This window comes from Bicyclus anynana, chromosome 25 (assembly GCF_947172395.1).
Source record: "Bicyclus anynana chromosome 25, ilBicAnyn1.1, whole genome shotgun sequence".
NCBI lineage: Eukaryota > Metazoa > Arthropoda > Insecta > Lepidoptera > Nymphalidae > Bicyclus > Bicyclus anynana.
In genome coordinates, this window is record NC_069107.1 from 9,777,187 (window position 1) to 9,849,275 (window position 72,089).

The following is a 72,089-nucleotide window of genomic DNA, read 5'->3' on the forward strand; positions in this document are numbered from 1 at the left end:
AGATGAAAAATCATACAGTTTTAGATTCCTTACATTAAATGTGACATTTCTCAATATTTGAACTTTTTAGTTCAAATATTGAGAAATATATTATTGAGAAATATATTCTCAAACCCACACACACGTCCATTCTCTTTCTCATGCTCTTAGACACATGCACACACACGAGCACACGCACTCACACACACACACTCACGCTTATTCACTTTAATTCAACTTGCGAATTTTTAAATAAATTTTGTACTATTTTTCTTATATGTAATTAACTTAATAATATTATTTTATTCACTATCATTTCTTTTAAAAAATTATTTTTCATTTTCACCTACCTACCTACCTTATATTGTGATATAATATGTTATACCTACTTTATATTGTAACTTTCTTTGTAACTATATGTGGCCTTATTGTTGTTTATTTTACATTATTTATACATATTTTGTTAAACGCTGTTCGTTACAAATAAATAAATAAATAAATAAATAAATATTGTTATTTGTACGTTAAAAACATAAACGCACAAATAACAGTAGTATTAGTAATTTTGATTGACCGCATACAAATCTAACGATCATTATGACCTACGACGTCATTAAATCGTACCATTTTGTATGGGTAGTCTTACAGGGATCCGCGGCAGTGTCGCAAATCTGATAAATCCCTAGCTCCGAAAGTAATGATCGCAGATACCCTGTTACTTTTACAAAATAGCTTTACTATAGGCATACTTTTAATTTATACACAATTTAAAAAACTGTCATCATCCCTATTGCTAAAATGAAAAAAAATGTTATTATACTTGTAATAAATAATGTCGCCTCCATGCCGTCCATGTCCCAAACACATACACACATACGTACACCGAGGCGCTCCGTCTTAAGGACGACATATGAAGTAATTTTTTTTCGAACAACCCTACACTAGAAATCCGACTTTATATCTATCAACATAGAGTACAAAATCAATGGAACCGCGAAATATTTTTTCCATTTCATATTTACGAATATGCCCCAAATTCCCCAAAAATTAGAACCGTGAAAGCGTGGGGGGGGTGTAGAGGGAGGTGGGGTAGAATTTTTCTACGCACGAGGGGTGGGGTGCATAGTAGATAGTTTTAGAGATGTATTTGAACACGTCAGCGCTTTCATTTGATTTGTTTTAATTCGCAACATTAATTGATCATAATTTGGGAAAAAGAAACATTAAATAACGTGAAAATTACTATAAAACCATTCTATTTGGAATCATCATCATTAGCAACCAATTTTCGGCTCATTGTTGAGCCTGAGTCTCCTCACAGAATGAGAGTGATCACGCTGGCCCATTGCAGATTGGCAGACTTTACACACGCAGAGAATTAAGAAAATTCTCTGGTATGCAGGTTTCCTCACGATGTTTTTCGTTCACCGTTTGAGACACGTGATATTTATTTTCTTAAAATGCATACAACTGTGCAAAACACATACAAGTTAGAGGTGCATTTTGCCCCTGACCAGATTCGAACCTACGCCCTCAAAGCAGCTTAAAGCTCTAAAGCAGCTTAAAGTTTAAAGAGGTCCGAAGGTGCTGGAATGGTAACAAGAAATATCTGTCTAAAGTTCTACTGTTTATGTATCCAAGTATTAGAAATGAAAGGTCAGTGTACTCGTTGGTAGTAAAATAGTTCGGTGAAGTGGCTAAGCGCATTAGTTTTTCAAAACAGATCAGTTTTAACCCGTAAAAGAAGTATCCGAAGTATGTGTAACCGTAATTCGTAGAAATCAAAGTTCGAGTTATGTACTTTTATATTTATTGGAATGATTAATCATTGAAAAAATAATATTATTCATGAATAGAAGTAACGAAACAACTGAAACGTTTTTTCAGACTGAATAATTGAAAGTATTATAGTGTTAGTAATACCGGTAGCGACATCTTGTGACATTTCTCGCCATTTTTAACCGACTTCCAAAAAGGAGGAGGTTCTACGTTCGGCTGTATGTATGTTTTTTTTTTTTTTTTTTTTTTTTTTTTTTTTTTTTTTTATGTATGTCCAGCGATAATTCCGTCAATTATGGACCGATTTTGAAAATTCTTTTTTTGTTTTGAAGGGTTTACTTCCAGGGTGGTCCCATTTTTTTCATGTCAGGATCTGATGATGGCATCCTGGAGAAATTGAAGGGAACTTTCGAAAGTTGTAGAGACGGCTAGTGCGTTTGTTAGTGTTTCCATAAGGTATTTTAAACCACTACAACTTTATGAAGGTTTGGAGTTGGTCTGATGATGGAGCCGAAACACAGACGATGGAACTCGTCAACGATTTACAGCAGTCACCTTTTGTTTGGACTTGATAAATTTGTATTGATGAGTACTTTCCACCTGTATGGGTTGTGACTGTATTAAGGGTCCGGTGATGAAGACGAGGGACAGTGAAGAGAACTCCTCGACGGTTCACAGTAGCTACCTCGTGTTTGGACTTGATAAATTTGTATTGATGAGCACTTTCCACCTAGATGGATTGTGACTGTATTAAGGGTCTGGTGATGAAGACGAGGGACAGTGAACAGAACTCCTCGACGGTTCACAGTAGCTACCTTGTGTTTGGACTTGTAAATTTGTGTTGATGAGAACTTTCCACCTAGATGGATTGTGACTGTATTAAGGGTCTGATGATGAAGACAAGGGACAGTGAAGAGAACTCCTCGACGGTTCACAGTAGCTACCTTGTGTTTGGACTTGATAAATTTGTATTGATGAGAACTTTCCACCTAGATGGATTGTGACTGTATTAAGGGTCTGGTGATGAAAACGAAGCACAGTGAAGAGAACTCCTCGACGGCTCACAGTAGCTACCTTGTGTTTGGACTTGATAATTTTGTCTTGATAAGAACTTTCCACTTAGATAGGTTGTGACTGTACACACGCAGTAGGTATGCTAACACTAAAAATAAAAAAATAAAAATTTTAATAAAAAAAATTCAACCGACTTCCAAGTCAAAAAATAACTTTAACTAAAAAGCAAAAAATAACATCCTACCTATGTGCTACCTTCTGATCAGTTTGAAGGCGGTGCCAAGCCAGTGTCGTGTTTTAATTAAAGCTGTTTCTAAAAGAACCACAGAATTTTTGTACTTAAAACGTGTTTAATTAAAACATCACTGGCTTGGCACCGCCTTCAAACTGATCAGAAGGTAGCACATAGGTAGGATGTTATTTTTTGCTTTTTAGTTAAAGTTATTTTTTGACTTGGAAGTCGGTTGAATTTTTTTTATTAAAATTTTTATCATATTAACTTTCATGCCATCTATGACTTTATTTTGACAACTTTACGTTAGAGAATGCTTATCAAGTTTTCACACCGTTCCGTTCTTAAACTGAAAGTTCGTAGTAGTATGGGCAAATGCCAACAGATGGCACTTTAGACATTCTTTGAAAAAAAATAATCGATTTTCTAAAAGGAGGAAGTTTTATGAGCTGTATGTATTTATTATTCTGCGTAATTCTTTGTTTTAAAATATCTACAAAACCTACATGTATGAGTACTTTTTATGCTTTCGGCCATCTATTTGTATTTTGCATCTCATGACCTCAATCAGATGACGCCAGGGTGCTGGTACAGCTTTATAGAAAAAGTATTAAGGAAATTAATTAAATTATACGATTAGTATAAATACAAAGGCGGCCTTACGATGCGGCATAATCCATAATTGATCAATTTTCAGTATACGTTCTCACAGTTATCCGGCAAAAATCTGTTAATACCGGGGCGTTTAAGGTAAAATTGACATTATTATGTACACTAATGTTACCCTGATCATATTATCACCCATGATACGAATCGATTGACACCTATTCACCAAAATTGGACGTATAAGGTGTCAATCTAGCATAGCTGCTGCGGAGAATCATACTTAAATACAAACACATAAATACATACATAGACATTAAATATAAACATAGACATTCAAAGTCACAAAATCATCACCCTGCTTTTAACTTCGCCATCTAAAAACAAAACAATTAAGTAATATAGGTTCCTATTTTTAACAGACGAAAAACAGAGAGGTTTACTATTCGACGTATTGTATTTTTTATGTAATAACACGCGAAACTTTTTACTGAGTAAATGCTTCGAATTAGGTCTTTAAAAAGTTGAAGAAAAATTCCTATTCTCGGGCAGGCAAACAGGGGATAATTATTGTAAAGTAAAACAACGCATGACTTTTTATAGATTAGTCCGATTTTGATAATTCTTTTTTTTATTATTTAACTCAAAGTAAGATAATTAAAAAAAATTCTGCCATAAGGGTGGGAAATTAGGGGTGATATATTTATTACTAGCAGACGCCCGCGACTTCGTTCGCGTGGAATTCAGTTTTTCACAAATCCCGCGGGAACCATGGATTTTACCGAGATGAAAAAAAAAGCCTGTGTTAATCCAGAGTAAAATCTATTTCCATTCCAAATTTCAGCCAAATCGCTTCAGTAGCTGCAGCGTAATAGAGAAACAAACACACTTACACACTTTCACACTTACACACAAACTTTCGCCTTTTAGTGTGATGTGTGATGTGATATTAGAGTGACTAACCGACGCCTCCCAATTTCATCCGCGTAGTTCCCGTTCCCGTGAAAGTACGGGGATTAAAAATTTTCGATTAAGTTAAGAAAGTAAATTGAGAATTTTCAAAAACAGTTTAATAAAGATCCAGAGATTACCCCTACAATGCTACAAACTTTACCTCTATATTACTATGTAGGTACAGAAGTATGGATTCGATTTAGAGGGTATAAATTATAATATTAGTGTAAAAAATAAATATTACTTTTATTTTCAACTTATTTATTGTTTACACCACAAAAATACTGAAATAAATACAAAGGTACATAATTAAAAAAAAATGTTATTAATATTTTTTCTAAAAACATTAATTCCTCTGATTAAAAAACACGAAAATGACAAATTATTTGACATGACAGTTGGTTAGGTACCTAACACAAACAACAATAGTGTGAATAATTAGAACATGATTTAACTTAATAAATAAAATGGAAAATTTAAAAATAAGTGGAAAATAAAAGAAAGCTTTCCAATGCACTGTAAAATACCTACTGGTCCATGAAAAATATTATAAGCAATGGTGTAAAAAAAGAAGACTGGATGCCCTGTCCTAAAGATGAAGTAAACTACCCAGGTCTGGCTTACTTATGCCCTTTAGGGGAGCTGATAGTAGCGGAAGAACCGGATACCTTGCACAGTTTGATAGGGCTCAAAGATATTAGCTACACCATATACAACAATGAAGGCCAAAAGGTATTTTTAGCTGTCAAGAAAGGTCAATATAAATTCGTAATCAAAATTTACAACTATTATGGAAATGAAATAATAGAAGTCCAAAAACCTTCTGAGTGCGTAAACAAAGCTTTAATTTGGGCTCCACCTGGGAATTTCGTGGGATCCGTTGAAAAAACGAAATCTTGCCCCAAAACTTACCTTGTAAAGAACCATTTAGGTGAAAAGGTTCTAAAAATAAAAGCAAGACAGTACTTGAACAATAGTGGATTCAACATCTTTTCAAACGGCGACCTAATTGGGCTAATCAGCGCTAGATGGCGTTACGCAGTTTCTTTTCCTATAGAAATGGATTTCGCTATTAAAAGCATTTTACTTGGAGCCTGTTTTCTAATAAGTTGGAAAAAGCCCCTGTTAGGCTCATGATTTTTTAAAACAAATGAAAGTATTTTTGCATTTGAATTATGAATCTACTAAAGCATATACAAAAATAAAACGAAAATTACTTAAAAAGAATCACTTTATTGCTTATTTATTATAACTAAACACACTTTTCACTCATTCACTCAAATTCAAATCAATACAAAATTCGAAAATTAAATTCAGTCTTTACTTTACTTGTTCTCAGACCCGTAGGTACCAGTTTTAATAACAATAGAACTTATCGTTGACTAAGAAAGCATTTTCTAGCACTTTCTCACTAGCTAATATAGTCCTTAAATCGATGGAATAAAGTTAATATTCATTAAACTATCGTTTCCTCTTTTTCTGTGGCGACTTGGTTTCCTGTTCCGGTTCGCCGTTCTGCTCTTCTTGCTCAACTGTGTCTCTATCCTGCAGCTTCCTGCGAACTGGACCAGTTTGAGCTATAGGCACCACGCGTTCACCTTTCTCCAAAGCCAACTTGGGAGCCGTTATGGTCAAAACACCATCGGAAGACAGTTTGGACTCGACTGCCTCGGCGTTACATTCTTCTGGCAAAGCGTACCGGCGTTTGAATTGCCTGGTGACATATCCATGCTCATCTTGCTTTTCTTCATGTTTCCCTTCAATCACAACGTAGTTATCGCTCACTTTCACTGACACCTCTTCGGGAGCAAAGTGTTGGACATCCAAATTGATCTGGAACTTGTCTTTATCTGCTTTGATGGTGGAACCGACATCCCTAGCCAAAGATGACAGGTTTCTCCACTGGCGTACATACTTCCGAGGGCGATCGAATATGTCGGTCAACAAAAAATCTTCCGGCGCCAAATCGAGAACTAAAAGTTGATCTCTGATGCCCCTGGATCGCGGAGCAAGTTCATAATCCAATAAATACGGTAGCAGAGACATTTTCTTTTCTTTCTTTCACTAAACAATTGAATTTCAAACACCAATCTTTGAGAAAACTTTGAAAGCTTCGCTCACTTCACTTGAGTTGTGCGTTTTGTTGCAAATAACTGACGCCGGCAACGCCGCGCGTTTTGTTTATATACGCTAAAAGCTTGTTCAGCGGTCGTTTCTACAAAAATCTGGAAAAGTATAGAATGATCGTGTGAAAACGCCATCTATGAGCCACTAGCTGCACTTCAGAGCCGCTATTGTTTACTTGCGCCATCTATTGGAATGAATTGCTACTTTCAATTGTGTGAACTTTCACAAAATTTAATATTATATGAAAAAAAATGATTCACCCCTATACGATCATTAGTCATTACCATGATTCATAAAACATGAACATTCATAAAAAATAAAAAGTTACAAGTAATTTTTTCTAACGGCTAAAAACCTGTACCTATCTTTAATGACTCAACGGTATGGAAGTCGAAATAACCGCCGTAGATTCAATTCAACAGTACGAATACGAATCTAGAACTTTCTAGGTTCTAGTAAAGCCATAACTTAGGCCAATCGAACTAGGCCGTAGAACCGTCTAACATATCTATACCACAGAAAACATAACATGTACAATCTATACTTATCTATTTTAGGTATGGAGTTAGCAAATAGGTACTAGCGACATAATACAATATTGTACCTACCTACGTAGGTACCTACCGACAATTACACGTGACAATTAATAAAGGCAAATAACCTCTAAGTAGGTATAGGTACCTACCTAATTACATACATACTTATAAGTACTATAGTTTCAAATGATTTTTATAGACCAAAGATTTTTTTTATTTTTTTATTCTTTACAAGTCAGCCCTTGACTGCATTCTCACCTGAAGTTATGATGCAATCTAAGATGGAAGTGAGTTAATTTGTTAGGCGAAGGATGAAAATCCACACCCATTTCGGTTTCTACACGACGTCGTACCGGAATCGCTTGGCGGCACGTGTTTGCCGGTTGGGCGGTAACTAGCCATGCCCGAAGCCTCCCGCCAGCCAGACCTGGACCAACCTCCCTGCAACCCGCTTGATGTCCTCAGTCCTCCTAGTGGGGGGTCGACCAACACTGCGCTTTCCGGTGCGGGGTCGACATTCACTCACACACACATCAATAGAAAATATTCTGTGTTAAAAACTAGGTAGGTAGTAGGTACCTACTTAGGTATAGTCTAGCAAGTTCTTTGATAATACTCCCATGATATGCGGGCGACAGGGGGAAAGACTGCGCGGGTGTGAAATCGTGCGTGCGGGAAAGTGACGTTCATCAGTCGTGTGTTTTTCATTCATCGCTACACGCCCCCGACCCGCGCGGAACATCGGGAGTGTTAGCCAATTCTGAGATAGTCGTACCTATAGCAAGGTACAAGGTACATGATGCAACAATACACTTTGTGATTTACAGTTCGTGCGCTGTGTAGCATGGTGCGGGTGACAGTTCGTTTCACTCTTGAAAATTTGCCGCGATTCACGATAATAGTATGTGTTATGAACGTCATACAGGCAACTGTCACCCGCACCATGCTACAGCGCACGAACTGTAGCTAAGTAGGGCCCTACCTAGTTCTTATCTACTTATCTATAAAAAAACTTAATCCAAAGCTATGGAGACTGTCTACCCACTTATAGAACAAAAGAAACAAAAGAAAATTGGACTTTCATCTTTTTCTTTGTTCGCATCTAGACATAGTGAATGCACGAATTAAAGTAGATTTAGGTAGGTAGGTACTTTTCGAATTAATTTTCATTTTGAGAGCCGTGATAGCCTAGTGGATATGATCTCTGTCTCCAATTCCAGAGGGTGTAGGTTCGAATCCGGTCAGGGGCATGCATCTCTAACTCAAACTAAGTATGTGCATTTTAAGAAATTAAATAGGTATCACGTGTCTCAAACGGTAGGAAAAACATCGTGAGGAAACCTGCGTAGGTACCTGACAATTTACTTAATTCTCTGCGTGTGTGAAGTCTTTCAATCCGCATTGAGCCAGCGTGGTGGACTATTGACCTAAGCCCTCTCATTCTAAGAGAGGAGACTTGTGGCAGTGAGCCGAATATGGGTTGATAGGTAGTGATGATGATGATGATGATGATGATGATTTACCTATCTTTAGTGTTTTGCGGAGGTAGGTACCTAGGTAGATGGGTATAACACAACTACGTCGGATCGGAAATTAAATTGGATACGTATCTCATACTTAGGTACATAGGTACCTATATCATAGGTATCTGACACAGGACTTGAACCCAAGACCTTAGTACGAAAGACCGACTATAAGAAAGCCGTACTACTCTACATATGAAACTCTTTTAGATAGGTACCTATTTACTTAGGTAGGTAGGTACCTTCTTCTAGTAAGGAACCTTTACCAGGGTTCATCTACCATATACCTACTTAGCTAAATCTAGAATGTACTTAGATCCTTCAAATTATTAATTTACAAAAAAAATAATGCCAGTCAGCAATATACCTACCTACCCCTACCTATAGGTACCAGCTAAAGTAAGTACCTACCTACCAATTTCTATAGAATTAGGCCATTATTATTATTAAATTACGCATCATCATGTTGACTATAATAGGTAGGCACCTACTTAGGTATTTCGTAACTTTACTTATTTTTTACACGTTTTTAAATAACGAATAGCCATGCCGGTAAACCTAACCTAGGTTTGTTAGACTTTGGCCATTATTAAGTACAATGGAAAAAGTTCTGGTCCATGGAAATATTACGGTCACGTAATATTGCATTTGAGATAATATAAGTGCATCTTCTACCTAAAGTTCATTCATAAACGAAAAATCAATAAGGAACAAACTAGAAATATAAAATAGCAGGAAATGTATAGAACAGGATACGCCTAGCGCTGCTTGTGGCGAGTAGCGTCAATAAACACCGGATATGCATCGAACATTCTGGACTAAACAAGAAATTTATAAATTTAGTTAATATTATGAATGAAATCAAACAAAATTATAGCTTTTTAAGTCATTGTATATTCTAACAAACCTATTAGATTGTTTGTTTTATGTAATTCAGTTCTGTTTTACTGTTACTCAATTATTATTGTAGAAAGTTCTCGAACATTCTAGATTGTTCCATAGGATTACAGGAATCAATAGCGCTGCCATCTATTAGGGAGTAGTAAAACTGATGAAATTTCCAGAGGTGTCGCCAACATTTCATGATGTAATAATTTTTAACCGGCTTAAAGAGTGGCTCTGTGTTCGACCCGTATGTTTGTAAGTGCATGTATTTCTTGAAAACTACAGATCTGTTATGAATTTGTTTTTTGTTATTCAAATGATAAAGGATTGAAAAATACTTAATAAATGACGTTGTTTCTTAAAAAATATAAGCTATTGTTTAAAGATTTTTGTGTATGTAATCTAAGTATTAAACTAAGTTCAAAATCAAATTTAATTTAGTTGCTTCAAACATTTTTTTTTATATTACCGTCAATGCAAAAATGAGATTGATAATTGTTACATATTCACGCTTTCACTACCTTAACTGATAGTTCAATCCAAAATGTTGCAGGTTTCTATTTCTAAATGCGATTGAAGCTGTAACAGCCAGTGCTATAGTAATTCGACAGTAATAATTGTCAGACTAAAGGGTTTTTGAAAAGTAAGTGTCAGGATTATAAAATAACGTTAGTTAAAGTTATTAAGATAGTTCGGTATTTTTTTATTCTGCTTACTACTTAACTGTGTTTTGTTTGCTTTTTAAATTTTCAATATTTCTTAAATTAATGTAAACTTTAATGTGAATAAAATATAAATATATCTGTCCAACGATGATTAAATACTCTCATTTATTTATTTCATAGTTAAGTAAGGTTATTTATATTATTTTTATTTCTATATTTGACCAACATAAGAACTTAACATATCAGAAATTCTTACGTTCACATAATAATAACGAATATATAAATCAATATTAAAAATTTACATTATATTTTAGTATTTAAAAATACGTGACAAAAAGGAATATGTATTACAATAAATAATGTAAGTCAAACTTGAATTTTTTAAGATTCCCGATGAAGCACGCGAAACTAAGTAAAAGGTTGCTAGCATCTGATAAAGTGGGCGGCAAATCTAGAAACTTCTACCCGTTCACAGATGTCGCCAGCGACTGAAAGCTATATAAACGAAATGTCATTGCGCGCCGGCGTTATTTGAGAAAAATCGAGCTGCAACACAAGACATTACACAGTGCTTTTTCGGTGTGAATTTTAAACACGTGCTGAATAAAAACCGCGTTGCCAATAGACAAACCAAGCTTTGAAAGTTCTTTGTTTTAACTAATCGCATTCTCTACAAGTTTTGAAATCGAAGAAAGAAAATGCCGGAAGAAATGGAGACCCAGCCCGCCGAGGTGGAGACCTTCGCCTTCCAGGCGGAGATCGCCCAGCTCATGTCCCTGATCATCAACACCTTCTACTCTAACAAGGAAATCTTCCTCCGTGAGTTAATCTCCAACTCTTCAGACGCTCTGGACAAGATCCGATATGAATCTCTCACGGACCCGTCGAAGCTGGACAGCGGTAAGGAATTGTATATTAAAATCATCCCCAACAAGAGCGAGGGAACTCTCACCATCATTGATACTGGTATTGGTATGACAAAGGCGGATTTAGTCAACAACTTGGGTACGATCGCTAAATCTGGAACAAAGGCTTTCATGGAGGCTCTCCAAGCTGGCGCTGACATCAGTATGATCGGTCAGTTCGGTGTGGGCTTCTACTCCTGCTACTTGGTCGCCGATAGAGTTACAGTACATTCCAAACACAATGATGACGACCAGTACATGTGGGAGTCCGCGGCCGGCGGTTCCTTCACCGTCCGCCCCGACCCCGGCGAGCCTCTCGGCCGCGGCACGAAAATCGTCCTCCACGTCAAGGAAGACTTGGCCGAATTCATGGAAGAGCAGAAGATCAAGGAAATCGTCAAGAAACACTCGCAGTTCATCGGCTATCCCATCAAACTGGTAGTAGAAAAGGAACGTGAAAAGGAATTGTCTGACGACGAGGCTGAGGAGGAAAAGAAAGAGGATGAGAACGAAGACGACAAGCCAAAGATCGAGGACGTCGGAGAAGACGACGAGGAAGACAACAAAGATAAGAAAAAGAAGAAGAAGACTATCAAAGAGAAGTACTCTGAAGATGAGGAATTGAACAAGACCAAGCCCATCTGGACTCGCAACGCTGATGACATCACCCAGGAGGAGTATGGTGACTTCTACAAGTCACTCACCAACGACTGGGAAGACCACCTCGCAGTCAAACACTTCAGTGTTGAAGGTCAGCTGGAGTTCCGTGCCCTGCTCTTTGTCCCCAGACGCGCACCCTTTGACCTCTTTGAGAACAAGAAACGCAAGAACAACATTAAGTTGTATGTCCGCAGAGTATTCATCATGGACAACTGCGAGGACCTCATCCCTGAGTACCTGAACTTCATCAAAGGAGTCGTAGACAGCGAGGACTTGCCTCTCAACATCTCTCGTGAGATGCTCCAACAGAACAAGATCTTGAAAGTCATTAGGAAGAATCTGGTAAAGAAATGCATGGAGCTCTTCGAGGAACTTGCAGAGGACAAAGAAAACTACAAGAAATACTATGAACAGTTCAGCAAAAATCTGAAGCTTGGCATTCACGAGGACTCTGCAAACAGATCTAAATTGGCCGATTTACTCCGATACCACACATCTGCCTCTGGCGATGAAGTGTGCTCCCTCAAGGACTATGTTTCCCGAATGAAGGAGAACCAGAAACACATCTACTACATCACTGGTGAGAACAGAGACCAAGTTGCCAACTCATCCTTCGTCGAGAGGGTCAAGAAACGTGGCTATGAGGTAGTCTACATGACTGAGCCAATTGATGAGTATGTAGTCCAACAAATGAGGGAGTATGATGGAAAGACCCTCGTCTCAGTCACCAAGGAAGGCCTGGAACTCCCTGAGGATGAGGAAGAGAAGAAGAAGCGCGAGGAAGACAAAGTCAAGTTCGAAGGCCTCTGCAAAGTCATGAAGAATATTCTGGACAGCAAAGTAGAGAAAGTTGTTGTCTCCAACAGGCTTGTTGAGTCTCCGTGCTGCATTGTCACCGCTCAGTACGGCTGGTCTGCTAACATGGAGCGCATCATGAAGGCCCAGGCCTTGAGAGACACATCAACCATGGGTTACATGGCCGCCAAGAAACACCTTGAGATCAACCCTGATCATTCCATTGTGGAGACACTCCGTCAGAAGGCTGAGGCTGACAAGAACGACAAAGCTGTCAAAGATCTAGTCATTTTACTGTACGAGACTGCTTTACTGTCATCTGGCTTCACTCTTGATGAGCCTCAAGTACACGCTTCCAGAATCTACCGCATGATCAAGCTCGGTCTTGGCATTGATGAGGATGAACCAGTTCCTGTAGAAGTCGAAACTAGCGCTGGTGACGTCCCACCTCTAGAGGGTGATGCTGATGATGCGTCTCGCATGGAAGAAGTAGATTAAGTTGTCCGTCTATCCTGTAGCCATGTTGTAATGGTTTTCTGTGATGTCTCCTTGTATTTTTTTTGTGCACTGGTGTACAGCCAAAGACTGATTTAGTTCAAATTCCATTTCAATTTAAAATTAACAATAAATAATTACATGTAATGTAATAATTTAATACTGTTGTTTTCTTTATCTTCCTTTTAGGTACTCATAAGTTAAAACTATTATTTTGGAGAATAACTTCATAACTTAAAAATAGGTGGTTAAAAAAAAATTTTGAAACTGACTTCTATCTTACAAATTTAATTAATTTTAAATTTAATAATAACTCATAAATTTAACTTTCATTATATTGGAGAATAACTTAAAACTAGGTAAAAATCTAGTTACAAAAAAAAATTGTAACTAACTTCCATTCTACATATTCAATTAATTTTGAAGTTATACATCAAGATTCAAGAGGAAATAATTGTAGTAAACTAAGCTTGTCTTACTCCTTAGGGCATCTGTACACACCACGATTTTTAAACGCACGCACGCAGGGCACTTATAAGTAAGTGCTACCTTCTCATCAGTTTGAAGGCGGTGCTAAGCCAGTGATGTTTTAATTAATAAACCCGTTTAAACTACAAAGATTCTCTGGTTCTGGCACCGTTTTCAAATTGATCAGAAGTTGGCACATATACAAGATGTTATTTTTTGCTTTTTAGTTTAGGTTAATTTTTGAGTTGGAAGTCTGTTGAATTTTTTTTATTAAATTTTTTATTCATTTTAAGTAGGTACCTACCTATCAAAAATTTTTACAGAATTAATTCGTAGGTAGGTGGAATTAATAAAAATTTTCTTTTTCTCTAAATGTGATTAAGTAGTACAACTAGTGCGAATTAACTTGACACCTGCCTCGAACCGAATGACGTTTGTTCATGGTAAGTACCTACTGAGTGTAAAAAATTTTGTATTTATTTCAGGGTTCCCAACTTAGGGGTTTTCCCCCCAGATTTAGGGGGCAAATAAGTGAAATGGGATTTTTTTAGGGGTCTGAAATTTTTAGGGGTATTTTCAGGGATTTTTTGACTCTTTAATATTTTTAAATTGATGATAATTTTAATATTTCTTTCTTGGCCTAGCGACTTATAACGACATATAATACGTTATTCTACAACCACTCTGAGGCAATTGGAGGCAATTTTCATCGAATAAAAGAAATTGGTAAATTTGTTCATGGTCAACGTGTATGATTTCAAAAAATCCGAATCTTCAAATAAAGATGTAGTATTTTGTCTGTATTAAATATAGACTTTTGAAACATATGACAGCATATTATTTCTAAATTATTATGAATTTATATTTTTTAGGGGGACAACTCAATAATTAAAGCGATTTTAGGGGTTTTTGACACCAACTTTAGGGATAAATATTTTGGAGAGTTGGTAACACTGATTTATTTGCACCACTTTGTGTGCGGAATACGCACAAGAAGTGTTGCGCAATTACCCAAATCCTAATAGACTACAAGCTCTTGAAAAAAATTTAGCTGTGAAATGAACCAACGTAAATAACGCTTAGAAGGCTGTTACTATAACAGAAAATAACTCTGAGCACTATGCCGTCACTTCTGAGCAGGGGCCTAATTGTCTAACGCAAACGATTGAATTTGACAGTTGAAATCGTACGTTTTTACTTGTCAAACGGCTATTTCGGATTGTGTAAGCCAATGGAAAGCCATCGGTTGGGCATAGTTAGTTCATTACGATTAGATCGTTATTTTTATACGAAGAGTGAATGATTTGTTAAGATTTGACAGTTATTTGCGATTGTCTTCGAATTGTGTAAAGTTTTATGTTCATGGCTTATGTCAAAATCTTACGATGGGTCTTGAGTCACCTTTGATCGTAAAACGGACAAATTGTGGATGTCCAAAATTCTAAAATAGTAATTTATATTTTATTAAATATCTAAAATTAATATTTTTTTCCATTCTAAATCTCTCAATTCTCTCCGTCCACAGTTAGCATTTTTAGGACGAAACTTTGCGAAGTGTTTTGTTTGTAAACAATGAACTCTGTTAAAAAGAGTAATAAATAATATATTCTTTGCAATGAACCTATAAAGTCAAAACAATGAAGTTAATTGAGTGCTATTAATCGATTTATATAGGATGCTGAGACTTGGACTCTGAGAGAAAGTGAGAAAAAGAATGTACACGCTCTAGAAATGAGTTGAAGAAGAATGCTTGCATATCCTGGACACAGTCTCACTCCTCCAAGAACTGGGGATCAAACAGCATCTTTCTTCCAGCATCCAATGTCTTCTTACACACACTTTCTTTGGACGTACCAGAGAAAGTCCATAGAGCGACATAAACTCACTACCTACGATATTTAATACCATACCATGTTTTAGATTTCTGCGACATCTTGCATGTTGTTGTATCCAATATGTTGGGATCTGTGTTCCAGGGCCTATGTGTGTGGTTTAGTTAAGTTTGCTGGTTATTAAGCAAAAAGGAATCGAATTTCATTTTTAAAATTATGATTATGGCGAACGAACTCTTTCGTCATCACTCATAGGTACATTTACATTTTCCATTGGTGCATGCCCACTCTAGGAATCCTAGGATTCTGAGCTACCGAATAGGAATAGGAAATAATAGTCGATAAGCCAATGGGTGGGAGTAGAATAGGATAGGAATAGGGAATGAGTCAAAGCGAAGCTTGTCTGTCTGCTATATTATCTTAGTACACAAACTACACTTACATTGAGACTAAATGTTGATGTGTGTATTTTATAATATGCTCAATATTAACAATTTTGCTTTACAGGATATTTGGAATATGCCCTATAACTGCAGACTCCAATATTGCAAAAAGCACCTGCAATACAGTGGAATAACATATTGGTGTGCTGAAGAAAAGATGGCAAAGGCTTTTAGCTGATAGGACATTGTACTGATGACCCTGTTATCTGGTCAAATCATAAATGTGTGTGTATTATCAAAATATTTGCATAGATTGTGAAATGCTGATGATATTTGAAAATAAAAGAATACTTACTTCGCTGAGTTTGTTTTTTGTAGTCTTTTCCAAAACTAAAGCTTTCAGTTTAACATTTTACTATTAATATTTTTTTTACCATTACAATAATTAAATAAATTATTCAAAAAAGTGTAGTTGTAAAAAATACATTTATAATACCTGTGTTCACCCCCCTGCAGTTTCACCCACATAATTCCTGTTTCCGTGGGAAGGAATACATGGCCTATAATACTCAAATGTGGATTTTTATTGGTAAAATAATCTTCAACATGGGTTCAGTAGGTCCAGTGTTTACCCCTACAATCTCACAAACTGTATCTTTTTATTACAGTATCTTGACTACTAGTATTCTAAGAATTATGAAAATGACACCTCTGAGGGTGAAATAGGGGTTGGAAGTTTATAAAAAAAAGATTTTTTAAGTTTATTTATTATAATAATAATAAATACAGTAAACATAGACTTTCAGTTAGACATTTTTTAAACCCTGAAACCACAAAGCTTAAAAATAATCAAATATATTCTCATCCAAACAGTAGGCCTGTACAGTACTTGCAGACACAGTTTTGATGATTAGTATATTTTCTTAAATCAGAAAAACGAGTTTTACCAAATTAGAATATAAATCTGCTAAAGCCTAACTAGCTACTCCATAAAGGGGCCAGACTAGACACTGAGGGATCATGGATTCAGCCCTGCCCACTGTACTTGACAACATATTGGCCATACTTAAATGTTAAAGCATGTTTATTTATAAATATGTTTTACCGTAAATAAATTATTACAGATGCTATCTTTCTAACAGCTAGCAGGATAGGTACAATGAAGTTACATACTAAATAATCAAATTTATTTTATAATTAACAAAAATGAGTAAGAATATAGATGGATGGCTGACATAGAGAGCTCCTGGAATTAGACACACACACACACCACATAATTCTTAAGCTGGCTCAGCTAGTCAGTCTTGTTGTCAAAGCACTGATCTTCATGTCTCTGAGTCAATATCAGTGGTTCATCATATTGGTCTGTTCATAATAATCAATTTAGTCTGAAATTAAAAAAAACAATTAACATTTCATACTAAAAGTTAGATAGAATCTTTGAGAGGAAAACATTAGCAGTGGTGTCCTGGGTTTGATCCCTGGCTGGGCCAATTGAGGTTTTCTCAATTGGTCTAGGTCTGGCTGGTGGAAAGCTTCGGCCAGTTACCACCTTACTGGCAAAGACCTACCACTAAGCAATTTAGCATTCCGGTACGATGCCATGTAGAAACCAAAAGGGGTGTGGATTGTCTTACTACTCCTAACAAGTTAGCCCGTTACCATCTTAGATTACATCATCACTTACCATCAGGTGAGATTGTAGTCAAGGGCTAACTTGTAAAGAATAAAAAAAAAAACCTGCTCCAATGTGGATTGGTAGTTATGGTGTTCATATACCACTATCAGATGTTAATGATAATTAATGTTCCGAAGGTCCTGTGTTTGATCCCCAGCTGGACCAATTGAGACATACGGCCAAGCGATTTAGCATTCCGGTGTGATGACGTGTAGCAACTGAAAGGGTTGTGGATTTTCAGTTTAACTTTTGCTCTCAGTAGAGGATTTTGAATGGTATATCTAAATGCCTAGATAAACTAACTCTGCGAACCCATTGTAATTATGACACTGTTGTTGGCTGGTGAAGGAATAAAACACCCTAAAGAGCTAGAGAACTGTTCAAATCCTTTAATAATAAGTCTGTTTGTGAAGTCACTCATCACACACTTAGGTAAACCTATGTATATTAGTGCCGATTCATACGAGACTTAGAGATTAACACTGGGATAAAAATAACATGCGGACTTTTCTAAAAGACAGAGGAAATGCCCACCCTCTCCTTTTGCGCAGCCCGGATGTGCTAAATACTTCCCAACAAAGAAATTACTGCTATAACTAGTGCAGGGACATGTAGTAGACAAGCAGCGCGATCATTTATTAATCGGGCATTGTTGATTGTTCTTCAGTTGGCTAACTGTAAGTTAACCACTTGTAGTTACGCTAATCACCTTAGCCCTGTCTTGCCTGAGTTAAGCGTTGTTTTAATGAGAAACTTCTTAAGAAATGGACATCGATAAAATTAGATAGAGGTAGTTTTCTTTTTTGTTTACTTTTATATTTTTGATTAACAATAACACAAACGAAGTAAACTTTGCTCCTAAGATCACTATAATTTAGTAAAACTTTGCTCAATTTCTAAATTCTCTGTAAAACCTGAAAAATAAAAATTTTGTTTTGTTTTGTTAAATTAAAATTTCCAATCCACAGGTTATTAATATGCTATGTTTCACCACAGACTAATAGGATACCCCGTTATTTTGACACTAGCCTACACAGACAACAGGGAGATTACCAAATAGTCCAAATAGCCCTTGGTTAAATTCGTTAATTGCGTTTTGTTACTTGAGTTGCATGTACCATTTTCTCACGCTATTTTCTTCAATAGTAGATATTTTTCGTGAAATTTAATGCTTCTTTAATGTTTTAAACAAAAGACATAAAACTTTGTTAAAATATATGCATTATTATGGAGTTTGACTTAAATTTGATAATATTATTAACGATAGTTTCACTATCGTTTTGCATAAACAATACGCAATCTTCATGAATGATTTCAGTTCATCGTTCACCATCCGGTCTTCATATAATGAACTAAATTAGACAATACCAATGTAAAGTTACGATTGATCGTTGATCGTAGCCGATCGTATGAACTTTACGATCAATGAACTCCGTTAGACAATTAGGCCCCAGTACAGGTGAGCACGCGAGTGAATGAAATTTCTAAGGTACAAATGATGAATTACGACTAATGATAGACTAGATGATTAAAAATAAATGTCGAAAAACCTAGCGCCGTACTAAAGAAGTGGTTCCGGAAGTCGGTACAAATTTTGACGTGACAACGTCTTATAAATTGGTTTGCCGGGTGACACTTCAAGAAACTGCGTTACGCTCCGCTCACGTTATGCGCTCACAATGAGAGCGAGTGAATAAAATTTTGTTAATATGAAATTCAGTGCGAGATTCTTTGTATAAATTAATGTTTTAAATATAATTCTTTGTATAAATAAATGTTTTAAATTGTTACTATTATTTCATCCTTCTTCCTACTATACGAATGAATATTCACATTAAAATTATTTTACCACTCAAAGTCGTTGTCACGTAAAACTTTCGCCCGTATACCGACTTTACAGGCAACCAATTTTTTTTTTTTAATTAGTCTATAGTTGCAGACGCAATATAGGTCATTTATTACTGTACGGCATTTGTGTAATTCCTTTTGTACACATATACAGATACTTTACCCGTAAACTCCGTACATATTTCCAGCGCAGGGCTCAATTCTCCATTAAGTATTTCAAAAAAAGACCCTCTAAAAACCATCAAAACTTAGTTTGTTTACTTAACCGCAATTGAGACTAAAGCTGTATCGGCCGTGCAATGGAGCAAGGTCTAGCTTCGAGCCAGGTGTCAAGTTAATTTGCACGAGGTATACGCATATATTTACTACCTACCAAAAAAAGACTCATGATTTTTCTACGAAAACTAAGCAAAATCTTTTAAAGCAATTTTATGTTTGCTTCTCAATATAACAGAAAACTAATAAAACATCTTTATATCTATATGTATACTGTATACTTTTAATAAAACTGTAAATCAATCGATAGTACCCACTAAAGCTGTTTTTTTTTCAATTTTTTGTGTTTTCTGTCTGTCCGTGTTTTTTTTTGTTATTCGGGCATCACGCTGAAACTACAGAAAGAATTCAAAATATGAAATTTGGTTTAAGACCATAATACGGATAAAGGATAATTTTTTATTGCGAAAATAAAATAAGAAGTGGGTGAAATAGGGCTTGAAAGTTTACATTGATTTCCGAGGAGTCGCTAGCGTCCGCTAGTTTCTATTATATAACAAATGCAGATTTCTTGTGAGATTAATAATCTGTGGAACTGTGGATTTATCAGCGCCATCTGTAAGTAAATTATTAACTATTATTTATTTTTTCTACTGCTAGATGGCAGCACTTGTAGTTAAATTTACTGGCTTGCTCAACAGATTAATATCCATCCAATCCAAAGTACCTATAGATCGTAGGTATTATAAAATGAATCACAGGTGGAGTAAAATTAGATTTCCAGTAAATTCCACGGTCTATTCTAGGTCTGCGCGGCGACGGTCTGACCTAGATACTTGACTTTGGTCGATCAATATGAAGCGGCGACATGGGGGTACCTACCTACCTTACCTTGTGTATTTCGCACTAAACTGCTGGATCAAGGGTCGGATACAAAAAGACAGTTATTCTTGAGACGGCGCATATTGTGAAGAGGTATCTCACTCTGGAATCCTGACCACAGGTTGTTTGCACCGGGCACTCAAACTTTCCGCAGCGGGAGGGTTGAATTTTTTTTTTTATAATTTTTTAATAGTGTTATGTATTTTATCAACATTGTTAAAAAAATTAAAAAAAGGATAAATAAATATCCCATCTTATTTCTTAGTTTTTGTGACAAGTTTTTATTTTTAAAATATATAAAAACATAAGACTCCATTTTTCTTAAATAATATTGAAAGTATGTCGTACAGACTCGAGAATGTATTCGTTTTTGAATTTTGTATTTGGAGCGGCTACGACACCGTCGTGTTCCGTACTCTCTATCTGCCTATTATTGAATAATCTGTGGTTGCAATATCATTGCCTCATTGCAGCATACAATAAATTCTAGAAAAGCCGGGCAGGCGCGCAGCGATACAAAATACAACAAAAAACAATAGGTACTTACAACTGTATGCATTTCTGTCCTTCACATTTTTGTAATGGCATGCAATCCAATTATACAAAAATGCACCATATACCTTGAGGATTCATTACCAACTTGTAATGGAAAATGAATTTAGCATTTTTTTCAATTTTTCTGTAGATACGCTTTGAGACTAACCTTACACGCTAATGTGTACCTACCGTTAAAATCATGGATTTTTCTACATAAAAATACTATATGTATATTAATCCAAGGTATATATCCAACCTATATATAATTTAAATTATCTCCATTCCACATTTCAGCCAAGTTCAGTAGTTGCAGCGTAAAGGAGTAACAAACATAACACAATCTTTCGCATTTAAAATTTTAACTGATTTTAGCCATCAATAATCTTTTTAACATGAAAATGGAACCGACTTCAAAGACGTATTAGTTATTTTGACTTTAACATAAAACTACTAAACTGATTTTGATAAAAATGGAATGGGATCATGAATATTATTGACCATGATCCATGCAACTGGGTCGAAATATCGATATTCATAATGAACAACTACGAAAAGTTTAAAATCATTGGAATGGGATCACCCTAAAATCTCTTTAAAAAAAAATAAATATGGTTTAATAAATAACAAAAAGTTACGAGGTAGAACCTCTTCCTTTTTTTGAAGTCGGTTAAAAATACACTGATAATCATAGGTACCTACTGTACCTACTTACATAAATTCCATGTCAAGCTACTTACTTCATTCTAGAATAGTCGGTACAATTGTTATACTTGTACATAATAGTGTAACACAACAATAAATTGTGCATTTGTGTTATGTTGTACCCTTCCTAGTAATACGCTATTGTTCCGAACATCCTGCGAAGTTTCGAGAACTTTCTGTTATTGATTACCTTTATTGCGTAAGCAACGTGAACTGCAACGGTTATCTAGAACTTTCTTCATTCTTATAGCAATGAAAATGAAAAAATCTTCATTTCACCATCATTATAATTCATCTGCATGCAGGGCCTTCCTTAAAGGAAAGGGAATGTGGAACTTAACCCACCATGCTGGGTTGGCGGGTTTATAATAACGGATGTTAATATATACTAATCTATACTAATATTATAAAGCTGAAGAGTTTGTTTGTTTGTTTGATTGAACGCGCTAATCTCAGGACCTACTGGACCGATCTGAAAAAATCTTTCAGTGTTAGGTAGCCCATTTATCGAGGAAGGCTATAGGCTATATATTATCAACACATTTCTACGGGTGAAACCGCGCGGCGTCAGCTAGTGATAAATACTAGGGTCGCGGCTTAACGTGCTCTCCGAGGCTCGAACCCAGGTGGTAATTAGGTGTTCCGAAGCTACATAGGCTAACTAATTTCAATAGATAGGTATGTAATTGGCTGGCTTATTAATCTGAGGTAAACAGTAGGTAGTAAGTATTAGTATAGCGTGAATGGCAGAGCGCGGAAGAAGTGAATGATTAGTGGACACAGAGTAAAGATCATACAGATAGAGTTTGCAAGCAACGTGGTGAAACCCATAAAACCCCAAACGTCACGCGTCTCCTTGACATCCGCATTTACAAACTTTTTTCATAATTTGTATTTCAAAATTGACACTAACAATAATTATTACGTAAATTAATATAATCAATAATCAAATATCTAAATTATTATAATAATCGTATTTCTTTAGCTTTTGTAAACAGTTTTTGAATTTATTACGCCATTTTTCCAGTCCTCATACCTAGCAGTCTCATTAATGTTATGAGTTATCATCAGCTGTTCAACAGTTCCCTACAAACCCGCATTTGAATTTTGAGCAGCTTTGTAGGTCTAAAACTAATCCAAATCTCTCTACAAGGAAAGCAGCCCTTTTCCTTCAGCCAGTCATTAAAATTAGAATTTTTCTAATCACAAAAACTGATGTAACCGTTGAATTTTCTAGATATTTCCAGCAAACTCTTCCCTTGAAATCATCTTGAAATAAAAATAAAATAATCAAAAACAAACACACTACCATAAAAGTAGGGCCCGCTAGCGTCCCTTTCATCATGTAAACAAAACATTTGCTGTCTCTCTTTAGTTCTCGGCGCCTTCGAATCTTCGGGAGGCTTCGTTAGTGATACCAGTTTTTGCGCACTCAATCCCTACAAAACATTTTTATTGCATGCGAGATTTTTAAAAACACATTTTGTCGATTATTGGATGTGCCCCGACATGAATACATGGACTGGTGAAATACAATATTGTCAATCTTCTAAACTATTCTAACACATCAGAGAGATGTACCTACCACGTAATTAAATATAGCACTCCTTGTCTCACGCACTAAATTATAATTTATAGGCCTTTTTACCCAAATTTGTGAAGCAATGGTATTTTACATTTCTTACAGATACATGTATGTATTATGTAATTAGGTACCTATTCTCCATCTACACTAAAGAGGAAAATTTGTGTTTTTGTAAGTAACTCAAAACTACTAGATCGATGATTTTTTCATCAATAGAAAGCCACATTATCAAGGAGTAACGTGGACTACTTTATCTCCGTATTGAAACAAAACGGATGAAACCACGATATTATGCTAGTTATTAAGGAATTAAAAAGGAAAAACAACATACTAGGCCCGGAAAACGCACATCCGTCTTAAGTTTGTATTTTCTTCAATACTATATTTGTTAAATTCAACAACACGTAACTTTTATTATCATTTTAAATAATCACTTTATTTTAAAAATATTATCATCATTATTACTTTTAAAAGAAACTCCTTTTATCTGCTTTGCTCCCCTAAAAAAAGGGAAATTTTTCTACGCTTGCAACATATTCACGTTATTCTACCGATATACCCGTCTCTTTCTTCAGACGTCACATTGAATACTGCGATCCCATTGGTTGACCTGTAATGATTCTAGAACCATCGAGAGACATCGCCCGCTGATTGGGTCGATCTCGATCAAGGTAGAATATTCTCGGCCGCCGATTCGTTTAATATATAAGCGGCGGGCTTGCCGCGTAAACTCAGAATAATTCGAAATACGAAACAGTGAAGACGAGAGATCGGTGCGAACCGAAGTGAAGTTTACGGAGTTTTTAAGAAGTGTTTATTGTATTTATTACGAGTGTTGACAAGGACTTTTAAAACAAAATGCCAGCTATTGGAATAGATCTCGGTACTACGTACTCCTGTGTCGGTGTATGGCAGCATGGGAACGTGGAAATCATCGCCAACGACCAAGGCAACCGTACCACACCATCGTACGTCGCCTTCACGGACACCGAGCGACTTATCGGAGACGCGGCGAAGAACCAGGTCGCTTTGAACCCCAACAACACAGTCTTCGACGCCAAGCGACTCATCGGACGCAAGTTTGACGACCCAAAAATCCAACAGGACATGAAACACTGGCCCTTCAAAGTCATCAACGATTGCGGCAAACCGAAAATCCAAGTCGAATTCAAAGGGGAACCGAAGAAATTCGCTCCAGAAGAAATCAGCAGTATGGTTTTAACTAAGATGCGAGAAACCGCTGAAGCGTATTTGGGTACGTCAGTCAAGGATGCAGTTATCACAGTCCCAGCATATTTCAATGATTCACAACGTCAAGCTACGAAGGACGCCGGTGCCATCGCAGGTTTGAACGTCCTCAGAATTATTAATGAGCCCACCGCAGCAGCTTTAGCCTACGGTTTGGATAAGCATTTGAAAGGCGAACGTAATGTGTTGATATTCGATCTCGGTGGAGGTACTTTCGACGTCTCTATCTTAACTATCGATGAAGGTTCCCTCTTCGAGGTGAGGTCCACAGCGGGTGATACGCATTTGGGAGGCGAGGACTTTGACAACCGTCTAGTCAACCACCTCGCTGAGGAATTCACGAGGAAGTATAAAAAGGATTTGCGTTCCAACCCGCGCGCTTTGAGACGCCTCCGCACCGCCGCCGAGCGCGCTAAGCGGACGCTTTCGTCGAGTACCGAAGCGAGTATAGAAATAGACGCCCTGTACGAAGGAATCGACTTCTATACAAGGGTATCCAGAGCGAGGTTCGAGGAATTAAACTCAGATTTATTCCGTGGAACTTTGGAACCGGTTGAAAAAGCTCTGAAAGACGCGAAGTTAGATAAGAGCCAAATACATGACGTCGTTTTGGTTGGCGGCTCGACGCGTATACCTAAAGTGCAGAATCTGCTGCAAAACTTCTTCTGCGGCAAGCAACTCAACCTATCCATCAACCCTGATGAAGCAGTCGCTTACGGAGCAGCAGTCCAAGCGGCTATACTAAGCGGCGACACTGACTCCAAAATCCAAGATGTCTTGCTAGTCGACGTGGCACCTTTATCACTAGGAATAGAAACAGCTGGTGGGGTTATGACCAAAATCATAGAGCGCAACTCCAAAATCCCATGCAAGCAATCTCAGACATTTACAACCTACTCAGACAACCAACCAGCTGTCACCATCCAAGTGTATGAAGGCGAGAGAGCTATGACCAAAGACAACAACCTACTTGGAACTTTCGACTTGACCGGTATTCCACCAGCGCCGCGAGGAGTTCCAAAAATCGACGTAACTTTCGATTTAGACGCGAACGGAATCCTCAACGTATCGGCTAAAGAGAACAGCACCGGAAGAAGCAAAAACATCGTCATAAAGAACGACAAAGGAAGACTATCTCAAGCAGACATAGACCGCATGTTATCCGAAGCGGAGAAATACAAAGAAGAGGACGAGAAACAGCGTCAGAAAGTCTCAGCAAGGAACCAGTTGGAGTCATACATATTCAGCGTCAAACAAGCGTTGGATGACGCGGGTGAGAAATTGTCTGACGCGGATAAGAATAGCGCGAAGAGTGAATGCGACGAAGCGTTGCGTTGGTTGGATAATAACACTTTAGCTGACAAGGAGGAGTATGAGCATAAGTTGAAGGAACTCCAGAGGACTTGCTCGCCCATCATGAGCAAACTCCACGGAGCAAGTGGAGCTCAGCCTGGCCCAGGGGCGCCTGGTAGCGGACCCACAGTTGAAGAAGTCGATTAAATTAATTTGCGTCCATAGTCAGTATTGTTTGAATGTGATATTTATGTATAAAGACTGATTTATTTATTTGCTAGTATGAATGTAGGGTTATAATAACCCGTCGGTTATGCCTAAGAGTTAAATTTTAAGTTTAATTTAAATAAAAAAAACTTCATTTTTAATTTACTTAATAAACTTGGTTTTATTTTATTTCCTTCTATTCTAAAATATTATGAACACACTTTGAAATAGAGTTAATTTATATATATGTTTCCGTAGGAATACAGGGATAAAATATAGTCTATGGCACTCAAAAATAACGTAGCTTTCTATTGGTAAAAGAATTTTAAATTCGGTTTAGTAGATCTAAAGATTATCTCTACAATCTAACAAATAAACAAACTCAGACTCACAAACATTTAGTACGTATATTATAATATACTCAGAGGCGCAATTATCCGCCCACTTACTCGCGTCATATTAAAGTGGGCGAATAGGTATTGTGCCTCTGAGTATAGTAAGAGATAGATAAAAAATCAGTTAAATTTTGTAAATGCAGTGTACCTTCAATAAAGTGAATGCCTCACGAAGTTTGCTGTTCGTAGCTTTTTATGGTGATACAACATCCCCTTAAAAGGCTACTTTTATGTTGTTGTATGTACAGAATTAATTAATTCTAAATAGGCAAGATCATAGCAAGACTGACCTCTAACTAGAGGTGATCCATACTAGTTAACGCAAAATGGTAAAGTTACCTTACCTTGTTTGGTCTAAAACTTATACTTAAATCTATTTCAGTATATTCAAGTCAGTTACAATTTTTGGGCCTGAAACAGGGCTTACGAACAATCAAAAGCATTCATTATTATCAGCCCATTTTAAAGTGCCATTGCAAAGTCAGGTCTCCTTACTTACAGGAAAGGTGTGTGGAGCACCCACCACGTCACTCTAATAATGGGTTGGTGGGCTCAGGACTTTATATATTGAACGATTACTAGGATGTTAATCATAAAGACCGACTGCCTAACGTGTTTCCGAGGCACGGTAGAATACACCTTCCCAACTCCGGGAAGAAAATTTGCACACATACCCAAAACTCGAACCCAGGACCTCGTAATAAAGCCTCATAGGTTGCCACACTGGGTCAAAGGGGGCAGGTGTTGTCAATAGCGACGATTACATCTAAAATGCTAATAGATGGCGCTCAACGAAGCGATCAGCGCGTGGTTCTTTGGTGGCTACAAAAAGGAACAAAGTTGTATACCAAACACCTTCAGCTACTTGGCGCTAGATGGCGCTAGTATACTTTTCTATTACAATCAGCCTAAGCTTGAATTGTGATCAAACTTTTCAATTTATGCTAGAAACTTTGTACTAAATAAACCAAAACTATCCTGTCTTTCAAAGATGAACCAAACATACATAATAATTCTACTGATATTGTTTAGGCATAAGCAATATGAGAATTTTTAGCGATATTAGGACAATCGTATAGCTTTCCTAACTTTTTTTTTATTCCTTTTATGTTACCCCTTGACTACAATCTCACCTGATGGAAAGTGATGATGCAATCTTAGATAGAAGCAGGTTAACTAATTAGGAGGATGAAAAATCACACCCCTTTCGGTTTCTACACACGTCATCGTACCGGAACGCTTGGCGGTACGTCTTTGTCGGTAACTAGCCACGGCCGAAGCCTCCCACCAGGCATACCTGCACCAATTAACAAAACCTCAATTGGCCCAGCCCGGGATCGAACCCAGGACCTCCGTCTTGTAATTCCACTGCGTATACCACTGAGCCCCGGAGGCTGTAACTAGTAATATTTTACAAAAAAACCCTTAACAATTTTGTTTTACCCAGACCGGGGACTTGAACCTTGGACTAGAATATGCATATAAATTAACTATCCACTAAACCAAAAGCAAGGTAGGTACACCCCAAAACTAACATCCTAACTTCTAAAATTGAGATTAAATTTTCAAGATAAATATCCCTTTAACAATATTTTAAGCCGGACACGGGACTCGAACCTTGGACTTCATTATCCAGACGACCGAGGCAACACGTGGTATCTTCAATAACTAATTAATAATTGCAATGTAATTATCTTAATCCTGTATATGGCGATTGTAGCTCAATACTCTTCCTTTGTTCTTGCCAACACAAACACGTACTTCAAGTCACAGAATACAGATGATCCAGAATGAGTCTTTACAAGCAGCGTGGTGAAGCCGATGAAACTCATAAAAAATTATCTTGACATCTGCAAATACAAACTCTTTTCACATTTTGTATTTCAAAATTAAACACTAACAATGATTATGTAAATTAATATAATCTATACTATTATTATAAAGCTGAAGAGTTTGTTTGATTGAACGCGCTAATCTCAGGAATTACTGGGTCGATTTGAAAAATTCTTTCAGTGTTAGATAGCCCATTTATCGCGGAAGACCATAGGATATATATTATCCCCGTATTCCCATGGGGACGGGAACCACGCGGGTGAAACCGCGCGGCGTCAATAATATTCAATGATTAACAATAAAAAAATACTCATCCATCTTATTTCTTTAGTGATATAAATATTTAAAAACAAAAGACATTATTTTTCTTGAATAATATTAAAAATTACTGATGCGACGCTTCGTGTCGTACTGACTCGAGAATGTATTCGTTTTTGAATTTTGTATTTAGGGCGTCTACGACACTGTCGTGTTCCGTACGCTCTATCTGCCTATTATTGTTTAATCTGTGCTTCAAGTATAAAGGTGTTGGTCTCTTATCTGACTGAGATTATTGCGTTCAGGGCTATCAATGCGATTATATGAAACAAATCCATATTTATATTATACTTGCAGTCGCCTCGTGGTTCCTGTTCCCGTGGGAATTCCCTATGACACTTACAAATAACGTGACTTTCTATTGGTGGAATAATTTTCGAAATAGGTTTTGTAGAAGCAGGGATTACCGCCTTACTTACGAACTGTTTATAATAGGGTAGTTGACTCATATCAAATTTAATATCATCATCAATAGCAACCAATTTTCGGTTCACTGTTGAGCACGAGTCTCCTCTCAGAATGAGAGGGGTTAGGCTAATAGTCCACCACGCTGGCCCAATGCGGATTGGCAGACTTCACAAAAGAAAGCTCTCATATATAGGTAGGTTTCCTCACGATGTTTTTCCTTTATCGTTTGAGACACGTGATATTTAATTTCTGAAAATGCATACAACTGAAAAGTTGGGAGTGCAAGCCCCGGACCGAATTCGAACCTACGCCCTCTGAATCGAAGGCTGAGGTCATATCCACTGGGATATCATGTATTTTAAAATATGTTGTACATGGACTGAAAAATTGTGTATTTTATCTATATTCCGAGGCACAATTATCCGCCCACTTTAATATAACGCGAGTATATTAAAGTGGGCGGATAATTGTGCCTCTGAGTATATTTTTCCAAACGTTAAAAACGCCGCTGTCCATTTTGTGATGTCACAATGTTACTTGATGTACTAAAGGAATAAACGTCAAAATAATTAATCTATATATATATATATATATATATATATATATATATATATATATATATATATATATATATATATATATTTGATTGAATCTCAGGAACTATTGGTTCGATTTGAAAAATTATTTCAGTGTTACATAGCCCATTTATCGAGAAAGGCTATAGGCTATATTTTATCCCCGTGTTCCTACGGGAAATGGAACCACGCGGGTGAAACCGCGTGGCATCAGCTAGTAACTAATAATTTTGACAAACACTAAGCCGTTTGGATAAGATTTTAGTGTTTACGTGACGTAATTAATCGATAAAATATTGTATTATAACTCATTGTAACCTTGTCGCTCATGGAAATAATTCATAATCATCTCCTCTCATCTAAGAGAGGAGGGCTAGACCTGGGGATGTCTATAGTCTATAATGTTGTTGATTGCCCGGTGCCCACCAGCCAGCATTGAAACAGCGTGATGGGTATCGACTGATAATGAAAGATGAGCCATCACTGGTTACCCTATCGTATATCCACGATATCTAATCACAATTATCTACAATATCTCCAACAAGTATACAACTAATCTAATACTAGAACGCAAGTCTAACGCGCTGGATGTCACCTCTCGTGGTAAAGTCAACCAAAAATAAATATGATTGATATAAAGAGTTAACAATTGTTGGTTTTTGAAAAACAAAATGGTGAAAACTGAAGGAAACAGGAGTTACACGCCTGTTTTGAGACAGGTGAGTGTTCAAATCGTAATCGATTTATTTTTAACCGACTTCATAAAAAAGAGGAGGTTTCTCAATTCGACCGTATATATTTTTTCTTAGTTTAACCTAAGCCGATTTTAGTAAAATCGTTAGTGAACTGTGAGCGTCGGTTATAGATTACAAGTTAATATCTTCTTCTTCTTCTTTATCGACCCTTATTCGGCTCACTGCTGAGCTCGAGTCTCCTTTATGAATGAGAGGGTTTAGGCCAATAGTCCACAACGCTGGCCCAATGCGGATTGGCAGACTTCACACACGCAGAGAATTAAGAAAATTCTCAGGTATGCAGGTTTCCTCACGATGTTTTTCCTTCACCGTTTGAGACACGTGATATTTAATTTCTTAAAATGTACTACCTATTTAATAGAATTCTATTCTGACAAGGCATCTCCTGTTGGGAAAGAAAATGCATAGAAGATTTACTTCTTCTTCTAAGTTGTACCTATAGAAGTTTGATGTTCATTTTTAAACAGTAGCCCTAAATATTGTTATTTAGGGCTACTGTAATGTAACGAGTAATTTTATTAAAGTGCTTGTTTTTCAGTCAGGATGTTTTTTCTCGAGGCAAAAATTCGCCTTGCCCTGAGTTATTAAATAAATATATATATAATTTTAATTTTTTTTATTCTGTACAAGTTAGCCCTTGACTACAATCTCACCTGATGGTAAGTGATGATGCAGTCTACGATGGAAGCGGGCTAACTTGTTAGGAGGAGGATGAAAATCCACACTACTTTCGGTTTCTACACGACATCGTACCGGAACGCTAAACCGCTTGGCGGTACGTCTTTGTCGGTAGGGTGGTAACTAGCCACGGCCGAAGCCTCCCACCAGCCAGACCTGGACAAATTAAGAAAACCTCAATCAGCCCAGCCGGGGATCGAACCCAGGACCTCCGTCTTGTAAGTCCACTGCGCATACCACTGCGCCACGGAGGCCCTCAAAAATTCTCTGCGTGTGTGAAGTCTGCCAATCCGCATTGGGCCAGCGTGGTTGACTATTTGCCTAACCCATCTCATTCTGAGAGGAGACTCAACCTCAGCAGTGAGCTGATAATGATGAAAATTTGATCATAATATTTTCAAAATGTATGTCACATTTTATAAAACAGTAGAACGAGCTTTGCTAGATTTTGTTTCATAATTTTATTTTCACTTTGTAAAGGTTTTTTTGAAAATTTTTTTTTAGTAATCACCTTCATTGACAAGGTATTAGGCAAAACTTAATCCCAAATTGATAATTATGTTTTATAACTTACCATAATTTACAGCCAAAGGTTATAAATATCGGATTATAGCAATAAACAGGCTTAAAATGTTCTACTAGCAGACATTGAGACTTCGTCTGCGTAGAAACTCAAAACTTTTAATGAAAAAAACAATTTTAAATTAGTAACTTCTCATTAGTATACTCTATTGTCAGTGGTATAAGCGATGGATTTACAAGACGGAGGACCTGGGTTCGCTCCCCGGTCGGGCTGATTGAAGTATTCTTCATCTGGCTGGTGGGAGGCTTCCAGCGTGGCTAGTAGTAACTAGTGGTAATTTACTACTCTACCGGCAAAGACTTAGCGAAAGATTTAGCGTTCCGGTACGATGTCGTGTAGAAACCGAAAAGGGTGTGGATTTTCATCCTCCTCCTAACAAGTTAGCCCGCTTCCATCTTAGATTGCATCGTCACTTAACATCAGGTGAGATCGTAGTCGTTATCAACCCATATACGGCTCACTGCTGAGTTCGAGTCTCCTTTCAGACTGAGAGGGGCTAGGCCAATAGTCCACCACGCTAGTCCAATGCGGATTGGCAGACTTCACACACGCAGAGAATTCAGAAAACTCTCTGGTATGCAGGTTTCCTCACGATGTTTTCATTCACCGTTTGAGACACGTGATATTTAATTTCTTAAAATGCACACAACTGAAAAGTTGGAGGTGCATGCCCCGGACCAGATTCGAACCCACACCCTCCGGAATCGGAGGCAGAGGTCATACCCACTGGGCTATCACGGTTCTGAGATAGTAGACAAGGGCTAATTTGTCATTGAAAAAGACTAACTGCGGTACTTAACAAAGGATTGTAAGATTGACGCGGATTCAACTGACACTATCGCTACATATGTGTTATCTCTTATCACAGCTAATCTGATGTGAACTTGACGTTCAAAAGCAGATAATTTATGAATTTGATTTGACACCTTGTTGTTATGGCTACCGTACCTTTTATCTTTCTTTCCCGGTATTTCTAAGTAGGCATCCTAAATCCTCTTTGTTGGCGTACTTTAATATATAATACTAGTTTTCGTTCCTTGGATAAAATATAGCCTATGACGTTCACACATAACGTAGCTTTCTATCTTTGTATTTCTGGATGTACTTACTGAACCGATTTTCAAAATTCTTTTAGCGAATTATGAAAATCGGTTTAGTAGATTATCTTTATAATCTCAATTTTATAACATTAGTAGATGTAGATACTTGAGCTAATTAACAACTTTCTAGTATTAATACTCGTAGTATCTAACGAATAGACAGACAGACGTGGCGAAATTATATGGGTTCCGTAGTCAACACTGAACCTTTACAAAAAGTATATGTTTTTTTTTATTCTTTACAATAACTAGCCGTTGACTACAATCTCACCTGATGGTAAGTGATGATGCAATCTAAGATGGAATCAGGCTAACTTGTTAGGAGGAGGATGAAATCCACATCCCTTTCGGTTTCTACGACGTCGTACCGAAACGCTAAATCGCTTGGCGGTACGTTTTTGTCAGTAGAGTGGTAACTAGCCACGGCCAGACCTGGACCAATTAAGAAAACCTCAATCGGTCCAGCCGGGGATCGAACCCAGGACTCCACTGCGCCACGGAGGCCGTCAAATACATACAATACAATACATGTTTTCATGTTTAGTTATCATTTAATTACAGACACACCTCCGAAATCATAACATAAACGTAATCAAAGATTAATTGTTACAAGTCCCAATTCTTTGACCTACTACTTGTTGCATCAGAGTTAAAAGACGAATATTGTGTGGTGTTCCACAGGGTAGTATAGTAGGCCCATAACTATTGGTAATGTATATAAATGACATGTCTTTTAAAAGTTGAAGTCTGAGATATTGATGGGTACATAAATTTTAATATCATTGTAGATCAGAAAAAAACATAAAATCCTAGTATCTAATTTAGTAGTATTGTAATCCTTATCTGTACATGAAAGAAGTAAAGTCTTCCGACACGTTTGTCTGTCTATTTGTTCTTACTAGAATACTATTGATCGGATTTTCATGCCATTCCAACAGATTGAAGAGGAAGGTTTATGGAAACAATTTGTCAAGAATGTCAGTAAATTTGTTTTTAAATATGACGATAAATTGCAGGAAGAAAAAATCAAGCTACTTGAACTTTCATTTTAGAAGCCCTTCGAGATATAACAAATCAATGATTGTGGGATATTCCTCATTTATAGATCTACAAAAAAATCCGCAATGGCATAAATCTATCTATAAAGAATTCTATCTTCTGAATCTATTTGCTGATGGATTTAGTCGTGGAAACATGGTAGTTTATGAACGTCAGTTCTTTTAATATACGATTATATATAGAAAGTATCATCAAGGTTAATCTGGCATTTCAGTAAGTCAAGGCAAGTCTTTTTATATCTGTGATTAAAACAAAACACTTGGTTACTAGGCCGCGATTTATTTGTCAGATAAAGGAATAATTATTGCCTATACGATTGTCAAACCTACTTCCTAATCGATAAATCGACACATATGTGTGACATAAAATAACGTCCGTCTTATTTTAGTTTCTAGGTGAGGTTTCTTTTGTTGAATTTTAAATATTCATTCACTTCATAGATCTTTGATAATTCCGTTAGTGTGTAGTTCAAAAGTTTTTAACTTTAAATGTTAAATGTGTTACCCGCTCAATGGCTGTTTCCATAAGTATGTTACTCGGTGATTATACAGCTTTCAATATGTGTAAGAATTTTTAAAATCGGTGGACTCTTTACGTCAGAGTTTTTGCATTATTTTATCATATTACGTATTAGCTGTCGTGGGTTTTTTGAAAATTTTTAAATTTGCTCGATCGATTAAACTGAACTCTGATTAGATTTTAATCGTATGTGCCAAGGTACAATTAGCCGTCCTATACATTGTACACTGATTTAATCGTTAGATAACTAGAATAACTATGTCGTGAAATATAGATTTTAGTGATAATCTAAAAATCGCTTTATCTAAAAGAGTCATGATGGCCGGAGTGGATATGACATTTGCTTTCGATTAGGAGGGCGTAGGTTCGAATCCGGTCCGGGGCATGCGGCACCAACTTTTCAGCTATGTGCATTTAAAGAAATTAAATATCACGTGTCTTAAACGGTGAAGGCAAAACCCGCATACCTGAGAATTGTCATAATCCTCTACGTGTGAAGTCTGCTATCGGGCCAGCGTAGAATATTAGCCTAACCCAATTCATTGTGAATGTAGACTCGTGCTCAACAGTGAGACACCACTTCGGTCCTGGTGATTATAATTAACATCTGATAGTTATTGTTACAAAATTATTCACTCTCACCAGCCCGCCTCAAAACATCGTGGTCTAAACTGGTGAGATGCATATCATCTCTCCTATAAGGGAGGGAGGTCTAACCCTGTAATGGACTATTTAAATAGTTTGATAATAATGATAATTTGAATAGTGGTAACGCAAGGTTGATCCACAGACCTTCTCCATTGTTGATATCTCGAGATGAGTGCACCTAGTAAGTGTAACGTGATTGCTTTAATCTTATCGTCACACTTGAGTCTGACGTGTTTGTCTCAGAAATCAGGTTAACATTGTCTTCTGTCACCACCAAATAGACATACTCTCCGAGGCAGGGGCTTAACTTCTTCTAACTTGCTAACTCTGGGTTGAGAATAAATGAAACTCTGAGTTAATGACAAATTTTTGGAAGAAAGGAAAGCTTAAGTAATATTTAGTTGTCAAACCCAGGACCTCGCTATCTGAAGGTCGGCTAACCAATGGGCAAAGGGGACAGTCAAACTTTACATATAACCATTACAAGAAACTCTCGGCAATAGTTAAACCGTCACTTGTTAGTAGTAAAGCTGTTAGCTACTTATTTCTGCAAGTACTTTTCGTCTCTCAATTATATTTTTAATGCTTTTAATTTAATTACCGATCATTAAGTCCTATTTCTTGAATAGTGTAAGTAATTTAATCACCTTCAATTTAAGAGTACAGAAGCATTTTATGAGACGCCCCAACTTAGATTTTAATAATGCTTCCCATCAGGCATGTTTTCTAATATTATAAAGGCAAAGTTTGTATTTGTTAGATCTTCACACCGCAAATTACTGTACTGATTTGGCTGAAATTTAGAATGGAACTTGGGAGCTTTTAGAAACCCTGCTGGAATTTTTAATACCAAGAAAAACTCTTTTCTACCAGATTTCTAATGGCTACCTACCCTTCTGTCTCCAGTGCTTCCTGACAGCCAGTGTGGCGGTGAACATCATAGCGCACGGCTGCGTCATCGGCTTCTCCGCCATCCTCATCCCGAGCCTGCGCCGCCCTGAATCTCACATCCAGGTCACCACCAGCGAGGAGTCATGGATTGGTACGTAGTCCCATTTAACCCTAATGCAGACGCCCCGCGGTTTCACCCGCGTAGTTTCATTCTCCGTAAGAAAACGGGGATAAAATATAACCTATATTACTCTCTGATAGTGTAGCTTTCTAGTCGTGCAAGAATTTTCAAAATCGGTCGAGTAGTTTTTGAATTAAATCTTAACAAATTAAAAAAAATCTTTGTTATTTAGATTTAGACAAAGATGCTTTTGCAATTTGAGGCTATTGTAAATTCCATCTTCACACAAGAAGTGGAATTATAATTTTAAGTTTCTAATAGGTATACCTCGGTAATATTTAAAATTGTAAAGAGAGATTATTTTCAAAGAGCAAGGGTTGAGTTTCTCGCTGGCTATTCTCATAGTTAAACTTGACGTTTCAACAATACGTGAAACTAGACCTATTTGACATTATCGAGTTTTAATATTAATTTGACTGCACCCTGTCCTCTACTGAGGTTAGGGATCATTCATCATAGACGCCATACCTATACTTATAAAAATAATTATTATGGAATTTGTTAGGCGATACGTCACATATTATTTTATTGGTCTTTTTACAAAATAGTATGTTTTTTTAAGGTCTGAGGTTGATGTCTTTATTCTGATGGAGCTACTTAATAAAAGGCACTATCGTGTCAAACACTAATTGATTGTTAAAATATGTTTCAGCATCCATCGTTGGCTTCGCGTTAATCATGGGGAACTTCATCATCACGCCCCTCATGGATACATGGGGCAGGAAGAAGTGCCACCTGCTGACCACTGTGCCTGTCCTCACTGGCTGGTTCCTCCTCCTCCTGGTTAACAACGTAGCTGGTTTGATCACCGCACGATTCCTGCAAGGCATATCCATGGGTATGCTCGGCCCCTTAGGTTCAATTATAATAGGAGAAATGACAGACCCCAAAAATAGGGGTGCATTCCTAACAAGCGTATCTCTTTCTTTGACAATTGGAGTATTGTCCACCCACTCTATGGGCACTTACTTTAGTTGGCAGCAGAATGCTTTAATATGCTCTTTCATCACGTTCACGAGCCTACTCCTCATAATATATAACCCTGAATCTCCTTCGTGGTTGATAGCCAAAGGCAGGTTTAAAGAAGGAGAAGAAATCTTCTTCTGGTTAAGAGGAAGGAATGCAGAACAAGAAGCTGAACTTGAGAACATGATCGCTGCTCAAAGGATGAACAGGAAATCCAGTGTTAGTGAAGAACAATTGCCGTTGAAAATTAAAGTTAAAAGATTCTTCGTGTATTTAAAGGACACGTCGAAAAAGCCAGAATTCTACAAACCAATAACGATCATGTTTCTGTTGTATACGATGTTCCAATTTGCTGGAATCAACGTGATAAGTTCTTACGCTATGGATATAATTCACCAAGTGGTGGGGCCAACAGCGAATGCGAAATTTTTAATGGTCCTTTTGGATGTGGAGAGACTTATTTGTAACATTTTAGCTGTATTCCTCATGAAGACGTTAAGAAGAAGGACATTATTGTTTAGCAGTGGTGCTGTGTGTGTGTTGTCTTATATAGGAAAGTGTTTGTATGTGTACGCGAAACAAAACAATAAGTTACCATTCGATAATGAACTGATACCGATCTTATTAATTGCTTTATACATGAGTTCTTTAACAGTTGGTATATCTTCAATACCGTTTGCGATATCAGGGGAGATTTTCCCTTTAGAATATCGAGGATTAGGGGGCGGAATTAGTGTATTGGCTTTGTCTTTGAACTTTTTCATAGCTGTGAAATCTTTCCCTATCTTAACTCACTCTATAGGATTACCTTCGACTTATCTATTGTACGCTGGGATTGTAGTCGTATGTTTAGTTGTTATTTATTTCATGATGCCTGAAACTAAAGACAGAACCCTCCAAGAGATTGAGGACAGCTTCAGAGGCTTGTCTCGCGCAGACCAAAAGAGTGCGGAACCACTTAACAGCTATACGAATGGTGAGATGCGGCGATGCAGTTCCCACATACTGTATTAATTATGATATTAATGATGATGAAGAGATTTAGATTTCCTATATAGGAGAGAGAATAATGAATATAGACAGATATTAGAAGGAGATAAATCATGAAATAACTGCACTGCAGCATTAAGTGTTTGTAGGCTAACGTATTTATTACTTAGATAATACAAAGAACTTTTAGATGCCGGTTTTAGTCAGTACAAAAAAACCTGCAGATCTATTTAAGTTTTAAATTTCATGATTAATTGTTGCTTGCATGAGTTTTAGTGTGTTCTAATATAGCATTTCCCTTATCGTCAGAGTATTTAAAAGTTTAAGGACCTGAAGGCACATAAAAGTGGTTTACATTAAGGTCACGTATACTTTATTCATGAAGTAGGTTTTAAAGTAGGTAGGTAACATTGACGTCTAAATTTATGGAAAGTTGCGTGAATTTGTTTACAAGTTTAGAATGACATAAAGAATCAGACATTGTTTATGCACTACTTGAACGAAGTGTTGTGATTATAAAGACTTTATGGTGCAATATGGGTGCAATAAAGATTGTGGGACCATTCATATAATGTGTTGTGTCTGTGAATGTAATCTCAAGTGTAAGTGATGAAAATAAAAATCAATAGCGTTTATTGTCTTTTATTTATAAATGCGTTCTAGGTTACATGATTTATTGTCTACGCAATACTGGTTGGTTTAAGGTCAATTAAAACTATGATAGTAAAACACTCCCATAAATTATTCTTGTCATACTTGAAAATGATCATCCATTCTATGAATTTGTTTTAGTTAAACTACTTGACCCACAAATACCTAATAATCAATCAGTCATTATTGTTTAGTTACTGACACAATGATCAAAATCTATCATCAACATCATTATTTAAATATAATCGATATGTTTACTCCTTCTAACTACGGGGCCAGCTCTTGAAAGCTGGAAGGCATTCACTGTTTCCACCTTTCGCCTTATCATCCCTCTTCCACCTTCTCCAATTCCAGCATCCTGTCCTTTTCACACGTATCAGTTCTACTTATTTTATCTTTCAACCCTTTAAAGTGGCATTCGATTTCATACAACGTTTTTCCATTCGTCTCTGGTAGTAGAAAGAATAAGAACGCGCCACAGATTGCAATACATAACCCGTAAATGCAAAATGTTCCTTTCACACCAATTGCAGAAAATGAAGAAGGCGCAGTTTTCACAACCACAAAGAACATCAACGATAAAGTCAATCCAGAAATGCCACTGCCTAAAGATCTGTACGCCAAAGGGAATATTTCTCCAGCTATCGCCCAAGGTATAGGCAAAATTCCTAATGTTTTACCAAATATGTATAATAAAGTAGGTATTACGGGTGTCCATTTGTACGGATCAGGTATATATCCGAAGTCTCTTAAGTACAAAAGTATAGAAGTCGTAAATAAAGATATGACACTAATATATATGCCTAAAAACAAAACTGTGCGGCGGTTTAGCTTATTGACGACTATACAAGCAACAATAGCACTGACAAACCTCACAACATCTACCATTAACATGCTGGTATAAGCCTCTATATGTCCACTAGTCACTTCATTCATCATTGGAACGGTATAAGACGGTACAACAGTCATGCCAGATACTTGGAAGAGTATAAACATGCAAACCATAATAAACGTTGGCTTATAAAACTCTGGTTTTCTAATAACATCAAAATAATACTTGAATTTTGAGACTTTTGGTGTATTTGTAACCGTTTTCCTTTGGCTATTGAGTAGGACTTCTAGCTCCTTTTCAGAATCGTCGCCATATCCTCGCAACCATCGAAAGGATTTGCGGCATTCGTTGAATTTCCCCCTGGATGCTAAATATGGTGGGGTTTCAGGAGATAATGAGATCAGGATTAGAGAGATCACGTAGCAGCTTCCGCAGGCGATGGCAGCTGTTCTCCAGTAGAGGATTGTGCCGAAGACGTGAGCCACCAACATGCCGGTGGCAAAAGAGAACGCGATGGTAGCCAGGAAGACTCCTCGATGTTTGGGCGCGGAATACTCAGCAATGGAGACCGGGGCGCAAGCCGCCTGTAACCCCATTCCAAAGCCCTGAAAACCAAAACAAATGTCTATCAAGCATAAGCAATTGAATAATAAATTAATCCTATTAATATTATAAACGTTAAAGTCTTTTAAAGAATTTAACGTTCACGACACTTAGTTTACTTTGCACGGAACTGAAGTTAAGGCTCGAGTCTCGAGTGGATTGTAAGTTAAGTTTTGTGCGGAGGTGCGTACACGCGTTAGCGATGAACGGAGCAGAGAGAGAAGAGAGTAACGGAAGTGTCATGGCGGGCGTTTTGCATTTCCGTCTTGATGGGAGTCTATGGCTCTAGTGTTGCCCGACGTCACGCCTTTGGCGTGTACAATTTTGTATGGATGTTTGGATGGTTGTTACTCTTTAACGCTACGACTGAAACGATTGCTGAAATTTGGAATAGAAATAGATTTTATTCTGTATTAACACATATGCTACTTTTTATCTCAAAAAAATCCATGGATTCCCGAGATTTGCAAAAACGTATGATTTTGACGACTCTTTCACGTCTCGACTACTGAACCAAATTAGCTGAAATTGGTATTGAGATATATTATAGCCTGGATTAACACATAGGCTACTTTTTACCCCGAAAAAATCCATGGTTCCCTAGGGATTTGTGAAAAACTAAATTCCACGCGAAAAACATACATTATTCCAAAAATGAATCTATTTAATATAACGCAATTAATGATTAGTCAATTTATTTTGGTAAAGTTATTTTTTTCTAATTCATCATCAACGAAGCGGGTAAATAAAGGGTACGAAGTCGCGGGCGTCTTCTAGTCTTAAGAATAAATCTATCGCCAAATATTTTCGATGTAAATTTTTGTAATCTACATAAATTGTATTTTCCCATATGCTTAATATCAACGTTATAAAGCGTAGGAAGTAAAATAATGTAAAAAAATATACAGGTTGCTCCGCAGTATTTCTCACAACTCTAGTATGATCTTTAAGAAAAATCAATTGAAAATGTATATAGAAATTATGTTCTAAACTGAATATTTTCAGAGTAAAAAATATTTTATTTGTAAATAGATCTTAAATTTTGTCTATCATATCGCATCTTTTTATTAACCAAACTTATTCATTGATAAATATTATGAAGCAGCTTACTACTAAAGTGCGGAGTGCCAGTTGTCTCGTCAATATCGACAGCCTTACCACTACGATATTTTAAAATGCAAGGATAGATGAAGGCGTGTATAACATGGATAGTCGGGATTATTTAAGTTAATTTGTATAAAAACATAAAAAGTTTTTTTTTTTCAGTTAAAAAAAAATAGTTATGCAGTCCGGCACTTATAAGTGGACTTGCTTTCACCTTGAAGTTATGGGAAATACTCCCGAGCACCCTGTATACTGAAATAAATATTATAAGGACCGAGAGATTGTGATAGCCAGACATACTTTTTCAATTTTTTTCTTTACAAGCCAGACATACTTTTTCAATTTTATTCTTTACAAGTTAGCACTCATTGTATGAAAGCTGAAAATTCTTCAGTCTATACTCTTCTATTATCATCATCATTATCAACGCATATTCGGCTCACTGCTGAGCATGAGTCTCCTCACAGAATGAGAGAGTTTAGGCCTATAGTCCATCACACTAGCCCAATGCGGATTGGCAGACTTCACACACGCAGAGAATTAAGAAAATTCTCAGGTATGCAAGTTTCCTCACGATGTTTGTCCCTCATCGTTTGAGACACATAGGTAACTGCATGCCCCGGACCGGATTCGAACCTACGTCCTCCAGAATTGGAGACAGAGGTCACATATCACGGCCTGTGTCTTCTATCGGTAGGTATTTTTATCTGATTGTGTGTGCAGTAGGCTTCTTAATGGGGGTTTGGGCGAGCGCAGAAGAATTTTCAAAATCGGTCCAGTAGATCCAGAGAAACTTAAAATAATACATTACAATTAACTAAAATAAAAAGGGAAAAACAATAAAATAACAACGTGAGAAGAAAAAATATTAAAAATAAAATTATATCTTATACATATGTATATAAAATGAGGTATATCTAGCTCTCGCAGGCTGTGGGTCTACAACGGATCTGTGACGAAACCCGTCGCACGAGATAAGTAATACCACAGTCAATATGTCAAGGTTAATGTAACTTATCTACCTACATACTCAATAAGTTATCAAAATGTTTAAATTATTGAACTCATACGTTGAACAAATCACGAATTTTCTTAATATCCTACCTTATTAACTAATTAAAAAAATCCATCCACACCTCTATACTAACATTATATAAAGAGGTAAAGTTAGTGGTTATTGTAGGGGTTAATCTCTGGATCTACTAAACCGATTTTGAAAATTCTTTTACCTATAGAAAGTCACGTTGAATGTTGTTTGCGAGTGTCATGGCAACTTTATTATATTTCTACCACCATTAAAGTTACTTACCTTAACAGAATATAAGTACTTTTTGAGTAAAATTTTGATAGGGTTCGTTATTCGAGACGTTTTTAAAACAATATTAGATGCTAACGTGGAATTTAGTTTTTCACAAAACCCTCGGAAACCATGAATTTTTCGTGGTAAAAGTAGCCTATGTGTTAATCCAGATTCTAATTAATCTATTTCTACTTCAAAATTCAGGTGATTCGGCTTAGTAGCCGAGGCGTTAAAAGAGTACAAACATTCATACCATCCAAATCATCAGGTTTTCGCAAATCTCGAGAATCCATGGAATTTTTCGGGATAAAAAGTAGCGTATGTGTTAATCCAGAGTAAAATCTATTTCCATTGCAAATGTCAGCCAAATCGCTTCAGTAGTAGCGGTGTTAAAGAGTAACAAACATACAAAAAAACATACATCCATACAAACTTTCGCGTTAATTATTAGTAGGATAGTAATCGTAGTTATGTATATGGAGATAGTTAATTAGGACATAGGTAACATTTAACAAGTCAATGATAAATAATAGATGCTTTAAACATATTCTTAAACTGTTTCGACGGCCTCCGTGGCGCAGTGGTATGCGCGGTGGATTTACAAGACGGAGGTCCTGGGTTCGATCCCCGGCTGGGCCGATTGAGATTTTCTTAATTGATCTAGGTCTAGCTGGTAGGAGGCTTCCGCCGTGGCTATTTACCACCCTACCGGCAAAGACGTACCGCCAAGCGATTTAGCGTTCCGGTACGATGCCGTGTAGAAACCGCAAGGGGTGTGGATTTTCATCCTCCTCCTAACAAGTTAGCCCGCTTCCATCTTAGATTGCAGCATCACTTACCATCAGGTGAGATTGTAGTCAAGGGCTAACTTGTAAAGAATAAAAAAAACAATTCTTAAACTGTATCAACCAATATGAATATCATGTGATACCGATTTTTCATACGTACCTACTATAGGTAAAGTTTGTGTGTGTTTATTTACGTACCTACTAATGTTAAATTGTAATTATTTTCACTTGACTCGGATGACTTCTGATAAATTATTCTGCGCGCGTTCCCAATCACCAATACGAGGAGTAGGTACGCATACATATGAATGTACTCGTATATCCTTAAATAATAACCTCACTAAATTCATTATCATCATATCAGCCGATGGACGTCCACTGCAGGACATAGGCCATTTGTAGGGACTTCCAAACATCACGATACTGAGCATCCAGTTAATCCCTGCGACTTGCTTATTGTCGTCAGTACTCCTGGTGGGTCGACCAACACTTCGCTTTCTAGTGCGGGATCGCCATTCCAGCAGTTTGGGACCCCAACGTCCATCGGCTCTTCGAACTTCGCGGTGACTTTGGTTCTTTTGCCAATCTCCTCATTTCTGATTCGATCACGCAGAGATAGCTCGTTCCATCACTGTGTGACTCTGAGCCTTCTTATGAAAGCTCATTCGAAATTCACCAATAAGTAAATACCTAATTAAATTATCTTGTAATTTGTGAATGAGATTATTTAATTGATTTTAGTTTTAATATTTTTTTTTAAATTGTCATCATTATCATCAACGGATAGACGTCCACTTAGACTTAGTAATGACTTCTCGTAAGGACTTCTTGAGTATACATTTAAAATGAAAAATCTAACCACCTGCAAAGATCTGCTGATCAGCAAAGCCTCTGGGCTTCTAGCAGTCAGCAGCAGCGCCCAGCCGCCCATGGTGGGCAGCGTGCTGAGCTGGTTGGTGAGTCTCCGCCCCAGCTTCTGCAGACAGAACGGCGCCGTCAGGATGCCCGAGATGAGGGCCAGACCCAGGATGGATGCTGGAATTACAAAAAGAAATAAAATTAGACTTATTTTATTCAACGGCAAGTTTTTTTTTTCTTTATAAGTTAGTAGGTAAGACTTCAATCTCATCTGATGGTAAGTGATGATGCAATCTAAGATAGAAACGGGCTAACTTGTCAGGACGAGGATGAAAATCCACACTCCTTTCGGTTTCTACACGGCATCATACTGGAATGCTAAATCGCTTGGCGGTACGTCTTTGGTAGCCCTTCTGATGTTAAATCACAGTTTATATTTTATCCCGTACGCAAGTGAAACCGCGGGCGTCGGATAGTATATTATACGGAGAGGCCAGCCCCTTTAGCCAAGTGGCACGTCGATTCTGTTTCTACTATCGCTAACGCTTCGAAAACTAGAAAAATAGTAAAAGGAATGACATTTCATATCGACAGGTCACGTGGTAAGACCTGTCATTTCCAGTCTTGTTTTCGAAGCGTTAGCAATCGTAGAAAGATAGTCGACATGCCACTTGGCTACAGGGATTGGCCCGGTAATTATTGTATCTCCACACAAGTTTTTGCTGATATCTGATAGCTTGATTGTTTTTTGTTACCATTGAAACAACTTACGCAATAGCAATTGAACACCGACACACGTCAGATGACTCGCAAGTCATCACGTAAATGTCGAGTCATTATAAGCCGAAGACAGAGAAGTAAATAGACGCGTATTTGTGTATCTTTAAGGCAAGAGTTGAATAGGCAAGCGCTCTCCAATATAGATCATCGTTTTTCACAGGCATGATTATGGTCTTTTTATTGACAATGATTGTCCGTCATTTTATTTCGTGGTAGAGGAAACACCTCGAGCAGGTCCCAGGACTTGTGACCTTGGGAGTAGGTTTAAGGGATCCTTTCAGAATGCATCAACATTCACATCCCCTACCCGAAATGTTCTCCATGCCCACACTAAACAATTTATGATTAACTAGCTGACGCCGCGCGGTTTCACTCGCGTGGTTCTCATCTCCGTAGGAGTACGGGATAATGTATAGCCCATAGCCTTCCTCGATAAATGGGCTATCTAATACTGAAAGAATTTTTCAAATCGGATCAGTAGTTCCTAAGGTTAGCGTGTTCAATCAAACAAACAAACCCTTCAGCTTTAAATATTAGTATAGAGTATAGATATAGATTATTACAACATAAAACATTATCAATAATTACAACACAAAACATTACTAATAATAACAAAAAAACATTATTGCATAAAATCACTAACGCGACTGGCAGCGTGACGGTGTCTACGCTGCCTAACAAACAACCGAGCTCAAGTCATCAAATACCCTCTTATTTATACCAACGCTGATACCTCCCTTCCACAATAACATAATGCATGTTAATACCAACTGTAATCGAGGAACTCGTAACAAAATACTTTGTTCCGTGTCTCTAAAGTAGTTCCGCTTGAAAATAAATTTTAAAGATTCAAGTAAGGAGGTTTTTATACATATACAGTATACATGCGATACGATATGCGTTGTTTAGCAAGTCACGGGTCGGGTGAATTATAGTAAACACTGTAATTATGTGCTCACGACTTAAATTGACTCAAATTACTTGTTTGTTGCAATCATAGTAAATTATATTCCAGAGTCAGTATTTTATTTCAGTTGACATTACCTACATGTCACATAGTAGATGGCCCATCTAATGGTAGGAAGGTATGTGGAAAAAACATCTCCTGACTTTTACTAGTATGGGCTTTAATAAAATAGTTCTTAGTGCAAACTGCAACTGCAAGCCTAAAGGTCGTAGCACATTAGAACCACCCGAGACCCGACCCGCATCGCTTCGCCTCGAGTGGTTAGTATTCTTCGTATTGATTTGTATGGGCATGCGCTCACTCCAACACTTCTTCGACTTCGAGTGGATCACTCGATGATAGCTAGGTGTGACACGTGACCTAGGGCCAAACGCTTGTAGACTACTCGGAAATTCGTTGACCACGCGAGTTTCTGGTGACTAGTGACGACGTGTCGCTCATCCGTGGTCTACCTCTCGACTACAAGTGGACGACTACACTGGACGACTCTCGACTACGCATAGAGATGTGACATATCTAGAGATGCAAACAGCTCAAGTTGCCTCACCTATCCACGACTCGTGGTCGGGAGTCAACCGCACGGCGGAGTCGGGTCGACGCAGTTGCTTCTGCAACACTCCGGTGTACGCTAAGTTGGCGGGGTCGACCACGCATAGAGATGTGACATATCTAGAGATGCAGTTGCTTTAGCAACACTCCGGTGTACGCGAAGTTGGTAGGGTCGACCAACGTATAGAGATGTAACATATCTAGAGATGCAAACAGCTCAAGTTGCCTCACCTATCCATGACTCGTGGTCGGGAGTCAGTCGCACGGCGGAGTCGGGTCGACGCAGCTGCTCCAGCAGTACCCCGGGGTACGCGATGTTGGCGCCGGTGCCGATCATGTACATCACCACGCCGCTCACCGCGAACAGCTGCACAGAGCACTTAAATCTTAGCACAGAGATAACAGCTGCACAGAGTACTTACAAGAACAGGGGCCTTACCACAAGCTTTAAAATCCGCGCGTTTTCATAATGCTTCGACATTTCGTACCCTGAGGGTCATTAAGCTTAACGCAGGATTGTTTCGTATAGCGATTTTTGACGATATCGAGTAATTTTACTCAATTCGTACCACTGAGTAACATTATTTACGCCCTTAAGTAAAATGGACAGATATCATGATAGTTTTGCAAAAAGTTGTGGTAAAGTCGAGTTTCAAAAACAGATCTTCCGGTGAGATTTAAACAACCAACATAAAATTACCAGACTGCTTAAGCTTAAAAAGATGGAGTATAACAAGTATTATAGTTCGCGTGCCGAATGATGATCCCTGTGACGTTTCAACTGACGGCTGTATTAGTCATGCGAAACAATTTCATAACAGTCATAACATAAAGTCGATAACAGCTTGACGACGTAACTTTTGCAGTACGTGTACGTGCTGCCACCTAAATTAAGTCGTCAACTGTCAGTTGAAACGTCGCAGGAATCATCATTCGGCGTACGAAGAATAATAGTCAGGCGGGGGGAAGGACTGCGCGAGTCATCGCTACCCTCCTCCTGGCCCGCGCGTACCATCGGGAGTGTTACGAACGAATTTGCTTAGCTATAATAGATAATTACCTGTCGTAGAAACGGCGACACCGGTTGTTTCTGCGGTTTCTCGGACTCAGCGTTCCTTGTGGATACGATTTCAATCTTCTTTTCCGCCATATTTTATTGTTATTCAATATTATGGCAGACGAGTTTGCATCGTTGTGATTTGGACTCTGTAAAGAAAAAAGTGTCCATTTCAGGTCCACTTCTTAAAATTTAAATGGTACAAGACCATTTAAATTTAAAAAATACAAGGAATTTATTATTGAAATTAAAATAAGTTAATACATCTAACTAAATAAAGAGAAATAAATAAAATTATAACCCAAGTTTTTAGTTATATCAAGATGGCGCCCATATAGCAACTATGACATGACAATTGACAGTAAACGTCAAAACGACTACTGCGTTGAAAATGTCATCAATCCGCCATTACTACCTAATATCAGTGTTGCATATCTTGAGAGAGAATGAATATTATTTCAAAAGAATTAAAGTAAATTCTGTATAATCTAAACAAGTTATTTTTTTATTTTCGCCAGGATACAATTACTGATCCTGGGCTCCATACAATTTTGGACCATCTCCTTCAAAATAAAAATAAAATACCTTAGAGGCGACGGACTATGTGTTTGTTAAACTAATAAGGCACGCATCGTTGTAATAAAGTCGAAAGTAATTAACATCTGCGTTCGGTTTCTATGGTAAGGGTTTTTATTTGGCTTTTGGCCTCTACCTAACTCTATTCGTACAATAAACATATATTACAGAAACGTCAACCCTACAGATGATTTTTTGTATTATTTTTTAAAATAATATTGTAGCGAGGAAGGCTATGTTATCCCTGTATTCCTAAAGGCGGGTGAAACCTCGCGGTGTCAGCTAGTAATAAATAAATGTAATGGGGTTGGGATGGAAGGTTACACTGACTTTCTACCGATCAAAGACGCGGGCGTTATACTACTAACAGTGAAATTCATAGACGTTGTAGGGATCATTCACCCGCTGAGTGTTTTTTTTTTTATTCTTTACAAGTTAGCCCTTGACTACAATCTCACCTGATGGTAAGTGATGATGCAGTCTAAGATGGAAGCGGGCTAACTTGTTAGGAGGAGGATGAAAATCCACACCGCTTTTCTGTTTCTTTCGACTTTTCGATATCGTACCAAAACGCTAAATCGCTTGGCGGTACGTTTTTGTCGGTAGGGTGGCAACGAGCCGCGGCCAAAGCCTTCCACCAGCCAGACCTGGACCAATTAAGAAAATATCAATCTGCCCAGCCGGGGATCGAACCCAGGACCTCCGTTTTGTAAATACACCACGCATACCACTGAGGCCGTCAAAACAAATAGAAGGTAAATTCGACACTCAGCGGCTGAGTGCCGCCGGTGCCCCTACAACCTCTATAAATTCCACTGTTAGGTATATTTAGGTATTTAACCTATTTACTCAACAGTTTGAACACTTTATCGCCGTGTGAACCGAAACACAATAGGGATGATGACAGTTTTTTAAATTGTATATAAATTAAGAGTATACTAATAGCAAAGCAATTTTGTAAAAGTAACAGCACAGTAAAGATATTACAAATATCTTTTCTGTGGTAACAGGGTATCTGCGATCATTACTTTCGGAGCTACAGGGATTTAAAGGGTCAGATTTGCGACGCTGCCGCGGTTCCCTGAAAAACGCCCCATACAAAATGGCACGAACTAATGACGTCGTAGGCAATGTAATGATCGTTAGATTTGTATGGGCGTTCAAACAAAATTACTAATATATTTGTTATTTGTGCGTTGATGTTTATAGTTTATTTATTGAAAAATGTCACATTTAATGTAAGGAAGCTAAAACTGTATGAATTTTCATCTAATTACGACAAAAGATTTTTAATAGATTTTGAAATTTTATAATATCATTTATTTTGCAAATATCCAGACAATCTTTGCTTTTTATGTATAAATTAGTTAACATTAACCTTATTTACCCAAATGTATCATAAAAAATCAATATATTCAAACCTAGTCATCATACCCATTCCACTGTTAGGTATATTTAGGTATTTAACCTATTTACTCGACAGTTTGAACACTTTATCGTCATGTGAACCGAAACACAATTATATTGTTATCGTTGTCATCGATTTGATTCATCGAACGGTTTATTTTAAAATATGCTTCGTTAATTTAAAACAAAAGGAAGTTTTCCGTAGAACAATGAAATAAAACCGTATTATTCCGTGTATATGATTAAGTATATAAATTATTCCTTAAACGTCCGTATAATATAATATTATAAAAAAGCTTAAGTGGGATTAGTACTCGCGCATGAAGGGTTCCGTAACATTGTCTATAATAAAGGCAAAAACATCATCATCACCGTTTGTGGTAAAAATAATTAAAATAAATATATTAATTACGGGAGGCTCTTGAGAGACGATAACCCAATGTATCTGAGACCTCTTCCTTCGATTCGGAGGGCGTAGGTTTGAATCCAGTCCGGGGCATACACTTCCAACTTTTCAGTAGTGTGCATATTAAGATATTAAATACGTGTCTCGAACGGTGAAAGAAAAACGTCACGAGGAAACCTGAGAATTTTTTCAATTCTCTACGTGTGTAAAGTTTGCCAATCTGCATTGGTAAAGCTTAATCTCACTCATTCTGAGAGGAGAGTCGTGCTAAACAGTGAGCCGAATATTATGGGTGAAACCGAAAGGAGTGTGGATTTTCAACCTCCTCCTAACAAGTTTGCCCGCTTCCGTCTTAGATTGCATCATCACTTACCATCAGGTAAGATTGTAGTCAATGATGAAAGGAGGCTCTTAAATATGTATTTAAGTATTTGTTACTTTATAAACCTTATAAAAAATAAATTAAAATACCCTAACCTTAACTTAACCCTAGATAAAATTTTGCATTTTTGAAGATCTATATTTAACAACAACAACAACCTACTATATATGATAGATGAGTAAAAAAATCATCACCACTTTACATGAAGGGACAAAAAATATTTTTCAAGATTTTATTTTGTTTGACTTGACTTTGTCGGCGTTTTAATGAACATACTCATGCTAACTTACAGCTTTCTGGTAGTAATAATTTAGTTTCTGAGCTAAACAAAGAAACAGGCAGGACAGACTTACACGGCGAAACTAATTATAATAATATTGTTGACTGCCGAACCCTAAAAACGCACTGTCTCCGGAGGACAGTTTAATACGTAAAAAATATCTAATAGCCAGTGCTGCCATTACAAAATAAGGGAGGAAATGCAATTATGCATTCTCAATTGAAATTTATATCGCAACCAAGCGAAGTCGTAAATCGCTAGCTAGTAACCTAGTAGGCATATTGATAAGGTAGGTAATAATAGTAATAAATACGGTGGTATAGAAATTACACGATAAAGAGTTTAGTAGTAACAGCTGGTTGCCGTGGCGAAAGGATTGCGTAACCCAGGTGTTGGCAACCTATTCAGTTGGAATAGCCAAAAACTATAATTTACATCGAGTTCGTAAAAAGTCAATACTATTTCTTTGCCAATATTTCAGAAGTCAGATTTTAAATTAATAACAGATTTTAATTTAAAGAAATGATGTTTATTAATTTGTCTACATAATACTTATAGATAGTATTTTTTTCACAATTTTCTTGGAATGCCTTTTAAAATTAGTCTAAAGGTTCATACTAGTTGGTGGTAGACATCGTACAAATACCTCCACACATAAATTCACAGTGCACAATTTTTAATAAAATCAAAACTAATATTAATAAAAGGACCCAAAAACTACTGGATCATTTAAAAAAAAATCTTTCACCAATACCACAGGACGTCTGTTAGTATAAACAAATATTTTAAAACGGTAATGTTTATGATGTTGTAGGGAAAATCTCTGGATCAACTCAAATAATTTTGAAATATTTTATCAATTTTTCCCCAAATTCCTATGAGAACGGGAACTACGCGGTAGAGACCGCAGGACGTTTGCTATAATACTTGCAGGAACTTGTCATCGAAAGTCGCAGGTTGCCGACACCTGACTTAACCGATAAACTGTGATACTTACGTGAAGTGAGTAAGTAAACTTTTTTTTACTGATCGTTCCCACTATGATGTCTACTGAATAAAATGGCTTAGTAGTGTGAACTTTGGGACAGACTGCGTTTTTCTTTAACACTCAGTTGATTGTGATAAAAAACACAGTAGGTAGACCAATCTAGGTCTCGAACCTAGGACCTCGGCTAACCACTGGACCAACGAGTTGCTAAAATTATTTTATATTTAAACTAGCGGACGCCCGCGACTTCGTCCGCGTGGAATTCAGTTTATCACAAATTGCGCGGAAACCATGGATTTTTCGGGATGAAAAGCCCATGTGTTAATCTAGAGTTACATCTATTACCATTCCAAGTTTCACCCAAATCGCTTCAGTAGCCGCAACGCAAAGGAGGAACAAACAGACACACTTACACACAAACTTTCGCCTTTATAATATTAGTGTGATAAGATGATTTATGGCATTGACGCACGTGGCCTATAAGTTTTAATTAATTTAAATGTCCGTCGTGGTTATCAACCCATATTAGGCTCACTACTCAGCTCGAGTCTCCTCTCAGAATGAAAGGGGTTAGGCCAATAGTCCACCACGCTGGCCCGATGCGGATTAGCAGACTTCACACACGCAGAGAATTAAGAAAATTCTCTAGTATGCAGGTTTCCTCACGATGTTTTCCTTCACCGATCGAGACACGTGATATTTAATTTCTTAAAATGCACACAACTGAAAAGTTGGAGGTGCATGCCCCGGAAATTTATTATTCATTGTACTGCCATTTACTTACATATGTACTATTTACTCGTGACGTAATCAGCTTGGAGTTATTAAAAACAAACACGACAAAAATAATTAAAAAGACAGGTACTTTATCTCACGAGTGATTTCATAGAAAATAAATTACTGTTCAATGCTATATGTCTACTATGTGTACATAGAATTAATAACGTGTGATTTAGATATTTCATTTTATTAAGAACTACCCGACGCCCAGCGGTCTCACCTACGTAGTTCCCGTTCCCATGAGAATACGGGGATTAAGTGTAATAAAATTATCTTTTTAACATAAAAATGGAACCGACTTCAAAGAAGTTTTATCAGTTATTTTAATTTTAACGCAAAATTACTAAACAGATTTTCGTGAAAATTAAATAACCAATCTGAAAATACACTTCAAAAAACAATTGAAAAATGATTAATAAATGACGAATTTGTGTAAAAAAAACGTACGCATCGAATTAATCCTCCTCCTTTTTTTGAAATCGGTTAAAAATATATGCGGTCAAATTGAGAAACCTCCTACTTTTTTTGAAATCGGCTAAAAATAGGATTTCTTCCGGAAAATTAACTATAGAAGTTTATATAATTGTGTTTCAACCACAGAACAGACAGCACTAAGTCTAAAAGCTAATCTGTGGTTTCAACACCCTATTTTTAATTAATGTTATAATTTAAAATGTTCATACGGTTGATTCAATGAACAGACTAACAAAAAATATACATACATAGGTATAAAAAACTTAAAGTAATTAAATATGTAATTAAAGCAAAGTTTTTACATGTATCAGGTATGAGGAAGTTAGGGGCATTGTTATAGACTGCTTGTACACTAATAATAATTAGATATATGTACTATATACCTACAGGTACTATACATATATAAATAGTTAGTTATTCTAAGAGCTCTGCCTCATTAAGACGCCATGGCGACGTCGTCGGCTACGTATCCAACCCGTTAATATTGAAATGTATGTTACCTAACTCACTTGGCGACGGTTTGGCAACGTCGCAAAAATGGAAGCGTGGCCACGAGCTACAGGTCTCTACGTGGCTTCTGGATACTCTGGCGGCTTGGCGACGTTGCCAGTATAATGTACACGGTAAACTGCACATTATACTGGCTCACTCAGTCGCCATTTTGGACGCTCGCTCGAAATAGTACCAAGTTGATGTTGTAAATAATGAGTTTCGATACTGAAAAATTTATAATAGAAATTTAAAACCGTCCTTGTATATGGGATAGTTTGTGTAATGAGTATTCTGATCGTAACTTCGTATTTTCGTAAATCTCCATACGGTTTAAAAAAATACCACTTCGGCTTCGATCTGACATAAAAGGATGAATCCATAGTTTCTTTAATTTCTATTTTTCTACGATGTTGATAACAAAGAAGTGTGATTTCTTCTACATCCATTCCTGACGATGTAATGGAACTGACTGTCGAAACGCCATGGCCACTCGATTTGGCGACCTTCGGATGCCAGAAGTAGCCAGGCCTGCGTCGCTGGCGACGTCGCCATGGCATCTTAATGAGGCAGAGCTCTTACACGTGATATCACATTTTTAGTATACACATTTACATACGAGTATGTAGCTACATACGATAATACGTAAGATTGGATTTCCTTGCGAATAATCAAATTACAGTAGTAACCATCATTTCTAAAAAAAACAGGGAACTTAACGTTAATTTTCTTTTTCTTTTTAAATAATGTAGAGTAGAATGTCCAGAGGGCGTAGTGGCAGTTTGATACTGTTACTATCGCGTTAACGTTAACGAATTTCTAAGGAATTGAAACAGCGCCATTTAGTGGCACTACTACACAACTGTGTGCCTAGTGGGAGTTTTCAATATTTTCATACTGTCACTGTCGCGTTGACGTAAACGCGACTTTATATGGAATTGAAACAGTTGTGCAGTAGTGCCACGAGATGGCGCTGTTTCAATTTCTTAGAAATTCGCGTTTACGTTAACGCGATAGTAACAGTATGAAAATATTGAAAACTCACACTACGCACTGAGTTGGTATAATATAACACTTGGAAATGCAAATTAATGGTTTTGGTTTTTGGCTGAATTTTGGTTAAGATTTCCTACGAGTATTTTCCGCCATCTTGAAAAAGGTTGAATTTTGTTTTTTTTCATTTTATAATAAAAAAACTGAATTCAACTCTTTTCTGTTGAGATACAGAAATTTTGACTAATTACTTTTTGTTGCTTTTTGTACGCTCTACAATTAAGGTCATTTACAGTTTTTACCTATCATCAATGCATCGTTATTGAGATATCCAGATATCTCAATAACGATGCATTTCTAAGCCAAATTTTATAACCTACCGACTGTTGTATAGATATTGCACGAATCTTTAAAATATCACCAACTAGCGGACGCCCGCGACTTCGTCCGCGTGGAATTCAGTTTTTCACAAATCCCGCGGGAACCATGGATTTTTCCGGGATGAAAAGTAAAATCTATATCCATTCCAGATTTCAACCAAATCGCTTCAGTAGCCGCAGCGTAAAAGAGGAACAAACATACTTACATACTTACGCACTTACAATATAACTTTCGCCTTTATAATATTATATTATATAGTGTGAGGTGTGATATTGCCCTCCCAATTAGCTGGCAATACTGTTATATGGAATGGATATCAAAATTCTCATGCGGTCAGGAATAGAACCCAAACGAACCCAACTCTTGGTGTTGGGTCCGTTTGGTACCTTTACCGGAAAGCTGTTAAAGCTTCGATCTGACCTTAAAGCAATCAAAGCACCGTTTCCGTTCTTTCTACACAGTTCCGTTTGTTACCGTCCCTTCAAGTATTCAATGTCATTATAGAGAGCTTACTATTATAAGTTCACTAGCAGTCGCCTCATGGTTTAACCCGCATAGTTCTCGTTCGTGTAGGAATCAGGGGATAAAATATAGCATGTTATATGGTGAAGATATAGCTTTCTTATTGTAACACAATTTTTAGAATCGGTTGTGTAGTTTTTGAGTTAGTCGTAATAAACAAACCAAAAATATCAATTATCTCTTTATAATAATATTAGTTTAGATTATTATCATAATTATCGTCATTGGTTTATTAAAATAAATAATAAATCAGGCAGGGTCAGGTTTTGCTCCATATTAGACGCGAGTTGCAACTTAGATCCATTGTGATGCGCTTATAACTTGATTATGTTTTAGATATTTATTCATAAATAGCACAATCAATTATTTATACTAGCTAAGACAATAATATTTAACTAGGCTAAACTTATTATAAAAATAAATTATAAGGAAATATCATTATATCTACAACTATAAAATTAAAATAAATTAAAATGGCAAAGATTGTCTGGATATTTGCAAAATAAATAAGATTATAAAATTTCAAAATCAATTAGATTTTTTTTATCATAATTAGATGAAAATTCATACAGTTTTAGCTTCCTTACATTAAATGTGACATTTTTCAATAAATGAACTATAAACATAAACGCACAAATAACAAAGATATTAGTAATTTTGTTTAACCGCCCATACAAACCTATCGATCAGCGAGCCAACGACGTCACTAAATCGTGCCATTTTTAACCGACTTCAAAAAGGAGGAGGTTCTCAATTCGGTCGGTATTTTGTGTATTGTGGCTTAGCACCGCCTTCATACTGATCAGCAGGTAGAACATATTATGATGTTATTTTTCACTTTTTAGTTTAGTGGGTACGTTTTTAGGTTTTGAAGTCGGTTGTATTTTTTTTATTAAAATTTTTTGTATGGAGCGTTTTTCAGGGATCCGCGGCAGCGCCGCAAATCTGACCCTTTAAATCCCTGTAGCTCCGAAAGTAATGATCGCAGATACCCTGTTACTTTTACAAAATTGCTTTACTATTAGTATACTCTTGATTTATATACAATTTAAAAAACTGTCATCATCCCTATTGCGATTGAAATTCTTTGCGCGGGAAAGCTGCCCGCCCGAGGGTCGCCTGTTACGTCTGAGGCGTTTACTTATCTCCTTGTGGAGAGTCTGGGCGCTCCTGATATAGATATTAGATATTTTGTTTATTGTAAAAGAAGTAGTCAAAAGGCCCGACCATAAATATACTTGTTTTTTTAGAATTGCTAAAGTTTGTATGTACTCATCACTGACATGTTGTGTTGTGACGTCATCCTAGGAATGGGCCAGTGATGAACTATATCGGGAATGAACTGAATGAATATCGGACTCAAAGAATAATTTAATATTTTATAAGTATTAGGTTTATGTTATGGTGTTAGCGGAATAGGAAATTAAACTTGTTCGTTACGTGCGGGTTTCCGTAGTACCTACTTACCTATTGCCTGCATTATTTATTATATATTATAATTTTTATATAACTTTTATTTAGTATTATAAGTATAGATTATACGTAAAAGGAATTAGAAGGATATAAAAAAGTAGTGGTTAGCCAAGGTGGCTTCGAATCTTCGAGGCGATTCGGCCCTTACTTCAAAAGGGGGTACAACTTACAAGGGATGGGGTAGTCACGTTTTACCTTACATAGGTTATAAGGCACGGCTGCTTCGGTAGATTTGCCGTCCAAACATTTTTGTCTCACAGAAATGAAGAAAAACATGATATGAGCATTACACATTACGTTTTGGGCTTAGGATCCTTATTATATTGAAAATTTCGTAAAAGAAGAAGCTCAGTAAATATTTCAAAGCTCCACCCAGGTATCAAACCCAAGACCTCGTGATTCAAAGCCACATAGATTAACCACTGGACCGACGAAGTAGTTTTGCGTTTTGAAAATATTTTTGTTTCGAGATTGGCCATAGATTTTATAATATAAGTTGTCAGTAGCGTGTCAAAACTAAGGCGAACAAAATCGGCTAATATAACTTAATTAGTCACGTCGTAGTAAACAACGAAAGGTTTTTAAATAAATACCTAATACCTAAAAATTGTATACAATATATCGAGTTGGTAGTTTATACTGTAAAAACTATACATACATAAATATAGGTATTAAACACAAAATTGTTCTGTGTGGTAGGAGGCTCCGGCCGTGGCTAGTTACCACCCTACCGATAAAGACGTACCGCCAAGCGATTTAGCGTTCTGGTACGATGTCGTGTAGAAACCGAAACAGGGTGTAGATTTTCTTCCTTCTCCTAACAAGTTAGCCCGCTTCCATCTTAGACTGCATCACTTACCATCAGGTGAGATTGTAGTCAAGGGCTAACTTGTAAAGAATAAAAAAAAGTGTGCACTCAGTGTGTATTAGCTAAATTAGGATCACTTTTTGTGGTGATTTTGTAGGTGACATACCTACCTATCTATAGTATAAAATGTCGTCGAGTTTGGCACAATTATTATTATTATGAGTCAAAGGTTTATTAAACGAAATACCACCAAGGTTGTTAACCAACCTTACTGAGAGATAACACAGATAGGTTATTTAAATTAGCAATTCAACAATAACCAAATTAAAGATTTACAAAATTGACACCTCACAAAACCGCGCAAAAAGAAGTTAATAAGGAAAATTAATGTGCAAAAACTAGAAAAAACTCAAGTTGCGTTTAAGTAGTATAATTTACATTTTTTTGTGACCATTATACCACATCTACTGTGATTATACCTTATCTAGGAAGATATATAAAATAATAATATATACCTAACGTTATATTAATTCATAAATGATCGAAATACACGTCGTTTTCGTGAACTAAGATGAACACGAGAGTGGTTAGAGAGAGATCATCATGAACATACGAGTGTGTAGAGAGAGTATTTGAAAATGGAACGTAAATTAAAAAAAGGTTCATTTACATTTCTCTAAATTATTTATACAGTTTATAATCACGTAATAAATTAATCGAAATATTTGACAGAACACGGAACTTAGATGAACAAATTTCGAGTGTGTAGAGTGAGTATTTTAAAAATGGAATGTTAATAAAAAAAATCTCTGTTATATTACGTCGAACAAAATAATATATTAATTGAAATATTTCACAGACTACGGAAATAGGATGAACATACGAGTGTGTAGAGAGAGTACCTATTTTAAAAATTGAATGTTAATAAAAAAAAAAGGTTCACTTACATTTCTCTAAATTATTTAAAAAGAATTTAATCACATAATTAATTAATAGAAATATTTCACAGATCATGGAACTTAGATGAACATACGAGTGTGTAGAGAGAGTATTTTAAAAATGGAACGTTAATTTAAAAGAAAAAGGTTCTCATTTCTCTATTATATTACGTGTAGCGAACGTAATATATTATCGTAATAAAATATTTACAGATCACACAAACTAAGATGAACATGAGAGTGAGTAGAGAGAGTATTTTAAAAATGGAACGTCAATTTAAAAAAAAGTTTCACTTACATTTCTATATTATATTACGTATATTGAACGTAATATATAAATCGAAATATTTCACAGATCACGGAACTGAGGCACCATATTGTAGCCACAGACCCAATGTGGTCGCGCGACGCGGTCACACTGGCAGAAAACACGATTGTGTGTGTGCGTGTACATGAACTTGAATATTAAAAAAAATGGCGAAGCGATTCGCGAAATAAAAGGAGGTTCCGTATAATCGCGAATGTGATATTTGATATTTGAGTTTACTTTTATCCAATAAATACTATTGCATTAAATAGCAGGCTATTTTGAGACTTGAATACTCATACATTTTAATTTAAAATTTTGATTAAACGCTCGAAAACGTTCGAAATCTTTGTCATTACGTTAAGAAAGTATTGTTTAGGTACTGGTTATCGCCTTTCAGTTTTTTTTTATTAAAAACCATGATATTTAATATGTATTGACACTGAAATTACTATTTAAGATCTCTGTATTTAACGAGATTTCAGGAAAACTGTGAGTTAAAGAATTTTATTGCTGACTAAGTACTTACACTTGTTTATAATATATAGAAAGTATTTGTTTGTTAACGTAATGTAGAACATAATATCTGTAATTGCTACTTGAAAGCTCCATTTTCCTCGTTTGCTGTAGTTCAAGAGGTTTGATAAAATTATTATCTAATTATTGTACAATACTGTACCTATAAATAATTAGATAATAATAATATAGACAATATGACCAGATTTAAGGATCCGTGATTCCGTGGGGATACTAGGTTAGATTATTCTCCCTATACTCCAATTTCACTCGCTGATAATGTAGCTTCCTATTAAGTTTCCGGTCTTGTGAAAATACGGGGATACAATACAGCCTATGGTACTGACCAATAACGTGACTTTCAAAATCGGTTGAGTAGATCCAGAGATTACCCCTACAACACCACAAACTTTACCTCTTTATAATATTAGTATTGATACCAATATTTTCTGTTTTACAAGAGAACCCTAAAATCAAGTTTTCTCTTGAAGAAAGTTTTCGAGGATATTCTGCGAAATTGCTACTCTCGGGGTCTCCTGACCGTCTACCTGACTTAGTTTCTAAACGTAATGCTTCGACGTTATCACGTAATGTTAAGTGGATGTTTGAAATGTAATAATGATATCCTGACGCCGGTCAGTTTACCGTTCAGTTTGCAGCGCGGTTAACTTGTGTCATCAGTAAAAAAATGTCGATATCGATATTTCGATATTTTTTAAACGCAATAGGTAGTTCAGTTTCAGTTATAGGTATGTAGAGATAGTAGCCACTCACAATGAAATTGACCTCCAGTTTGCAGAACGCTTAAAGACGGCAGCGGATCTCGATATCGATGTTTTGATATTTTTTTTCACAGTCAACAACTTTGATCGTGTGTAGCTGGCGTTACGGACATGGCGGATATGTTTATGTAGAGACCATTCATTGCAGGAGATAATACTATAGTGTACAAGTGTATGAGAAAAGTAAATGCCACAGAATAAAGATCATACAAACCGAGTCACAGAGTTTACAAGCAGCGTGGTGAAGCCGGTGAAACCCATAAAAACACAAACGTCATGCGTTTCCTTGACATCCGCGTAGACAAACTTTTTCCATAATTTGTATTTCAACATTTAACACTTACAACAATTACGTAATAATCAATAATTAATTATTTAACAAAGAAAAATTCTCCATCTTATTTCTTTAGTTTTTGTAAACAGTTTTTAAAATATTTATAAACATAGGACGCCATTTTTCTCGAATAATATTTAAAGTTACTGATGCGACGCTTCGTGTCATACTGACTCGAGAATGTATTCATTTTTTAATTTTGTATTTGGAGCGGCTACGACACCGTCGTGTTCCGTACGCTCTATATGCCTATTGTGGTAAATGCTTACGTTAATAGCTCCATGGTTATGGAGTCGGACTCAACTGAGAGGCCATGAGTTCAACTCACGGTCAACTAATTCATAATCACCCATTCATAATAGTCTTTACCTCATTGGTCCTATGGTCCAGGGTTCGATCCCCGGGTCAGGCCAACAAAAAAAATACGTTATTGGGATTTTTCTTACAAGAAAAATTCAATACATAATAGTAATACTAAAGGATCTACAGCTATACTGAAGTAAACCAATACAAGTATGACGTGCGTTAGAGGAATGTATTAACAATGCAAATCTGACCTGTTGACACAAGAAAGTAGGCAGATAGCCTTTAGCGATGGATGGGCCCGGTCAGAATTCGGAAATAGGTTAAGTACATCTCATGACGGAATATGGAATAATTACGGAACTTTGCTGAAGAGGTTTACAAAGGACGAGGTATTAACTGAAACCCATTTAAAAAAAAAAAACTGGACACAAGAGCACAGACAAGAGCGTGTCGGACCTCCTGGTCCTGATATTACCTACATACTTGTAGGTACATATTATTATTTGCTTAACGTCGATGATTGATTACGTTACATATATAAAGAAATACTTACTATTTACTTTGTTTTTATGATGTTTTGGATTTCGCCGCTATTGGTCGACAATTTTTTTTTTTAGTGGTCCCTCCTCTGTATCACTTGCGCAATTCCCGTGCCCATCGGAAGTCGGTGATAAGCCATACTATATATTACTTATTGATAATGTAGCTTTATTTCGTCGTTATCAACCCATATAACCAATTAGTTGGGTTAGGCCAATAGTTTACCACGCTGGCCCAATGCGGATTGGATTTGATTGGATTCGGCTTGTCATTTATGAAAAGATTTTTATAACCGCAGTCACCAGTAGAGTCAACTATAAATCTATACTTATAATAAATCTGTAGAGAGGTCAATTCTGTACATGAAATATATTTGCAAAATAACTATCAGGGGGTGATTAGTGATCGATACTGATGCCAAAAATCAATCAGTAAAATTTTTGTCTGTCTGTCTGTCTGTCTGTCTGTCTGTCTGTCTGTCTGTCTGTCTGTCTGTCTGTCTGTATGTTCGTTATAGAAAGAAAAACTACTCGACGGATTTTAACGAAACTTGGTACAATTATTCTTCATACTCCTGGCAGGTTACAGTATACTTTTCATCACGCTACCATTAATAGAAGCAGAGTAGTGAAGGGAAATGTTGAGAAAACGGGAGAAGTTACTCCATTTATTAAGCTTCCGTCGCCGTCGCATGGTTCCTACCATAGGGGTAGAGTAAGGATAGGGTATCGAAGGGTAAAATATCGAAGGTCTGCCCATCGAAGGTTCACCTTCTATGTGCCTAGTCTATACAATTTTGTTATGTGGTAACCTTTCCAAACAATGTCAAAATCGTGACTAATTAAATTGCTCGTGGAAAAGGATCAGGGGTTTATACTAATAATAGACTAGCCGACACTCCGCAGTTTCACCCGCGTAGTTCTCGTTTCAGCGAGAATATAGGGATAAAACATAGCCTGTGACATTCATTAATAACGTAGCTTTCTAGTGGTAAAAGAATTGTAAAAATCGGTTCAGTAGATCCAGAGATTACCCCTACAATACCACAAACTTTACATCTATAGAATATTAGTATACACTGATTCACTAACTTTGACGTACCTACATGTTAATTGAGCCGTGATAGCCTAGTGGATATGACTTCTGCCTCCGATACCGGAGGGCGTAGATTCGAATCCGGTCCGGGGCATGAACCTTCCACTTTTCAGTTGTGTGCATTTTAAGAAATTAAATATCACGTGTCTCAAACGGTGAAGAAAAAACATCGTGAAGAAACCTGCATGCCAAAGAATTTTCTTATTTCTCTGCGTGTGTGAAGTCTGCCAATCCGCATTGGCCCAGTGTGGTGGACTATTGGAATAACCCCTCTCATTCTGAGAGGAGACTCGAGCTCAGAAGTGAGCCGAATTTGGGTTGACAACAAACATGTTAAATGACTTATACGAAATTCAGACTCATCATCATCTCCTTATCCCACTTAAGTCGGGTCGGAAAAATATGTCAATCTTTTTCATTCGTCTTTATTACTCGTCAACTCATCATCCACTCCTTTTACACACATGTCCTCTTTCACACAATCCAACAATCTCTTCTTTGGCCTTCCTCTCCTCTTATGACCTTCCACTTGCACATTCAAAATTTTTCTAGTAATATGACTTTCCTCCCTTTATACGAAATTCAGATTATATGTAACAAATGTCATCCGGTTCCTACTGACAACCCTTCGTGGACATCATACAGAAGGTAGATAACATTTGTCAGTTAATTTGATGTTTGTTATAATAGGTTGTTAGACCAAATTAGTGAATAGGCCAGCTGGATTTTTTATTACGTCTATTATTTTATTTCTTTATATTTTTAAAATGTTAGTTTTACTTTACAAGCAAATGTGGTTTACGTCAGATTAAAATTAAAAACGCATAAACCTCTATATTTTTTTAATAAGTAGATAAATAAAATACCACAGACACATAAAATAAATGAAATTATAATAACTACACGAATAAAATATTCAATAAACTTAAAGAAAAAACTTAATAAACTTATTTTCTACGGTTATGTTTCTTAAAATAAGTTAAATTAATAATTATTATTTTTTATTTTAAATTTTAACAATATTAAATTATTCTCTTGTTTTTTAATTTTTTATTTATAGTTGATACTTTTATCATTATTATCTCACAATTAAATTATACTAAAGTAAAATTATGACTAGTTAGTGGACTAAATCGTTAACTTACCTTAATATTTTAAAAATAATTATACATGATTCAATAGGTATACACTTTATTATTAATAAAATTAAAACGATCATTATAGCAATTATTTGGTACGCATTGTAAATGCTTAAAATTAAAAAAAGAATCGAAGTATGTCCTATTACAAAATATTTTAATACATATTCGAAAAATTAAATTCGTTTTACTTTGTGTAAAACTGTGCCAATATTTCCGAATGTTAATTAACATTTTCTTTATTTTTTGATTATAATTAAAAAAATATAACCAATTAATTTACATTTACATAATAAATTATTGAGTATCTATTAAGCCATAAGATTCAAAATTAGGGAATATGCTTAAACCAAAGACGAATAAGTATATAGTACTTAAAAATAGATTTACACTGACTATGAAAAATTAGAAAATGTGCTTAAATTTTCTTATAAAACCAGGTAGTAACTTGTAGTAAGAATTGTATATTCGTAAGCTTTTTACAAAACACTAAATTAATTGTTAATTAATTATCATTATTATCCCAAAGTGCTGGAATGGCGACCCCGCACTAGTAAGCGTAGTGTTGGCCGACCCCCCACCAGGTGGACTGATGACATCAAGCGAGTCGCAGGGATTCACTGGATGCAGGTGGCTCAGTATCGTGATGATTGGAAGCAATATACACTGTAATCTTTGATTGGAAGTCCTTACAAAAGGCCTATGTCCTGCAGTGGACGTCCATCAGCTGATATGATGATGATGATGATGAATTACCATTAAAATAATTCATATTCAAAAAATATGACTTTATTACACGAAAATATACCTATCCAATTTTACGTTGCAAAACCTTAAATTCTGGGTCTTAGGTATAAGATTAAGAATGAATTCAACTAATATCCGTTTCATTCATTTCTATCTAAAAAACATTTAATTTATTTTAATTTATTAGGTAATCGGAGTTAGGCATAACGAATACTCAATCCATGCTTAACTTATTATTGTTTATAGTTTAAGAACTTAATAATCTGTGTAATCAGGTTTAGCGTTTCCAACGCCATCTAGTGTTACAGGTCTGTAGTAGTCCTTCATCTCACCCCAGCCGCGCGGCGCTACGTTAAAATTCGGTCCAGAGACTAAAGGTAAACGAGGGCTCTTTGGTGAGGCATAGACATCGTTTAGTTTAGTTGGTGCTAAAGGTACGGGCAATTCGACATTTTGGACCGTTATTGTTGGAGGTGTTAGCGGAAATGGTTCCATTTTTGGTATATTCGACGAATGTTTGAGAGCGGATTTTGGGTATGTTTTTTGGTTTCGCAGACTCGATGGTGGACGGTACGGCGTATCGTGGTTCGCGACTGGTGTTGCTGTGGTACATTGGTTTGATGTGTTGCGCCCTGGAAAGTAAGGCGTAATCTTGTTAGAAAATATATCTTTAGTGTAGAGACGCTCCGTTTTTTCAGGTACAACGATAGTTCAAACAAGATTAACGTATTATTAATACGAAATTACAGGCTTAATTTGTAAATTATAAGTAAAGTCAAATAGTCCACCACGCTGGCCCAATGCGGATTAGCCGCACACACACGCAGAACATTAAGAAAATTCTCTGTTATGCAGGTTTCCTCACAATGTTATTCCTTCACCGTTTTAGACACGTGATATTTAATTTTGACTAAGGTTACTTAGCTTAAGCTTCAATGTTGAAAAAATGGTTTAGTGCACTATTCAGATATGTGGAAATCGTATAGTTTCTCTACCTGTACCCTCCACAAGGACTGTACTGCAGTATAAACTTATTGTATACTGCGAGTGAGCGTTCCCGTACGATACCGTGTAGAAACTGACAGAGGTATGGGTAGAATAAACTTGATTTCGCTTACATCTTTGACTGCATCATCACAATCAACACATAAGATCGCAGTCAAGAGCTTTCATCATTTAAAAAAAAAACAAATGTTACCTCGTCCTTCGTGCACCCATTTGACGGAACGTTTCTTCCTGTTGACATACATGCTCTGCCCCTTGCTCATGTGGTTGCTCGAGTCTGACAGCGACTTGGAGATCGCTCGCGCGAGGTCCATCTGTTCTCTAACCGTGGGGTGGACGCCGGGGACGTAGAACGCTGATGATGCGAAGGTTTTTTCTGCAATAAGATGTTTTTATTGGTGAGATAATAATAATAATATTCCGTTCATCTTCAAAATATAAAGTAATATAAATAAGAGGTTTTGATTATTAGTTTAATATGATGGTGCTGAAAGTACTGGATCGATTTCAAAAATTCTTTCATTAATAGAGAACATGTGAGTGTGAGTGAGTAACATATCCATTATTTTGTACCTGTATTTCCACGGGAAAGGGAACTACGCGGGTAAACCGGTGGTGGTGCAAGAAAATTGCCAATTTCCGTAACAAATTTCTTTACACTGTAATTACTAGCTGCGTGCTTATTTTCGTGACCAAACAGTATTGCACTGTTTCAGTCTAAAAATTAAGCTCAGAGGCTTTTAAATTAAGCAGAGTCCTAGACAATTTCCTTGTTTGCCAGTTTGCCACTAGATGGTGATATTAGTATAACAAATTTCGTTTCTAGGAAAGAACCTTACTTGTACACTTTTACCGCGTCACAGTTACTAACGAAGTCAATGCAATAATGCTATGCTGTGCTTAACACCTTCTCTTCTTCTTCACCTTAACTTCTATTCCTCGGGTTAGCATTTATTAGGATATTGTTAGATGTGTTTCTTGCGTGGTTTGCGAAGGTATGTTCTATTATTATAGGCAATGGTTTTTTAATGGGGCATCTGCGTATTACCATAACTATATGTACCTAATATAAAAAACAACATAAAAAAGTCTGCCATATATACGACCTCAACGATTATTCCAAGGTCATCTACATCACTTTGGCGTGTCTATTAAAATTGATACGTGCTGGTGAAATCATCGCATTTTCAGTACTGACGAATGCCTAGCGTGTGTATTTAGGATATGTTTTTATAGTAGATGATAAAGTAAATTCAGTTCTCAGATTTGTGAACAGAGACGCGAAGGTGAGATCGAGGCAAGATCGAGAGAACATGTTGTTTATTTTTACATCTCTATTTATATTTGAGAATGGCGCAGTCCAACAGTCTCGCCTTGCTCTTCATTATTCAACTTGGGCAGATGTTACATTGTGTCAATATCTTAGTTTATTTTTAAATGTTTATTTATATTTATGACTATTGTTTGTTTAAATGAGCCTTTAACCTAATGGAAATGTCAATCCTAGAAGTCGTTGAAATGTTTTCACGTTCTTCATTTCTTATGTACGCATGGCTAGGGTATGCAACTCTCTCTCGAAGTTGATGTTTCCTGGTTCTTACTACATGGGCACCTTTAAGACAAGAATGAATGAGTATCTTCTAGACTCACATCTACAGTTACCATCAAGCGAGATTGAACGCGGTAAAACACAAATCTATTTCATATAGAAATATCACAGACACTTAGTAGTAAATATTCGGTTTTTTTTTTTCAAGATATTTTCACTATGCCTAGAGGTAGTGAGCCGCTTGTGTAACATCCCCATTCCTCGGAGAACACTTTAAAACGTCAGTCCCGGTCAACTGATAGCAATAGTTATTAGTTACAGATTCAAACATTATCACCCGACAATTCGTATCGAATCAGCATAATCGGTTCAAGTTATAAATCTACTCTCCTATAAGAAAAAAGCCTCTGTCAAGCCATGAAATATTGCCTAATGGTGATGGTTATAACTCAAGTATTCACTAATTTAAAAAATAATGCACTTACTTAAATGTGAATTTCTTAACTACAGTTTGCCACTAAAACCAAAAAGAAAACTCAATGAGTAACTTTAAGAGTTTCGGGTGAAACTCTAGACCTCTCAGTCTATAGCTACATATTGTAGTAGTTTATTGGAGAAGTACTAAAGGGTAGTTTCTTAACTTTAGTCATGACACTTACCAAATTTCTTATCTTTTTTGATGATATGCTCCTCAGCATCAGCTGCTGGAGTGAATATCTTGTTTAAGTCCACCTCCTTATCACCGACGATGATCGGTTTGTTTTCCAAGTCTTCCTGCAAATTAATACTTTATTAATTAAAACATTCTCAATGCGGTCTCTATTAAAGATAATGGTAGACTATCTTCTAAACTAAAGTAAATCCACATTCATATTTCTTTTATTTACAATGCGAATGCTCTGTCTATTTTCTTTTAGTCTTTTGCAATATCATAGACAATACATAAAGCTCAAGAATGCTTTAACCACAGAATCAATTTCTAAAATACGTTCTAAATTCAGAATCAACGAAATAAAAAAAATATAAAGCAGAGATGTATTGTCTCTGAAACTTCTGCAAATTATGGTATTTATAATGTTACACTAGGGTTTGGCTAATGAACGTAGAGACTGAAATCGCCCGCCAAATTAAAAAAAAATCGGAGTAAATTCTCAAAATCATAGTGCAATATTGGACTAAAAATAGTATTATGTCACAGCACTGTCACAGTACTTCTTAGTATTTCTTAGTATATATACCTTCAATAAAATACTTAAATATACTTATACTTAAATAAATATACTTAAACAATACACATCACTATCTAGCCCCAAAGTAAGCATACAGAGTAGCTTGTGTTATGGGTGCTAAGATAGTTGATATTATAATATTCATATACATTTATATACTACATATAAATACTTATATAATGTATAAATACACACAGACACTGGAAAACACCCATGCTCATCACACGAATATTTTCCAGTTGTGGGAATCGAACCCACGACCGTGGATGCAGAAAGCAGGATCACTACCCACTGCGCCACGCGGCCGTCAAATATTCAATACACTAGACTATAAGATGCCTTAGATACCTAGGACTAGAAGTAGAAGGTATCTAGGCGCATTGCTAGACCTAGAAGTTAGGTAGAGTATCTACCTAACTACCTAGACTTCCAAAGCCATTTCTTCAGTATTTTTTTTTTTAATTCATACCCAGATGCTCATGTTAAAGCATCCGAGAACTTTCCAAAAAAGCAGCCAAAGATGCATTTTTTATTAAGCCGAATGAGATGTTAGAAAACTTTGTACAAATATTAGAAAAAAAAACCAAAACAATAAATGTTATAAAAAAAAAACCAATTCAAAGCTGCGGTATTGTTATTAACATAATATAATTTCATAATATTCGTACATGAAAATTTTTTTTTTAAAATTTTGTAGTACTTTTTGTCTTTACTAAAACATTTTACAAACTATGACAAGTATATACAGGTGATGGCAATGACCACGAGAATGCAAAATTGCGGACAGTCTTACAAGGATATACTCCGGTGGAGGCAATTCAATCCCGGACAAGTCTTCATCGTTCTGTATTATCGATAAAACATGTTAGAATTATGTACATCACTTAAATATCGATATACCAAGTCGTAAATATAAGATTTCCCAAATTTTTTTTACACACAAAGTATATTATTAATAAAGCAATTTTGTAGATACAGGAACATATTTACGGCGCTACCATGGATTGCTCAAAAACTCAATATACTAAATACTGTCATGAGCCCATGACACTAACGCTAAGAAAACTAACAAATGTATGGGATTGACAGATCCGATCACGTGACCTGTCGATAATGTCATTTTCATACATTTTGTCATTTTCAAAGCGGCGGCAAAATTGGCTAGGGGCTCAGTTCCTTCCTCATTAATTCTTTGCTCCAGTCAAGAAATGAATAATTTATTAAATATTATATAATGATTTATTTATTTTGCTATCATCCGCGAAAATTCGGCGAACCCATGCGACAACGTCACCCAGGTCCGACAAAATACTCTCTACGTACGTTTCACCCCGAAACCGGAGCATCCTCAGAAGATGTTGACTCTACAACGTGCAATTGCACGTTGTAGAGTCAACATCTCTCAACATCGACCTGGGTGACGTTGTCGCATGGGTTCGCCGAATTTTTGCGGATGATAGCAAAATAAATAAATCATTATATAATCATGATGAACTTCCGCAAAGTAACGCCTGCTTCTATCCAATATTATTAAATATTGTTATTAAAACGAAGAATTTGTTTATTTATTGTTTAGGTCATATGCCTGTTTGGGTTCAATAAAATGTCATTGACATATTAATATCGTAGCTTAGCTAGAATAGGCTAGCGACGTAGAAGATGTCTTTCGCTTAAATATTACTGAAACAAACTATTTACGACTATTATTTAATGTTGCAAGCGGTATGGTACTTTATTCATATCGAAATATAATCTACATTAAAGTGTACTTCGATTAATATCGGTTTATAGAGCATTTTATAGTGCTTTTGGCCCAGTTCCAACAGATGTTATGCTAATTTATTATAGAAATTGAACGTATTTCTTTTAAATTTTGAAATTGAGGTCACAGCTTATGAGTGTAATATGTTTTTACCAACTCTTTGATGATGATTGACGTCCATACTCCTTAATATATATTTAATAGATATTTCATATTTTGACAAGAAAGACTAAAATTAAATTTTCATATAGATTGAAGGAGGGAAGGAGGGTTCCTTCCGACGTCCTTAACCCTATATCCATCGGCCACAAGTCCGGGACTTCGCAGAAGGTTATTCTCTGCCACTCGAGAGATTATTGGTAACATTCTTGGCGGGAATTGTTAGACCCGATAAGCTTTCAATAATGGTGTTTTTTTTCACGTTATATAGGCTTTTTCACGTAATATAGGCGAGCGCTTAGCTACAGTCATGCTCGACAGTAAGCGATGATGCAGGCTATGGTGGAACGCGCTTGCCTAGAAGATGCCAAGTCACTCTTGACTTGAATATACCCATGTTGTAGGTGGTAGGGAAATCGAAAGCCGGAAGGGTATTCCATAACTTCGCAGTACAGATCAGGAACGAAGTGCCGAAACGCTTCGTACGTGTCCTCGGGATATTAACTACGAACGGATGCAGATCTCTGCGACGCCTGGCCGTTCTATGTTAAAAAGGTGAAGAGGAACTAGATCGATTCTGAGGACTTCACGTTTTTGAGGATATCGAGATTTTTACCACCTGTTTCTGCATTGGACTCAATACATTTTCCAAAGTTGAGTTTGGACGATATTGTGATACCTAAGAAGGAGTATGTTGCAGTTCACAATATTTAGACAGTCCATCACAATCTCGCGAGATAGATTACAATTTTCGGGTGACATACAATATACATATATCTAAACTTAACAGTTACTTTATTTCAGTGTGGGTACCTCTAAAGTTCCCAAAACGCTTTTCAATTTCAAAACTCATTATCAGATAAATGTGTCAACAACACAGAACATGGAAAACCCTAAAGCTAGTTAGAAACACCACTAAAATCGTTTTCTAAAGTCACTCTTCCTGAGTAGACTGAGGAAAAACCTTAATCCAGACAAAATGAATTCTTAGCAAAAATTAGTTTCTACACAAATAGTTCATGTACTATCACGTAACCTCTAATTACACGGTGCGCAAATCGTTGGCAGCGAGTTGCCGACCACTCGAGCCTATCAGATCCCTAATTAATTGTCAGATAAATGTGTCAGCAGAACAGATTTGACGTCATTCGGGAAACCGATCAGTGCAACAGTGACTAAGTAATTCTCTGGTTCATTTTGAAAAAAAAAAGCTCTTTGCAAGGTGTTAACGTAGTTTAAAATAATTCAAATAGCATATGCATACAGCATAGATAGTATGCAATAAAACAATTAATAGACGAAATTCTTTGCATTTTCTTATCTCATACGCATGGCTGGGATTGTAAAATCAAATAAATATTTGAAAACAAAATATTGTACAACTATTAACAACTTTTGATGGTAAGTCAGTGCGATATGCAGCCTGTTTGTGTAGTGCAGTGAGAACGTATGTTAAGGACCTACATAAAGTAAACTTGAAGTTGAAGTTGAAATAAACTGTGTTGGTGGTGAGGTAAACAAACGGCATGACAAATCTTCGCAATGCGTAAGAGGAATGCGTCGACGAATAAAGAGGAAAGGCATTATTAGAAGGTAGAAAATACCACAAAGAAATTTGATGGAGATATTTAGAAGACACTGAAGAAATCATCTCTGACTATCTGAAGCTTCATTTTTAGAAAAAAATTGAAATGCTGGAGGCTGGAACATAAAGTTTCGTCATTTATTTATTTAAATAATTGACGAAACTTTATGAACTAACTAAAAATGGCCATGTAGTTAGTCTGTACGCCGTAGAAGTAGGTGCGAGAGGATTACCAGCAAAATCTCTCTATAACTTGCTTAAAGACCTTGGCCTCTCTAGAAGTGCAGCTAGTTCTATATTAGAACGAGTATCCAAAGCTCTAATAGGATCTTACCAAATTTGGCAAGGCAGGGAGAACAACACGAGCAGAGAACGGGGAGTGTTGATCGATCGTCAAGAAATTCCTTAACCCTACATCCTGTAATCACAAGTTCAGGACTCTGCTCGGAGTTTTTCTCTCTACCACGCGAAGGACCCGGCACCCGCACGGTGAATCCATGGAATGCTAAGATATTCGTCTCGTCTCTCGATGCAGATAAAAATGTGAGGCGAGAATGCCAATCCCACATTAAAAGTGCAGTCAGAAAGGTCATCAAAGAGCTTTGGAAACAAATTCGATGTTAAGATTAATGAACTTAGAGTTAAAACCGGGCCAGCATTTTTAATCCAACACTAAACATACCCACTCGAGAGGTTATTTTTACGAAAAAAAAATGCG

General features: G+C 36.5%; 7 protein-coding genes and 2 long non-coding RNA genes across 9 annotated transcripts in view; 5 read left to right on the forward strand and 4 right to left on the reverse strand.

The window, feature by feature from the left end:
- Window positions 1–4,678: 4,678 nt before the first annotated feature.
- On the forward strand, window positions 4,679–5,713 carry LOC112051389 (phospholipid scramblase 2-like). The gene has a single exon (XM_024090002.2). It carries the CDS (start codon window positions 5,099–5,101, stop codon window positions 5,696–5,698), a length of 600 nt encoding a protein of 199 aa, XP_023945770.2. The 5' UTR covers window positions 4,679–5,098; the 3' UTR covers window positions 5,699–5,713.
- Window positions 5,714–5,774: 61 nt separating this feature from the next.
- LOC112051401 (alpha-crystallin A chain-like) lies at window positions 5,775–6,726 on the reverse strand. Its single transcript, XM_024090025.2, has one exon. It carries the CDS (start codon window positions 6,605–6,607, stop codon window positions 6,023–6,025), a length of 585 nt encoding a protein of 194 aa, XP_023945793.2. The 5' UTR covers window positions 6,608–6,726; the 3' UTR covers window positions 5,775–6,022.
- Window positions 6,727–10,813: 4,087 nt separating this feature from the next.
- LOC112051388 (heat shock protein 83) lies at window positions 10,814–13,312 on the forward strand. Its single transcript, XM_024090001.2, has one exon. It carries the CDS (start codon window positions 10,996–10,998, stop codon window positions 13,153–13,155), a length of 2,160 nt encoding a protein of 719 aa, XP_023945769.1. The 5' UTR covers window positions 10,814–10,995; the 3' UTR covers window positions 13,156–13,312.
- Window positions 13,313–15,075: 1,763 nt separating this feature from the next.
- LOC128199491 (uncharacterized) lies at window positions 15,076–16,195 on the forward strand. The gene is made up of 2 exons (XR_008252125.1): window positions 15,076–15,322; window positions 15,960–16,195. It is a non-coding gene; the product is annotated as an uncharacterized LOC128199491 (long non-coding RNA).
- An 813-nt stretch (window positions 16,196–17,008) lies between these two features.
- On the reverse strand, window positions 17,009–19,555 carry LOC128199492 (uncharacterized). The gene is made up of 2 exons (XR_008252126.1): window positions 18,048–19,555; window positions 17,009–17,223 (listed from the first exon to the last, which is right to left on the reverse strand). It is a non-coding gene; the product is annotated as an uncharacterized LOC128199492 (long non-coding RNA).
- A 4,454-nt stretch (window positions 19,556–24,009) lies between these two features.
- LOC112051390 (heat shock protein 68) lies at window positions 24,010–26,205 on the forward strand. The gene has a single exon (XM_024090003.2). The coding sequence runs from the start codon at window positions 24,142–24,144 to the stop codon at window positions 26,029–26,031; it is 1,890 nt and encodes a 629-aa protein (XP_023945771.2). The 5' UTR covers window positions 24,010–24,141; the 3' UTR covers window positions 26,032–26,205.
- A 3,930-nt stretch (window positions 26,206–30,135) lies between these two features.
- LOC112051392 (facilitated trehalose transporter Tret1-like) lies at window positions 30,136–38,404 on the forward strand. The gene is made up of 3 exons (XM_024090004.2): window positions 30,136–30,279; window positions 35,809–35,944; window positions 36,627–38,404. The coding sequence occupies exons 1-3, from the start codon at window positions 30,232–30,234 to the stop codon at window positions 37,952–37,954; spliced, it is 1,512 nt and encodes a 503-aa protein (XP_023945772.2). The 5' UTR covers window positions 30,136–30,231; the 3' UTR covers window positions 37,955–38,404.
- A 152-nt stretch (window positions 38,405–38,556) lies between these two features.
- LOC112051393 (facilitated trehalose transporter Tret1) lies at window positions 38,557–58,764 on the reverse strand. The gene is made up of 5 exons (XM_024090005.2): window positions 58,615–58,764; window positions 47,423–47,568; window positions 46,594–46,729; window positions 44,071–44,243; window positions 38,557–40,018 (listed from the first exon to the last, which is right to left on the reverse strand). The coding sequence occupies exons 2-5, from the start codon at window positions 47,510–47,512 to the stop codon at window positions 38,906–38,908; spliced, it is 1,512 nt and encodes a 503-aa protein (XP_023945773.2). The 5' UTR covers window positions 47,513–47,568; window positions 58,615–58,764; the 3' UTR covers window positions 38,557–38,905.
- A 4,400-nt stretch (window positions 58,765–63,164) lies between these two features.
- Window positions 63,165–72,089, reverse strand: part of LOC112051394 (uncharacterized) — a gene marked incomplete in the record, with an annotated part of 14,989 nt that continues 6,064 nt past the window's right edge. Inside the window, 4 exon segments of the mRNA XM_052889329.1 lie at window positions 63,165–64,714; window positions 65,281–65,463; window positions 67,296–67,410; window positions 68,659–68,709. Of these exon segments, the coding sequence (XP_052745289.1) occupies window positions 64,338–64,714; window positions 65,281–65,463; window positions 67,296–67,410; window positions 68,659–68,709 (726 nt within the window).

Excerpts from the sequence above, each read along its gene's own strand:
- LOC112051389 (XM_024090002.2), top strand. The coding sequence starts at position 5,099 with ATGAAAAATATTATAAGCAATGGTGTAAAAAAAGAAGACTGGATGCCC.
- LOC112051401 (XM_024090025.2), bottom strand. The coding sequence starts at position 6,607 with ATGTCTCTGCTACCGTATTTATTGGATTATGAACTTGCTCCGCGATCC.
- LOC112051388 (XM_024090001.2), top strand. The coding sequence starts at position 10,996 with ATGCCGGAAGAAATGGAGACCCAGCCCGCCGAGGTGGAGACCTTCGCC.
- LOC112051390 (XM_024090003.2), top strand. The coding sequence starts at position 24,142 with ATGCCAGCTATTGGAATAGATCTCGGTACTACGTACTCCTGTGTCGGT.
- LOC112051392 (XM_024090004.2), top strand. The coding sequence starts at position 30,232 with ATGGTGAAAACTGAAGGAAACAGGAGTTACACGCCTGTTTTGAGACAG. Across the intron at positions 30,280-35,808 it reads ACACGCCTGTTTTGAGACAG|TGCTTCCTGACAGCCAGTGT; the intron begins GTGAGTGTTCAA and ends TTCTGTCTCCAG. Across the intron at positions 35,945-36,626 it reads CAGCGAGGAGTCATGGATTG|CATCCATCGTTGGCTTCGCG; the intron begins GTACGTAGTCCC and ends AATATGTTTCAG.
- LOC112051393 (XM_024090005.2), bottom strand. The coding sequence starts at position 47,512 with ATGGCGGAAAAGAAGATTGAAATCGTATCCACAAGGAACGCTGAGTCC. Across the intron at positions 44,244-46,593 it reads CGACCACGAGTCATGGATAG|CATCCATCCTGGGTCTGGCC; the intron begins GTGAGGCAACTT and ends TTGTAATTCCAG. Across the intron at positions 40,019-44,070 it reads TGATCAGCAGATCTTTGCAG|GGCTTTGGAATGGGGTTACA; the intron begins GTGGTTAGATTT and ends TTTGGTTTTCAG.